This window comes from Chlorocebus sabaeus, chromosome 20, assembly GCF_047675955.1.
Source record: "Chlorocebus sabaeus isolate Y175 chromosome 20, mChlSab1.0.hap1, whole genome shotgun sequence".
NCBI classification, from domain to species: Eukaryota; Metazoa; Chordata; class Mammalia; order Primates; family Cercopithecidae; genus Chlorocebus; species Chlorocebus sabaeus.
This window is the reverse complement of record NC_132923.1, coordinates 14,412,453-14,484,174: the sequence shown is the minus strand read 5'-3', so window position 1 is coordinate 14,484,174 and position 71,722 is coordinate 14,412,453. Positions and strand designations below refer to the sequence as shown.

The following is a 71,722-nucleotide window of genomic DNA, read 5'->3' as shown; positions in this document are numbered from 1 at the left end:
CCTCTGGGTGCTGCAGATCATCTTCGTCTCCACCCCGTCCCTGATGTACGTGGGGCATGCGGTGCACTACGTCCGCATGGAGGAGAAGCGCAAAAGCCGCGAGGCAGAGGAGCTGGGCCAGCAGGCGGGGGCTAACGGCGGTGAGAGGGGGGCCCTCAGCCCGGACCAGGGCAACGTCAAGAAGAGCAGCGGCAGCAAAGGCGCCAAGAAGTTCCGGCTGGAGGGGACCCTGCTGAGGACCTACATTTGCCACATCATCTTCAAGACCCTCTTTGAAGTGGGCTTCATCGTGGGCCACTACTTCCTGTACGGGTTCCGGATCCTGCCTCTGTACCGCTGCAGTCGGTGGCCCTGCCCCAATGTGGTGGACTGCTTTGTGTCCCGGCCCACGGAGAAGACCATCTTCATCCTGTTCATGTTGTGTGTGGCCTCTGTGTCCCTCTTCCTCAATGTGATGGAGTTGGGCCACCTGGGCCTGAAGGGGATCCGGTCTGCTTTCAAGAGGCCCGTCGAGCAGCCCCTGGGGGAGATTCCTGAGAAATCCCTCCACTCCATTGCTGTCTCCTCCATCCAGAAAGCCAAGGGCTATCAGCTCCTAGAAGAAGAGAAAATAGTTTCCCACTATTTCCCCTTGACCGAGGTTGGGATGGTGGAGACTGCCAAGCCTTTCAATCAGTTCGAGGAGAAGATCAGCACAGGACCCCTGGGGGACTTGTCCCGGGGCTACCAAGAGACACTGCCTTCCTACGCTCAGGTGGGGGCGCAGGAAGTGGAGGGCGAGGGGCCGCCTGCAGAGGAGGTAGCTGAACCCGAGGTGGGAGAGAAGAAGCCGGAAGAAGAGAGGCTGACCACGGAGGAGCAGGAGAAGGTGGCTGTGCCAGAGGAGGAGGAAGTAGAGACCCCCGGAGTGGGGAAGGAGGGTGAAAAAGAAGAGCTGCAGTCGGAGAAGGTGTCAAAGCAAGGGCTGCCAGCTGAGAAGACGCCTTCACTCTGTCAAGAGCTGACAACAGATGATGCCAGACCCCTGAGCAGGCTGAGCAAAGCCAGCAGCCGAGCCAGGTCAGACGATCTAACCGTATGAAGTGATGCCAAAGGAAAAAAAAAAAACGCCCAAGCTTACATAGGGCAAGATGAAAGGAAAAGGTGCCAACATGATCTGAATCTTCTGTCTCCTGCCCTCGCCCCAGCCCCTGATTGGACAGGCACTGCAGCGGGGCGGTGCATGCCACGCAACTAGGAAACAGTCTTTCCCACATCCAACATAAGGGCTACCAAGATAAACCCATCGACCCACTAAAGTTCCCCAGTCTCATAGGACTGACCCCTTCCTCCAACCCCAACAGCTATGGGGTACTCTTCTTTCATCCCCATTTCTCCATAGAAACCCTTACATCAGAATTGGGGTTGCCTCATAGCCTTTTACCAGTCTTGTCTCAAGCTCACTAAGCCAGAATCTATCATCCCAGCGTTTCTGAAGCAAATACCATGTGACCATATTTCAGGGATCCACACTCAAAAGCCTACAAAATACAGACAGGTGACTTAAGTTGCAAGGCAGGCCTGTTCTAACTAATGCAAGGGAGAGAATGGGGCTGTGGAAGTTGGAGAGCAGGGGGAGCTGCTGCTCACTTCCAGACAATGAGTACCATGAAGTGTTAACTGGTCTTTCTGATTTTTCAAGGGAAGCCAGAAATCCAACATTTTTTTTTTTTTTAAGACAGACTCTCTGTTGCCCAGGCTGGGGTACAGTGGCACAATCTCAGCTCACTGCAGCCTCAACCTCCCAGGCTCAAGTGATCCTCTCACCTTAGCCTCACAAGTAGCTGGGACTATAGGTGCACACCACCACACCTGGCTAATTTTTGTATTTTTTGTAGAGATGGGGTTTCACCATGTTGCCTAGGCTGATCTCAAACTCCTGGGTTCAAGTGATCCACCTATCTCAGCCTCCCATAATGCTGGGATTACAGGTGTACACCACCATGCCTGGCCCATGAAATCTAAATTTTAATTGAAATTTTCAAAACTGTTAATGTTGGCAGCTAAATTTTAAATACAACATGTAGGCCAAATTAAATATGTGCAAGCCACATTTAACCTGTGAGACACCAATCTGCATTGTCAGCTTATGCTAATTAGCCCAGCTTTCATATGGAATTGGTCTTAGTATTTATGGTCTCAACTTGTTTCAGTGGCTCCCAAACCTTATTTCACTACTTTAGAGTGTTTTGTTTAAATCATCAGTCCAGGAGCTATCTAGAGTTCTCACTGACCATTCTTCTGGGTTATTGTAGCCCCTGGATTCTGAAGCAATAATATGCTTTGTATTGGTGGGAATTCTGCTCTGGGTACCATCAGAGAAAGAGAGCAAGTTGCCAAAACTCTCTCTTTGAAATCAAAAGGCTTTGAGGCCTGATTGTAGTTTTTTGTTTTTTGTTTTTTCCCCTGAAAGCAAAGAAGATCCTTTCTTTACTCCCTTCTTGCATCATCAGTGCTCAGCCTAAAAGCTATACCTCTTTTCATTAGGGACTAGAAGCAAGCCCAGTTTTGAGCTGGAGGACACCTGCTCACAGGTGTGTCCTGGGAAGAGGCAGCTCTCAGGCCTTGTTCGGGCGTGAGATCAAAAGGGGCATCAGAGTGGTACCAGAGGGAGCCTCTCACAAAGTGGGTGCTCACACACCTAGGATCCCAAAGTGGAGTCTCAGGCGAAGCTTCATCCCTGGAAAGGACACAGAGGCTAAAGGGAACAAGAAGAATCTTGAAGGGCTCCAGTCCTCACACTCCCATAACTCACCCTCCTCAAACACAGAGTCTATTCAGGGGGAATCCTCATGTACACATACATATTTCATAACAGGAGCAATTTTACCCTCGGTCAATCGATTTCCAGAGCAGGGAGAGAGAACTAAGATGATTCACCTAAACCAACACAATGCTTCATGGACTGCAGTGCCAAAGATTGGGTTGGAGGTATAGAAACCAAGTTGACATGGCAGGGACCTAGACAGGAGACCAGCAAGGGGCCCAAAAGAGGCACTTAGAAAAACTGCCTTTGTTGTATCTTCCCAACCCCAATCAGCACCATTTCAAAGTATTTCAATCCCCTTTGCTGCCCTCTGGTTACCACCTTCCTTTTAAGATATTCATTCAAGATATACCTTTCCAAAGCAGGCCTTTTCCAAAACTATTCCTCTCCCTTGACAAAATGTCCATTCCTTGGTGACCCATTCTAAAGCAAAATAGTCTAAAAATTAAATTCATTCTAAGGTTTGTTTGTTTGGTAACTACTCCTGGGAAAATTGCATTTAAAAGAGAAAGACCTAGGTAACCCAAAGTAACAAACCTTCAGTGGAAGGATGTTGAATAGAAGAGGTATGTTTATCTTGGAGACACATGACTTTCTGGCTACTGCTTGATCTTACCCCTAGCAGGCAAACTTATTCCACACAGATCTTCTCCTATATGGTGAGACAATGAAGAAAATCCGAGGCCTGAGAACCAGAGAGTGCATCCTTGACCCTAATGGCTGCACTATTGCTCCTATAGTTTTGTTCCTGAAGATGCATTTTAGGAAGAGCCTTATGAATAGCTTGATCATTACCAGAATAAAGTGTCTATCTCAACTAGAGCCTAATACAAAAAAGAAAAGAAAAAGAAAAATGATATCCTGTTCTAAGTAAAACTGCTGTTTGGTACCAGTTGTAGAAATGTGGGCTGCTGGTCTCCTTATCTCAGGTGAGACATAAGTGTGTGAGTGAGTGTCTTTCCTCAGGTGAAGCAGCATCCTGCTTCAATGCATGTACCCACACTGTCCCCACATTTTCCCTCTTAGTCTTCCCAATAAAAGAAGAAGCCTATTTAGGAAGAAACAGACACAGGCATCAAGGGGCTGCATTTTTTTTTTTCTATTTCTGCCAATTAGTAGCTCTGTCATTATTGTGCCTTGAGCTCTCTGTACTTCAGTTTTCTGTCTACAAACTAGAGCTGGCATTTGCCACCTACCTACGTCTAGGGGTGTCGTAAAGATTGAGTTGGCCGCCAAGCATGAAGCCTGCTGAATGGTGCTATTCCCTGAGAGATTCCTCCAACAGCAGTGAGATTGGGAAGAAGGGCAGGTAGATGGTTTCCATCTGTCCCCCCAACCTGCCTCTTAGTTAGCTGGTGAGTTTCTCAACATGAAATAGACACTCTAGAGATCAGTTTTCTCAGAAGAGATTCAAAACAGAATCTTAACCCCATATGTTTAGTAGGAACCTGAGGCTCATTGACCTTAAGAAATGATTGGAGACAGATTGCCAATTACTTTCATCCTCTGAGAAAGAGGTCCCATCTTAAGCTGCCACACAAATGCAGCCAGTTTCCATTCAGAAGCAGCTGCATGTCTGTGGTAGTCCTTACTCTAGGCAGCTGCACCCCTCAGCATCTGTTTTGAGGCATATAATTATGACTACTCAGGATTATAATCCCCATGGGCTTCATTATGTCCAGATTTCATTTCTACTCCTAGTCAGTCCCTTGTTAGATAAAAACCCTTGGGCACATGGACCTACCAATAAAAAGATACATTAGACAGCGGGACATCAGTAGTACAGCTCCTTCCAGAGGAAAAGGGCTAAGCACTTGAGAGCAGTTCTAACACCACTATCAGGGGAGATCTGTGACCAAGGATAGAGGTACTCAAAGTTCAGTGAGAAAGGTTTGAGCCTGGCTGTGTAAACCCTGGCCTAGTGTTTTGGGCGTTGTAAAAAAACAAAAAAAAAATCCTGTCTGCTTTTCACCATGTCTTTGTCCCCTGCCACACAGGGGAAGCATCCAGTACAGCATTGGACAGATATTCCTGAAGGTCTGTGGGACCTGGGGACCTACAAAGAACACTGCCATTCAAGTCAGGGGTGTTGACTGCCCCTCCTGACTCTGCGTATGGCAAATGCCACTTACCTGCTCTATGAGACAATTTTCTCTATGTTAATGAGGATGATGAGTTCTGCCCCTCCTTCACAAGATGTTATAGGTCTTTTAAAAACTCACTTATTTGGAAATAAATGGAAAAGAAAGAAGCCATCATCAAAATTTGTAAGTCCATATTGTAAAATGTATACTGAAGCAGTGACAGTCATCACTTTCAAATACTGTGTAGATTGTTAACTAAGATACTGATAAAAAGTGAGCCAATAACTAAAATAAGGGAAATAAATTTGGAGGGGCAGCAGGCAGTCTTGAATTCCTAAGAATTACGGTACAAAAAAAAAAAAAAAGAATGTCTTTAATCACTCAAGAATTGGCTGCCAAAAGAGATGCTAAAGGTACTCGGCTTACTAGAGCTCACATACGGAGAAGTGTCAACCCCTGAGACAATCTCTGACTCATGGCAGAAGGGGCTCCATGGCTACGGAAAAAGCTGCATGCAAGAACTCTTCAGTCCAGGCCATGTGGAAGGCCTAGGAGAGGACTGATACAAACCACTGCTCCTCTCCAGTTCCTGAGAAGGGTCAATAGGCATGCTCTAATTAAGAATGAGAACACCAGCCCAACTGCATGTCCCATTCCATTCCCCCAACCTCCTCTTCTCTCATTTCCCTGACCATGATTTACCCTCTATGCATATCATGTGCAAATGATTGCACAACCCAACTTAGCAAAGTTTAGATGAGAAAGGTTTGCCTGATAGGAAGAAAAACTCTTCTGCGTGTAAATACAATCTGTAAAACTAGTTAAGTGTGTACCTAGAAGTGATAGCAAAATAGGCAGGGAGACTTTCCCCTTTTGCAAGTATTGTATTATAACTAAATATGTACTTGGGGAAGGGAGGAGAAAAAGGAAACAAAATTCTCGGTTCAGTGGTTGAGTAAGAGGAAAGAAAAACTTTTATGAAAGACAGTTCACTCTCCACTGCCCTAGACATTGCAGCTTCCAGAGCCAGGAAAAAGTGGTATTCAGCTCTGGCAGTAGTCACCAAGTTGCAGTGGGATATCCCATAGCCTCCAGCACCACTGCTTTCTGGAAGTTCTACAGAGCAGACAAAGAAGATTCTAAAAGAATTCATAAGGTTTCCTGAAGGGAAAAGTAGATGGCTTCATGGCCTTTTTCTGTAATTTTTTCACCTATGAAACAAAGTGGTAAAGACTCAGTTTTTTATGAAGCACATTCATAACAAACTTCCTGGGGAAATCTCTGGCAAAAGAGAGAGTCGTTATTGGGATGGTGGTCCTGTATTCTCCAACCTTCCACATTCTTGTGTCAGAGCTAATAGTTGTGTGTTAGACTGTTATAAAACAAAATTAACTTGACTTTTCACCATCTTTGTTTTTTCTTTTTCCGTGTCAGATGAACTAGACTATGAAGAGACTGCCTCAGTTTCTAGTTATTTTTCCTTTGGAGTTGAGGGTCTAGAAAACAAGGGGAGTAGGGTAAAGTGGGTGAGGGTGGTATGTTAGTAAGTGTTCCACCACCAGCTCTCTCCAGGGTAAAGAAGGCCAATTTTGTAGTGTTTGCCAATTTCCTTGGTATAAATTTTCCCACTGCCACCAATTTCAAGCTACTCACATAATGTCACTGAACGCAGAGCTAGGAAGACGTGCAGTAGCATAACATAATAAAGTTTTCCACCATACGATGGATGTATACCATTCAGTAGGTATAAATAACCTCAAGAACATAGATGGTAGTAAAATAATTAGGAAGTGATCAGCTTTGAATATTTATTACCTTTGTGTTTCATATATTTTTTGTTTAAATTTATATAACTTAACTGTTAATAATGACTGTTCTTAACAAATGACTCACAGAATTCCTGAAAATTTAGCAAATGACTCTTGTCAGCCAGTACAAACCAGCTCCAACACACCACTGGGTGGGATGGAAGAGAATCCGATTCAGAAAGAGCATGAAAACTTTCTTGATCAATTGAGATTAGGTCCATTTTTTCCCCCTCTCTTTCACTATACAAATCTCAGGAAAAAATAAAAGATATATTTGTTTGGACTATGGAAAGGTACAATAGAATGATATTTGTTCTCTTCCATGTCAATGAGAACTACGGAAAGAGTTAAATTTGTTCATTACAGGTAAAAATAAACTGATAACAAAATAAAATTAGCCAAAAGCTTCTGTCTGGGATTCATCATGTCACTTCTCTGCTCAAATTCCTTCAATGGCTCTTCATTGCTTACCCAATAAATTCTAGATTTTTTAAAACATTACTTACGAAGCCCTTTGTTACTGACTCCAACTCACCTAGAGACTATGTCTGTTTTTAACTGATCAGAATCTATTCTCCTTCATTTATAATCTCCATTTCACCTATGGGAAACATCCTTCCTCAATTAGATGTAGTCTTAGTGAACCCTTAGTCATGTTAACCCAACATCCCCTGGTAAAGGGTCAGGTTTTTTGACCCAAATGGGCCAGTCAGACACTCTCTCCCTGGAGTGTGAATCTTGAATAAGAGTAATAAAGAAACTGAAAATCGGTTGGAATTAATTTATCTTGGCAGAAGCTCCGGAAGAAAAATTCACAATTAGTTTCTGCTTACCTAGATTTCCAGGAGATGTTTGGCTCCACATTTTTCAGATCATGGTTCTTCAGCCTTCCTTCAATTTGCTAAGCTACCTCAGAGGTCCTTTTTATTTTTCTAATTTAACACAGCCAAAATCATCTCCGTTGCTTGCCAGCACAACCCAACTAGTACACCACCTTTCTAGCCTCACCTCCCACATTCGTCTACCCATACCTGTGCCCCAGCCTTACAGAACCATTGGCCACTCCCCAGTATGGACAGTCCTGGCAGATCGTGATGAATGTCATGTTGTTTCAGGACTCTGTGCTCTGTCCTGCCTTTTTCCTACAGTCAGCTTCTTCTCATCCTATGAGAGTCAGCTCAGTTGTCTTTCTCTTTATGAAATTTTACAAACTTCCCAAGAAAAGTCAGTTGCCCCCACCTCTGTGGTCCCTCAGTACTTTTGTGCCCTTCTATCACAGCACTTACCAAATTGTTGTATTTACTTGCTTTTCTCCCATCTGACTGCAAGCAACTTTAGGACAGAGATTTTATCCTATATCGCTGAATATTCAGTACTTAGCACAGTGCCTGGAACGTTGTATGTTTGCTGAATTAATGAATGATTACTGAGACATCTCCCAGGACAGGAAGCAGATAGCCAGCCAAGCACTCCCCAGCAACAGAGCAAGCTGACACCACACAGGCATACATCTGAGGAAGAGGTTCCCTGAAAGTCCCAGGAGTTCCAGGCTTGAAAGAAAGCAAACTTTCTTTGTCATAAATAAAGGAAGAAAAAGGTATTTTTCATATGAATTACTGGATGTTGTCACCTAGAGCAACCCCAGAAGCCACATATTAAAGATAGTGTCCTTACGTTAAAGACGCTGTCACCCAGAGCAACCTTGGAAGCCATGTTATGAAGATGTCAGTCAGTTTTTGAACAGTTGTGGATCAGAGGGCTTCCCACCCTGCCAATTCCCATTAATTGGACTTTTAGACCTTACATGAGATGAAAAATAAACTTTTATTGTATTAATCCACTCAGATGTCAAGATTTATCTGTTATAGTATCTAGCATTATCTATTTACAGAAATTGGTACATTGAGGTTAGGTGTGATTGTAACAAAACCTAAATATGTGGCTTAACAGTCAGCAAGTGACAAAAAACAAAAATCAAAACCTACAAAGATGGAGACCCAGGTTTGTACTATGCAAATATTTAATAAAAATATTACCTATGATGACTTGTGTATTTGTTGTATATTGCTGTGTAACAAATCACTCCAAAACTTTGTGAGTTAAAACAACAAGCATATCTTATTCCTCACAGTTTCTGTAGGTCAGGAATCCTAGAGCAGCTTGGGTTGGGTCTCTCGGAAGATCGCAGTCAAGTATAGGTGGGACCTTCAGTTATCAGAGGTTTGACTGGGATGGTAGGATCCACTCATTCACACGTCTGCATGACTACCAAATTAATGCTGGCAAGTTAGTTTCTCTCCACTTGGGCCCCTCCATGGGGCTGCTTGAGTGTCCTTATGACCCAGTAGCTGGTTTCCCCCAGAGAAATTGATTCAAGAGACCAAAGCAGAAACTTCAATGTCTTTTATGACCTAAACTTGGAAGTCATGTACCATCGATTCCACCGTATTCTGTTGGTCATTTTCTCTCAGACTGCCCCAAACACTGTGGAGAGAATAAACTAGAAAGAAGCAAGATTTAAGGCAAAGACATCAATTTTGGCTCTTTTTTCTGTTTCAATGATTTCATTGTACGTATAATATGCATTGTAATCTGCTCTAAATGCTTCTGTTCAATTGTCACCATAAAGGAAGCCCTCATCCGAGGATAATGCGTGGTCATGACCCCTTTGACCAGGACAGTTTCTGTGTCCTCTTTTCTTTCTTTTCCTCCAGCATCTGTTTTTCTCTGACACTCAGCTTTCCTGAAAACTGTTTAGCATTTCTAATTCATCCAAATTTTCCAGTTGTATTTTTCTTTCTCATCTGCTGCAGTTTTCATCTTTAAACTAGCTAGATCTATAGATGGAAGAAACAATGAGGTACCTCCAAAATTGAGTTAGAGCAGCGTGACCAACAAAAAATGATGAAATTAGATAAACACAAGAGACCTGAACCAATGCAATATAACTTAACATTAAAAAAACTCAGTAATATCTATGAGGCAGACACTATGACAGGGAATGTCGTTATGATATTACAACAATTGTTCATCTCTCTAAGATCTCTCAGATCAGAAGGTCAACTTTCTCCATTTTTTTTTCATAATTGCATCAGCCTATGGCACTAAGTTCTAGGACAACTCTATATTTTTCTTGAATTACAGATTGCTTGTCTTCCTTTAAATATTTTTTAGAAATTTACTTATCCAATAGTCAAAGAGGATTCTTCTTTACATTTTTATTAATTCTGTTGACCTAATTTTACTGTGTCTAGTCAGGTCCTGTACCTATTCTGGAATGGACGAGATTCTCAGTTTTATAGATAAGTAATAGGGAAAATGACAACAACTAGACAGAGAATAACCTGGAGTCTGTGGAAGGTTTCAGAGACATGAGAAGAAAACAACATCGAAAGTAAAAGAATGGCATAATTTCAAAAAATCTTTACTTAAAAAAATATTTATTTAAAATCTGTTTTGTACTCTCAAAAAAAAAGGTTAAAGAAAACATGGACTCTATAAAACAATACATGAAACACAAGATAATAAGGTACTAGACTGAATTGTAAAAGGAGCTGGCGGAGTAGCAAACAATACCACAGCAGAATTTAAGAATAAAGAGCAGAATTAGCAATACATAAAACCAAATCAATTTTGTAAAGAATCAATATCAGAAATTGGCCCAAATGCCAAAAGAAAGGACAAAGAGATGAAAATTACCAAAGAAGAAATAATAGATATGGAGGAAAGACAATAAAAATCCAACACATGAATATCAATGCTCCTGAAGAAAAGTCAGGACAAGTGAACCATAAGCTCTAAAGATACAATAGAAAGAAATTTTCTTGAACTGATAAAAGATCTGAAATTGCAAATTGGAAGGGACTCATCATGCACCAGGAAAAAAAATCTAGATAAATTTTGATTTGCAAGTATAAAGACATAATTCTATAATTTAGAAAAGTAATGAAACAACGCCTGCAATGGTTTTTGTACCACTGTTGAACATCTGTTTTCACATTCTTGTCTGCTTGTGAACACAGAGTAGGGTCATACCTCTCTCAATAGGAGGTGAGGCTTCCTTGAAGATAATAGATATTTCAAATGTCAACTGCTGAAAAGAGAAAGACTATAAGGTGAGAAAAGAGAATTTGGAAGGTGGGCCTTAAACAGGAACAAGAGGGAATTCCTTTCTCTGAGCTTCATTCTTTTGAGGCTGCAATCCAAAGTCATAATCTGCTCACTAGTGCTTCCAAAAAAGAAGGGAAAATGGCATCTGCCATATGGAGGCAAGCTAGGAACTAAGTTGGGGAGTTAATGAGTTAATACAAGTCAAGATCTTAAAACAGTACCTGGCACGTAGTAAGCACTTCACAAATATTAGCTGTCATCACCTTCATAATTATCATTCTATGTGATATGATTACTGTAATTTAGCATAGCCTTATTATTATTGAGACAGTCTTGCTCTGTCACCCATGCTGAAGTCCAGTGGCACAATCTCAGCTCACTGCAACCTCCACCTCCCGAGTTCAAGCAATTCTTCTGCCTCAGCCTCCAGAGTAGCCGCGACTACAGGCACATGCCACCATGCCTAATTTTTGTGTTTTTAGTAGAGACTGGGTTTCACCATGTTGGCCAGGCTGATCTTGAACTCCTGACCTCGTGATCCACCCACCATGGCCTCCCAAAGTGCTGGGGTTACAGGCAGGAGCCACTGCACCTGGCCTCGTCTTATTGTTAAACGATATACCTTAGACTCAGCTTTGATAGAGATTTAAGAAAAGGGTTTATGTGATCTGGAGGGTAAAGGAGAGAGATTCCTCCTCTCCCTCAGAGGCCACTGTTGGTCATGGGGATGAGCAATAGCTTAAAAGGAAAAGGGAAGCTGGAGTGAGCATAAGGAACCAAAACTCACGGCTCTCAGTTTCAGCCAACCCTCTCAATGTGGCGCTAGTTCTTCCAGTGCCAACTGTGGATGAACAGAGTGTTTACCAAGTTACTTACAAAGGAAAAACAACATCAGGCTGGCACCATACTTCTCCATAACACATTAAATCTCAGAAAAGAAGAGATTATCCACAGAATATTGAGGATGAAAAACTTAAGCTGAAAACTCCACAACAAGCCAAATTTCACTCATGTGTGAAGCCAATTGAAAGGCATTCTCAATTATGCAAAAGCTCAAAATACCTGCAAACCCTTCTTTAAAGAAAAAATGTATTTCATAAGCCAAAAGATATATATTTATATATTTATTTATTTATTTATTTTTGAGACGGAGTTTCACTCATGTCACCCAGGCTGGAGTGCAATGGCGTGATCTCAGCTCATTCAACCACCACCTCCCAGGTTCAAGCGATTCTTGTGCCTCAGCCTCACGAGTAGCTGGGATTAGATGTGTGCGCCACCACACCTGGCTAATTTTTGGATGATTAGTAGAGACAGGGTTTCACCATGTTGGCCAGGCTGGTCTTGAATTCCCGACCTCAGGTGATCCACCCACTTCAGCCTCCCAAAGTGCTGGGATTACAGGCATTAGCCACCGTGCCCGCCCAAGAGAAATATTTTTTAAAAGAATTCAAGGCTGGGCATAGTGGCTCATACCTGTAATCCCAACATTTTGGGAGGCACAGGTGGGAAGACCGTTTGAGTCCAGGAGTTTGAGACTAGCCTGGGCACATTGTGAGATCCTGTCTCTACAAAAATTTAAAAATTAGCCAGGCATGGCGGCACACGCCTATAGTCCCAGCTACTTGAGAAGCTGAGGTGGGAGGATCACTTGAGCCCAGGAACTACAGTGAGCTGTGATTATGCTATTGCACTCCAGCCTGAACAACAAAGTGAGATGCTGTCTCAGAAAAAAAAAGAAAGAAATCAAGAAGGCAAAGTATGAAAAAGGCTGATGATGAATACTGAAGATATTTAATCATGAAATGAATTAAATGTAACTATTTTAAGTATAGTTACAAAACAGAATACAAATATCATAAATAATCCTTAACAAAAAAATATTTTTAAAGTAAGGTTTAAAATCCCAGATTACACCAACATAAACTTGGGTATTGTGTGGGGTGAAGGTAGTAACAAAGAAGGAGAAATGTGAGAAAGTGTAAGTGTCCTGGTATTCTCAACTTACAAAGATGCTATTTTATTCTCTATGTTAGTAATAAGAAAAATATAAAGTTGTGTGTGTTATTTTAAAACAAACTGGATGCCTTCCAGATTACTGGGAAACAAAACAAGAAACAAGGACTATACAGTCCATATAGCAAAAAGAAGAAGAAAACAGAAAAAAAAGCAAAACTAAAGACCAAACACACAAAATATGAGAGCAGAATCATTAAATCAAACCAAAATATTGATCTTTATTAATACAAAATATCATATGCAACAAAGACATACTATGAATCATTTTGCACTGAAAAATAAGGCACTGGGCTGCATGAAACTTTCAGAAAAAAATGGAGATATGGACAGAAAAATAGTAGCAATAGAAGACTTCAGTCCTTGACGAATTGATAGAAGACAAAAATATAGAGGACTTCAATGTAATTTACAAGTCTGATTTAATGGATATGTAATGAAATGTTAAACAAAATATTTCCTATGTTTTGGAGTTTCAGTAAGGTTACATAACCAAGGACAATAAATGCCCAATGCCTACACTTTCTAAAAAGTGGTACAAAGCACAATCTAGAATTCCTTTAAAAAAAAAAAAGTAGCCCCCAAATGGTCTTGCAACTCCTAGCTCATAATCCACCTCTGGGTTATTTAAAAGAAAGATAAAGGTTAATCGATAGGAGCAGTCTTTGAAGAGAGTTGTCAGACTAGAAGAAAGAACTGTGGTGTTTCTCATCCCCTCCAAGTGAGGGGCTCAAGGAAAACCCCTGAGACTTTTCTGGGAAGCACTTGCTGGGAGGGAGGCCTGACCTCTTTCTCACTAGTCATTAGCGGCCTATTCGTCTGCAGAAGTTCACAGGTTCACCTCCGGCTGCCACAGTAGCCAGTCTTGCAGGAGCTTGATGTGTGTCCTCAGAATTTGCTGGAACATAGACACAGTGACCTTACCCAGGGAAAATTGGAGGCTTTAATGTGTTTCTTGCAGGCCAAATTCTTCACCATATTATTTTATTATAGTAAACAACACCAAAAAAAAAAAAAAAAAAAAAAATCCAAAAGGTAGATTGGTTAAGTTACTCATGACATAACCATATGATGGAATGTTATTGAGTCAATAAAAATGTTATAAAGTCTTTGGCATGAGAAAATATTCATAATATACATTTTTTGAGACAGGGTCTCACTGTCTCCCAGGCTGGAATGCAGTGGTGCAATCACAGATTACTATAGCTTCAACCTCCTAGGCTCAAGCAATCCTCCCACTTCAGCCTCCAGAGTAGCTGGGATTACAGGTCTGGCTAATTTTTTTTTTTTTTTTTTAAATAGAGACAGGGTCTCCCAATGTTACCCAGGTTGGTCTCAAACTCCTGGGCTCAAGTGATCCTCTCACTGTGGCCTCCCAAAGTGCTGGGAGTACAAGTTTTAGCCACCATGCCTGGACTGTAATATATTTCTTTTTTGTTGTTGTTGTTTTTTTTTTTTTTTTGGAGACAAAGTCTTGCTCTGTCACCCAGGTTGGAGTGCAGTGGTGCAATCTCAGCTCACTGCAACCTCCACCTCCCAGGTTCAAGCGATTCTCCTGCCTCAGCTTCCCGAGTAGGTGGGATTACAGGCATGTTGCACCATGCCCAGCTAATTTTTGTACTTTTAGTAGAGATGGGGTTTCACAATGTTGGCCAGGATGGTCTCAAACTCCTGACCTCAAGTGATCCACCCACCTTGACCTCCCAAAGTGCTGGGACTACAGGCATGAGCCACCGTGCCCACTCCCATAATATATTTCTAAAATGAAATATAATGAAAACTATATAACAACATAGCATGCTCATTGTCTTAGTTCAAGCTACTATAACAAGATACCATACGTTGGGTGGCTTCAACAACAAACTTTTTAAATTTTTTTATTCTTAAGTTTTGTGGGTGTATATAGTAGGTGTATATATTTAACAAACATTTATTTCTCAGCGTTCCAGATGCCAGAAGTCCAAGATCAGGGTGCCAGCCTGCTCACTTCTTAGTGAGGGCCCTCCTTCTGGTTCACAGACAGCTGCCTTCTCATCAGATACTCACCTGTTAGAAAGAGAGCGTGCTGGTTCCTTCATCTCCTTGGAAGGGCACAAATCCCATCATGGGGCTTCACTCTCATGACCTCGTCTAAACCTAATCACCTCCCAAAGACCCCTCCTCCAAATTCTATCACATCGGGAACTAGGGCTTCAACATATGCATTTTGGGGGTACACAAACAGGATCCACTTTCTCAATGTTGGATCACAAGGAGTGCTATGGACTCCTTGTGATCCAATTTTGGGAAAATCCAAAGGTATATGTGCATTGGTGTGGGTATGCGTCACGTTAACCAAGAATAGGAATGAATATCCCAGACTTTGGAAATATGCCAGTGTTGTACTCCTTTGCAACTGTCTTAACATCATGGTGGCAAATCTCAATCCAGTGGTAAAGGTGGGGACTTCTTTAAAATAAGTGAATGTCCCTGCTGGTAGTCATCCCAAGAAGAGGTTAGTCCTGGAGCAAGAATTGGTGGGGCAGTAGGGAGAGCTTTTTGCTCTGCCTGAGCACAGATGGCAGGCGACCAGAAGTTTGGAACAGTTCATACAATAAGAATATGAACTTACTGACAACCAAAACTTTTAAATATACATGTATAAACATTAATAAATAAATATACATTGAAACTAATTAGCAATGAAGGAAAACTGAACGTATACTCATAATAATAATAATGGGTAAAAATTACTGCATACTTACTATAAAGTGCTTATTTTCCTGAGGGATTTATATATATTACTTAATCTTCATAATAGCCTTATGAGAAAAGATACTATTACTATCTCTATTTTTTAGATGAGGAAACTGAAGTACAGAGAGTTTAGTAACTTGCATAAAAGCACACAATATTTAATCCTCTTTATTCCTCAGGAACACGGCCTCAAGAACAACCAAGCACTTGATACAGAGTTAACTCTCATATGAACCAATCAAGGCCCTGGACAGGGCGGTGCATACCAGGTCAGCACCAAGGTCGATATATCCAAAATGAGATTGTATAAGAGGAAAGGACTAGAACGCACCTCCAAGAAGGTCTGGAAAAGCGAGAACCAACTGGGGAAGGGTTCAAAGTAGACTCAAGGAAGACGAAGGGGAATTCTTGAGCCAAAGCACAGTGGTTGGAAAAGATTCTTAGGCTTCCTGAGGCTATGCAGTGAGCGTATCTAGAGAAAGGGGGGCGGGAGTGGAAAAAAGCAAAGAGCAAAGCTAGCACTGACCCTTGGTCTCCTTTCTCTAGGCAAATCGGAGCTGGCATTTTCCTAGTGTGAAGGCGCTCACTCACTCTAGGGAAGTTTTTAAGTGGGGAGCAGAGTCTCACAACCAGTCCCCAGTCAGTATACAAAGAATCTCCTGGGAAGCTGTTAAAAATGCAGATTCCTTCTAAAAAAAAAAAAATTGAACACACAAAAGCAGAGAGTAGAGTGGTGATTACCAGGGGCTGGGGGTGGGGGGGCTAGGTCGGGTGGGGTTGGGGAGATGTTGGTCAAAGGATACAAAATTTCAGTTAGATGAGAGGAGTAAGTTCAAGAGATCTATTGTACAATATGGTGACTACAGTTAATAGCAACGTATTGCATTTTTGAAAATCTCTAAGAGAGTAGATTTTAAGTATTCTCACCACAAAAAATAAGTATCTGAAGTAATACATATGCTAATTACCTTGATTTAGCCATTCCACAATGTATACACACTTCAGGACATCATTTTGTGCATGATAAATGTATATAATTTTTATTTATTATGACTCCCAGATTCCTCCTGGGAGTCACTTTCAGAAATCCCAAGTCCACTGGTCTACATTAGGGCTGATGAATCTACATTTTAGATAAGCTCCCCAAGTCGTTAGAGAACCACACGTGGAGAAAACTGCACCTATACATTTCTAGTTATCAAGTATAGATACTGTCCATGGGACCATTGGGAAATAAACACTTTTCCTCTGAATACTCGGGGATTCCTGTCCAGCTTACACTGGTGACTTAGTGGGTCACACAGGGAAGTTCTGAGACTCAGTGAACCTGGCACAGTGGGCAAAACTACAAGATAGGATATCTCTCCATGAAGGGAGAAAACTGGAGTAGGATGTCACAGAATTGGTGATATCATATGTCTCAAAAGATCCCAGACTTACAACTGCATGTGAATCTACAACTATATCACAGTAAGTAAAAAGTTTCAAAAGAAAATCCCTAACAGAGATCATCCAGCCACTGGCATGGGCAGGTGCTATGTATGTACCTGGAGAAGAGGTACTAGGGTGTTTCCCAGGGATCTGGTGTTAGTGTCAACTCCTGGGCCCAGTCCTTTGCATTAATTTGGAGGAAGGGGGTGAAATAGTTAGCTGTCAGTATGTGGATGGTGCTGGAAAGTGTGAGAGTACAGTAAGTATGAACACTGCAGTTGCTATGAAAAAGGACGGTAAAGTGGTGTGAACAAACACTCGTCTAAAGGACACAGACTGATCATCTTGTCAATCGACTCTTTATAGCACATCTATGGGACTGGCTGTCAGTCTCTGGATGAGTGGCAAACAATGGCTACTAGTTATGAACATGACATATTTTGAAAAGCTCCCTTGGAAAAATAGCACAAACTGGGGACTCGGAGCCCAGATGGTTTGACTGTCCATGGAGGCAGAACCAAAAGATCTCACTATTCTAAGAGGATGGCAGCAGCTAGAGTGGATCGGGAGAATATTACCAGTGGTAGAGATGGGAGGACAAGCCATTTTAGTGTCAGAGTCCACCATCAGCAGTAGAGACTTGCTTTGAGAGGAGAGTCAATTGGATACTAAATGCAGTGTGAAGGTTTCTAAAGACATTCCTCAATCAAAATCAGAGGGTAAAGCAGTCCCTTGAATCACCTAGGCCTGTCCTTTACCTGGACACAAGTGGTAGAGTAGAGAGAATTCTGAATGGTGTCACCCAAAGCTTTGCATAGGCCTTAGGTCAGCAGGCATTGCACACCTTTCTTTGCTATTCCTGGTTACTGAGACTCTGATCCCCACTGTGCAACCCAGTAAGCCACCAAGGTAAACTGCTTGCCTTGATCGTCTCTCTCAGCACTCTACACTATACACAGTCTTGAATGTCGGTTAGGTGCTTCTATGTGGGAATCTACCTGCTTCCCTAATAGATATAGCCAGGACACAAAGTTCTGTGGTTATGACACTCCCATAATAGAGCTGCCTCCACAGCTCCTTGAAATTCTGGATCGGGGATTGGACATCTAAGAGGTAGTTTTGACTGCTTGGTATGACAGAATTCAATCCAATGAAAGGAAGACACAGTCCCTTGTGTGTAATGAATCTGCAAGTCACTTATTCAAACTGTAGTAGTCTGAACTCAGATGCTGATGTCAGGTGTCCTCAGGATTGTCTTCCTGGGTCTTGACTGCAGCCACTCCTACACAGGGTGATTTCCAGTTTGCAGGACTATGAGACTATATGGACTACAAAGACTAGCTAGGCCCCAGGGCGGCGGCAGAGTAAGCCCCACAGCAATGCACTAAGCCTTCATGAAATGAGTGTTGAATGAATGAGGTAGTGATTCAGTGTATATTTGATCCATGGTAACAGGTGGGAAGGGGGCAGAGGGAGCTACTTCCTAAAACAACCCTTCTTCAGACTCTTAAAGAACTGATCCTTGTTTTGAATTAAAATCTGTCTTCATTTAACTTCCAATCATTTGCCCTACAGATAACTGTCAGCGCCACATCAGTTCTACCCATTCTTTCACATGAAGACAGATGTCATGTTCTGAGTCATCTTTCTTTGCCTCCTTCCACCAGCGCTTATCTGGTGGTTCACATTTGAGTGAGCTCCAATATGTCTTTGTATAATCTCTCTTTTTTTTTTTTTTTTTTTTTGAGACGGAGTTTTGCTCTTGTTGTCCAGGCTGGAGTGCAATGGCGCGATCTCAGCTCACCGCAACCTACCCTCCCAGGTTCAAGCGATTCTCCTGCCTCAGCCTCCCTAGTAGCTGGGATTACAGGCATGCACTACCACGCCCGGCTAATTTTGTATTTTCAGCTGGTCAGGCTGGTCTGGAACTTCCGACCTCAGGTGATCCGACCGCCTCGGCCTCCCCAAGTGCTGGGATTACAGGCGTGAGCCACCGTGTCCGGCCTGTAAAATCTCTTAAAAGTGTGGTACACGGAGTGCAGTACTCCACCTGTGGCCTAATATGCAGTACAATATTATCACTAAATGGCTACAGACGGTGTGCTTTTCGTTGTTGTCACAGAAATGTATTTGGTTAGTTATATTTGTTAATGTCTCATCTGACTTTCCAGTCTTCCTTCACTTTGTGCAGTCATATTTGCCGAGTCAAGTAAGTTATAACATTTAGGACACAATGCCTGACTTACTATAATTATCATTATCTTATTAGCTATGATCATTACAAAACAGAATTACCACTTAGCTCTCAGGTCCTACCTCCTTCAGCCTCAGAAACGTTAAGGCTACCTAGCATTGCATCGGCTTTTTAGTATCGTCCCTAATAAGCCCCGCCCCTGGGGCCTAGGCAGCTGGAGCCTAGCGTCCGCCCCACCCACGCCGAGCCCGAGGCGGGGCTCTGGATGTAGCCGCTGATTGGCTGGCTCGGGCGCAGCTTGACGGCTTCAGCCTGGAGAGCCGCCGTCCCGGCTGCGGCACCTGGGAGAAGGCAGCCTGTAGAGTCCGGTGGCCCCAGCGTGCCGTGGCCTCGGGGAGTGGGAAGTGGAGGCAGGAGCCCTCCTTACCCTTCGCCATGAGTTTCCTGATCGACTCCAGCATCACGATTACCTCCCAGGTGAGTCACCGCCTCCCGCCCCGACACCCGTCCGCCTCCCTTTCCCAAATCGCCCTCTCGGGTCCTCCGCGGTGCGGGCTGGTCCGGGGTCTCGCGTCTTTCTCAAGCGGCCTGCGCCAGTTACTCCGGGACGCAGAGCGCGAAGAGGGTGTGCGTTTGCTGCCTCCGGTTCCCTCAGCCCCGGCTGTCAGGAGGCTGGCCTGCGGCCGTCCGCGGTCCCACCCGGCATCCGTCCCTGGAATTTCGGTCCACTTTTGGAAGGGGTCCGCCGGCCTCCACGCTTAGAGCTGGCGCCGCCAGCTAAGGCGGCGGTCCTCAGAGCTCCTCGGAGCTTCCGGGCTGCGCCGCTGACCCTGGGCTGGGGAAGCCTGTGTGGTTCCGGACGCGGGGTGTGCGGCGCGCCAATCAGGGCTGGATACTGAGGACACGTCAGTGCAGGCTTTGCTGTTAGATGTCAAATCCTGCATCCGGCTGTGGAGAAATTTGCTGCTTCAAAGTATCAATATAAGGTTACACCTATGCTTAAAAGTTAAGATTTCGTTTTTGCACTAACACCTCATCCTTTATCCTCTGCTTACTTACCCACACTTTTCAGATGTTTTTCTGACCCTCGTTTCTCCATTGGTCACCTTCATTTGTTTGTACAGTCAACAAACATTTATCGACCATTATATAAAGCCCTGAGCGTACAAACATATGAGACACCGTCTCTGCTCAATAGAAGCTTCGTCTAGTGAGCCTCTTGCTTTTACCGTGTAATCCGCTGTTAATTATTGTTTCTTCCTAGCATTTATCATAGCACTGGCATCATTTATGTATGTGTTTATGATTTTGTTTTTTGAGATCCTGCCTTGTTCATAGCTGTATCCCCACTTCCAAGTGCAGGCATTCAATAAATAATTGTTGGCCAACTGTTAATATTTGTGAAACTCAGACTACTTATTGATCTTTTTCCCCTCATCTTTCCAATAATTTAAAGATTTTTTGTGTGTGTGTGGTTATTTTTACTTGTTCTTTCTCTCAAATGGCAAATAACGAAACAGTTACCTTTTGGGGCTTAAAGTGAACTAAATTTTTGTTCTTTGATTCAGTTTTTGTATTGCTTCATCTTAATACTCGTCTCCGTAGAGCGGAGCATTGGCCTTTTCTCTTCAAAAACTTTTACAATATTTAAGAAATTACGAAAGAAGGAAAAGCCATCCATGATCCTACCACTCTAATGCAATCTTTTTTTTTTTTCATGTTTTGAATATACCACCTTTGCTATAGTTTTCATAATTATTGTTTTTATTGGCTTCATAGTATTCAAATGTATTAATGTAAAAAAACCTGGGCATGTAACTCTTCTGCTTAAAACCTTTCTAAGACTACCCAGTGCCCTTGGTGACAACTCAGGGTTGTTTTTACCCCTAGTACCAATTTAAGAAAAATAACAATATTTAATTAGCCTTTTTTTTTTTTTCACTTAGAATAAAGATAAGAATGTCAGTAGAAAATTGGCTTTGCATTGCAGCCTCTAAGATTTTTAGCGTGGATATAATTGATACGTTGAACCAAGGAAGTGGCTTTCTAATTTTGTATGCCTTGTAATCATAGACTTTTACTTCACACATGCATCCACATGCAGTAATTAATTGTTAAACCTGCTCTTTACAAATGTGGAAGAAAGACCCAAAGATTCCTTTGCGTGGAATATTCTGTGTTCAAATATTTATGTGGCTACTTTATCATCATTTCGGCATTAGTAAAAATGTCACTTTAGGAAGGTTTTACCTGACACCCTGCCCGCAGCCAAAGTAGCTTTCCATTTTGGCTGCCTTCTTCCTCATTTCCATGTTTTATTTTCTTCTTGGCATTTATTACTATAGTTCATTTGTGTGTTCATGTGTTTGTTGTCTGTCTATGAAGTCCAAGACACTGTCTGTCTTGTTCTCTCCTGTATTCACCAGCATCTAGATCAGTTGCAGGCACGTAGTAGAGTTGTAGTGAATATGTATTTAATAAAAAGCACTTCTCTAGAGAGGTGCGGTTACCTTGGAAACACCACCATTGCCCCCTGAGCCCCTCCCCACTCATTTTTTCTGTGTTGTATTAACTGAAAGGTTTATTTGAAATGAAATCTGAAATTAGAGATCATATATTGAATCTTGCTCACCGCACCACAGGATGAAGTTCACGCTCCTTTACGTGGCTTTTCAGGTCCATTATTGATGGGACCCTGGCTCTTCTTTCTTCAGCTGTGGCTTTCACCATTTTATTCTTTAGACTTCCTGAACTTCTTTTAGTTCCCTAACCTGGCCATGCTGTGGTGCCTCCAGATTTCCACACAGTGTGTTTTCTCTTTCTGGGCCTTTTTGTCATATGCCTCCCCTTCTTTCAGCCTTCAGATCTTAACTTGAACATCCAAGAAGCTTCCCCTAGATTGGACTAGATGTCCCTATACATACTGCCATAGTACCCTTCACCTACTTCCCCTATAACAACGCTACCACATTGTTTTGTAATTACTCGTTTATCTCCTCCATAGATTATAAACTCTTTGAGAGTAGCATTCATGCTCTCGTTTGCCATTCTATCCCTTGGACCTGGCACATATTAGGCACTAATAAATATTTGTTAAATAATTAAAAAGGTGAATAAATGATCCAAGAATAAACTATCTTTTATAGTTAATTCTTTAATAACTATCCTGATGATGGCCTCTTTTTTCTTTTTAACAGTAGCTAATTTTCAACCCAGAAGTCACTTTTATAAAAGCAACTGTTATCTAACTCATGTTTTGAGCCCTCTATACAGTCATTAAGACTTATCAGTTCCAGAGTACACTCTTAAGTCCTAATATCAAGACTTTACTCTTTACAATTCTGAAAGTATTAAGTTTCGTTTTTAATAAGAAGCTATGTGCCTTCCATTTTATTTGCAAAGCTATTTGAAATTGCATTTTGCTTCTGCATTCTTTTTGGATCCTCTATAATCTTGCCAGAATTTGTGTTTATCTTGGATGTAATGAACTCTCCAGCTACTTTTGTGTATGTCTGTAGTTTAAAAGTCTTTTTTTTTTTTTTTCAACTTTTATTTTATTGTAGATTTGGTACTTGTGCTGGGTATATTGTGGAAGCTGAGGTTTGGGGTACAAATGATTCGGTCACCCAGGTACCGAGCATAGTACTCAATAATTAGTTGTATCAATCCTTCCCCTTTCTCCCCTCCCCTACCCCCAAGTAGTCTCCAGTTTCATTTTTTGCCATCTTTATATTGGTGAGTACCCAATATTTAGCTCCCACTTAGAAGTGAGAACATGTGGTATTTGGTTTTCTGTTCTTGTGTTAATTTGCTTAGGATGATGGCCTCTAGCTGCCTCTATGTTGCTGCAAAAGACATAATTTTGTTCTGAAAGTCTGTTTAAGCTTTCTTTGTCAATGTGAAAGGAGGCCACAATGAAATATTAAAGGTATATATCTGTTTCGCTTTTCTTCCATTCCCCTCCCCACCATATAAACTTAAAAGTTTTGCTTGTTTTCTCTTCGTTGTCTAAAGTTCCATTTCACAGCAATCTTGGTGATTTTTTTTTTTTTTAATCATCCATTTCCACTATACATACCATTCTCAGTCCTAACTACCCAACTTCTCTGTTTTCAGTTGTGGCTTCATAAGTCATATGAATATGGTCTCTAAACTCTGAATTTACATTTGTCTCCACGGGTAACCATTTATAATAGCCAAAGATATCCTGGACATTTTCTCCTAATCTGCTTGACTCTTTCCTTTTCTACTTGATCTAGATGCTTGGATCCAACTTACTTTCTTACAACCTCTTGTCCGTTTACCTTCATATATGTATAAGTCCATACTTGGATCATTGTTATAGTTTGTCTACCACTAATACAGAGGCCTGAAGGCTACTGTAGAAAATCATACAGCTGTGTAGTTTGCCAACGCCATGAGTTTAACCCTCAACTCACTGAATTATTCCTTTTCTTGACCTTAATCAGCTACTTGTTTCATTCCTCTCAAAGTTTCTCTGAATCTTTGTCACTCTCCTCAAAGCTGCCTTTTCTGTACTCACCTGTCTTACTCCTAGCAGATGACCTTGCCTCGTACTTACTCAACAAAAGTGAAGCCAAAAGGTATGTTCTCCTACTATGAATACTTTCTGCATTTTAATCTAAAAGGTTATCTGTGTTCACAACCATTCTCACCTCCTTTCCTTCCATTTCAGAAAACGGGGTTCCCCTACTCCGGTTTAAGGCCATTTTACTTACCTTTGATCTTAGAGTAGCTTCTTTTGAAGTGGTTAAAAGCACAGGTTTTCTAGACAGACTGACTCAATAAGAGCTGAAAAATATTTTTTTAAAAAGCACAGATTTTGGAGTCAAACAAGCTTGAGTTCATTCTTGATTCTGACACTTACTATAAATTGATTAACTTCTCTAAACCTCATCTTTCTCTGTGAAAATAGGACAATAAAACCTACCTTAGTAGGTTTTTAATGATTTTTATAAGATTATAATGCTAAGTACTACTTAGAGAGCCTGGAATATAGTAAATGCTCAATAAAAGTTACCTAATAATAATAATAAATTAATAGTATCAGTTCATCATCTAGCATTCCATCATCCTTCTCATCTTTTTCTCCTTACTTGACTGCTTTCTTTCCCCTCGGCCAATAAACTTTCCCTTTTTCCACATTCTTCTCTAGCCTATTATCTAATGTTTTCTCTTTTTCTCATTCCTGGCTCTTCCTAGAGTAATTTGCATTTACTATCCCCACTGGTTTAGCTCCCATTCATTCTGATCTGCTACACTCTAGTTTCTGCCTCTACCTCACCATTCAAACTGTGTTCCTTATCCTCTAGTATTTTCTTCTTGGCGCATTGCTCTCCTTACTCTAGATACTGTTCCCGGGTGATCTCATGTACTTTGGTAGTTTCAACTCATAGGTATATCTTAGATGTGTCTTCGCAATCTGTCTTTTGTTCAGATGCTTGCTGGATATCTTGACCCATCTTGCTGACTGTCCCTCAGGCCCTTAGTGTGTTCAAAAATGAGCTCATCATTTTCCCCATCCTCTGCCCCCTTTCCTAAACCTCTTCTTTCTCCAATATTCTTTATATAAATTGGGTAGCTTCACTATTCATCCTGTATTCCAAACAAGTCATCCTTGACTTCTCCCTGCTGATTTTACCTTCTAAATAGTTCTTAAATCTGTCGTCTCCTCTTCTGTCACCAAATGTCTTAATTCAGGGCTTTATCATCTTTCATCTGAACTCCCATAATACATTTCTATGATGTTTCTCTTCCTACAATGTTATTTCCTTCAAATGTGTCCTCCACACAGCCACCATACTGCTCTCTATAATATACAACAAATCAGACCATACCATTTCCCTGCTTAAATAACCCTCATCACCTACAGACTATAATCTAAGCTCCTTAGGGTGGCCTTCAAAGCTGTCAGTGATTGGATATCCACTCCTCCTGTCTAGCCTCATTTTTAACCTCTTCCTTCTTTGAATTTCATCTTCTAGCGGCACCAAACCATGTGTGGTTCCTGGCATATACCATGCTTTTCACTCTGTGCCTTTTTTCCTGCCCTTTGCTATCTGGAAAGCCCTGTCCTCCTACCCCTACCACCTGTTTTTACCCTACCTGATTCTTTTTGTTGTTGTTGTTCATTTGTTTTGTTTTGAGACAGGGTTTCGCTCTGTCACCCAGGCTGGAATGCAGTGATGTGCTCACGGCTCACTGTAGCCTCCACTTGCCAGACTCAAGTGGCCCTTCCACCTCAGCCTCCCCATAAGCTGGAACTACAGGCACGCACCACCACACCTAGCTAATTTTTGTATTTTTTTGTAGAGATGGGGTTTCACCATGTTGCCCAGTCTGTTCTCAAACTCCTGGGCTGAAGCGATCCACCCGCCTTGGCCTCCCAAAGTGCTGGGATTACAGGCATGAGCCACCGTGTCCAGCCTCCCTACTTGATTCTTATTCATCCTTTGAGAGGGTGGTTTTTAATATGTTAGGGGTGGTGGAAACCTTTGAGTGTGTGATGAATACCTTGAAACCATTCTAGAAAAATACACATAATCCCAAAATTTGCACACAATATCAGGTTTTAACCCCAAATTAAAACTTCCTTCAGCTCAGGCATTATCTTCTCCAGAAAAATCTGTCCTAAGCCCCTACAGATTGGTTTGGTCTCCCTCTTTCATATTGTTTTACAATATCATGTATGTATTTCTATCATTGCACATCCATATTATGTTATAGTTATTTATGTAGTGTCTTCACTATATTGTGAGCTTGTAGAGGGTAGTAACCATCCTACTCATCTTTGTATCCCCAGCACCTAGCATAGCACATAGGAGTTATTACAGAAAATTTAAGATTGAATGCTGAAGAATAAACCATCTTTTATGTAGACCACTTAGCCATTCAGCAAGCACTTATGGAGAGCCTGCTACGTACCAGGCTTTGTGCTGGATGCCAAGGATACAAAGATTACACGACAAACATGGTTTTTGTCCTCATAGAGCTTATAATCTAATGTCAAAAAAATATTTAAATCAGGCATTACAAAACCGTATGGTAAGCACTTTGGTGAGGGAAGTACAATGTAGAATAGGAGTATATAAAAAGAGCAATTTATCTGTGTTTGGGAGGGCAGCGAGGGCCTTCCAGAGGGAGTAAATAGCGTAACTGGGAGAGGGCTGGAGAGAAGTTCCTGTCAGAAGACATCTAGAGAGGTCTCAATGTGAAAGAATATGGGTCTAAAGAACCAAAGGAAGTTCCAGGGGGCTGAACACATGAGTTTGCTAGGCAGCAGGGGCATGATAAGAAGCTAAAGTAGTCTGTGCTAAACTACTGAGTTTACACTTGCTCAGTAAAGTAGTCCCTAGGAAGACATAAAATCATTTTCTTCATAAAGGTCCTAGCCAGTTTAAGAAGAAAAGATTAGTCGTGTCAGTGCATGTCTATGTATAGAAAGTTCTATTTACTACAGACCAGCTTTGTCAGCTGTCATGTGGCTACGGTCTCTGCCAGTTTGAAACAAAACTGACAAAAGAGGGATCCTGCAATCTCTCGGCTTTACACTGAGATGAAAACCACTTTAGTAGATTAGGCAGGATGGTGGAGAAGCTAAGAAAACTCTCTGAAGGAAACAGATATAAAATACATTAGGCTTTCTACTGCTCGTCTACTTTTGGTCTCAACTCCTTTCCCGTGAAGTTTTTATTTTTAAAATTAATTTATTTTTATTTATTTTTTGAGACAGGGTCTCACTGTGTTGCCCAGGCTGGAGCACAGTGGTGCAGTCATGGCTCACTGCAGCCTTAACTTCCTAGGCTCAGGTGATCTTCCCACCTCAGCCTCCCAGGTGGCTGGGACTACAGGCACAGCCCACCACCCCCAGCTCATTTTTATGTGTGCATGTTTTTTATAGAGATGGGTTTTCACCATGTTGGCCAGGCTGGTATTTTTTTTTAAATACTTACAATCAGGGATCATCCGTAAGAAGCAAGTCTCACTCTGACTCCTTTTCTTTTTTCTGAGACCGAGTCTCACTCTTATCACCCAGGCTGGAATACAGTGGCGCGATACTGGCTCTCTGCAACCTCCGCCTCCCAAAATTCAAATGATTCTCATGCCTCAGCCTCTGGGAGTAGCTGGGATTACAGGTGTCCACACCCAGCTAATTTTTGTATTTTCAGTAGAGACGGGTCTTCGCCATGTTGGCCAGACGGGTCTCGAACTCCTGGCCTCAGGTGATCTGCCCACCTTGTCCTCCCAAATTGCTGGGATTACAAATGTGAGCCACGGCGCCTGGCCACTGACTCCTTTTCTATTTGCGAACTCCTGTGGGTCACATAATGATTATCATAAGATTATGGGAAAATATATACTTCCATTTTTGTCTTACTTACAGCACACTCTGTAACATGGATAGCTTCAAAAATCCAAGAGCATTTAAACATTTATTTCCAGTGTCATGAGCTTTAATAAGTAGGTCTTATAAGAGTGGATCTTATCTTTAATCCCTGAAATAAGTTAACCATCTAGTTAGCAGACCTTTTATCATGAAAGAGTTTCTATAACATGTTTCTCAAAAGAAAATATAGATTGACATTCTATTTTCCTTCTCCTCCAGATGCTGTTTTTTGGATTTGGGTGGCTTTTCTTCATGCGCCAATTGTTTAAGGACTATGAGGTGAGAAGAAATCACTTTGTCATACTTATACTATATGAATTTAGATTGTTTTAAAATGGGACAAGAAAAATGCCTCCATTAAAGAAACATTATGTTCATTTCCAAGATGGGAAGCTTTTACCAAATAAGTACTATATAACTATTAGATTGGAGACTATAATTAGGCTTAATTGATTTAAAAGGGGGGGGAAAGGCAAATCAAATATAGCCCAGAAGTTAGGAGCAAGGAATGTCATGCCTTAGTCATATCAGGATATGTACCAATAGCAAATAGTTATTCTGTAGGAGAGAATTTAATTCATAATGTCTCACAAATATTCCCTTTCGTTTGTCTATCTGACCCTGAATTGCCAGTCTTATGTTTTAAATTAAAACCAAAATCCCAAGGCTGGTGTTGTTTTTATCTCAAGCTTTTGATTCAGAAGATCACCACCCTAGATTGGACATTTCCTAATTAGTTCTCCTAATTAGTTGTGGGCAGCAAGCCACCCAGGTGCCTAGGCAAGGACCGAGGGCACGAGCTGTTCCAGTATAATAAAATATGTAAAATAAGAATAGTTATACTAGATATAGATCATAGATATGATTATATATGAATATCACTAATCATTAGTTTGTAGCAATTACTCTTTATTCCAATATTATAATAATCCTCACTCTACAATCATAACCTAGGAAAAACCAGGCCATACAGAGACAGGGGCTGGGGGGGACATAATGAGAAGTGACCCGAGGATGCCCGTTGCCAAGCAGACCATGGTCTAGCGATAGCGTCAGTGTCAGGGAAAAACACCCACTACTTAGCAGACCGGGAAGGGGAGTCTCCCTTTCCCTGGGTAGTTTAGAGAAGACTGTACTCCTCCACCTCTTGTGGAGGGCCTGACATCAGTCAGCCCCACCCGCAGTTATCCGGAGGCCTAATCATCTCCCTGTGATGCTGTGCTTCAGTGGCCACGCTCCCAGTCCGCCTTCACGTTCCATCCTGTACACCTGGCTCTGCCTTCTAGATAGCAGTAGCAAATTAGTGAAAGTATTAAAAGTCTTTGATATGCAGAAATAATGGCCTAAGATCTCTCTCTCTCACCTGTCTTTCTCTCTGCCTCAGCTGCCAGGCAGGGAAGAGTCCTCCGTCCAGTGGACACATGACCCACATGACCTTACCTATCATTGGAGATGGCTCACACTCCTTACCCTGCCCCTTTGTCTTGTATCCAATAAATATCAGCGCAGCCTGGCATTCAGGGCTACTACCAGTCTTCAGGTTTTGGTGTAGTGGTCCCTCGGGCCCAGCTGTCTTTTATCTCTTTGTCTTGCATCTTTATTTTTACAGTCTCTCATCTCCGCACACGGGGTGAAATACCCACCGACCCTGTGGGGCTGGTCCCTACAATTAGTAGTAAGATCAGGGGTTATAGTCGACATTTGGGTCATTTCTAGGATGTTCTCCATTAAATTTTCCCAGGGAGTTTATTGTCTGAAAGAGCCTGGAATTCTGGAGATTTTCTTCTGCCCAATACTTTAAGACTTCCTAGGGGAGGTTGCAGAACTGATCCAGAATCTGCAGAGTGTTGAAGAACCCCTTTAAACATTAACCATTATATACGAATGTGTCAGTTTTTTGTCAGTGTACATCAGAAATTCTAAGTGCTACCTATGACCCTGTCATTTCATCTTCTTGTCCTCAAAATTCTTCATCCACAAGAGGATGCTGGTAATAGTGACTCAAGATTCAGAAGTGCCACCTACTTTAGTCTTTTTCTTTAGCTCCAGGCAAGTTGCTGTTGTGGCCCTACTTCCAGTGACTTGAGAATTTCCTCAGAATAAGTTTTCTGACTTGTAACCAGAAGGAGGTTATCAGTTCAGTTTTTAAATATGGAAATAACTTCTAGTCTCTATTTGGCTTTTAACAGGTAACATCGGTATGTTGTACAGGTGATCTTCTCTGACATTTGCATTTTCTTGCACCATGTTTGAGCTCATCATCTTTGAAATCTTAGGAGTATTGAATAGCAGGTGAGTAAGAGTACTGAATAACTCCTCTTGAAGAGTTCTGTGCTACATTCTTTACAGTGGAAAATCTACTTGGATCCCATAACTGAAACAAACAAACAAACAAACAAAAAATCAAAAACAAACAAAAACACTGTGTTAATAATTTGGTCTCAGTAGCTACAATGATCACAGCAGATATGGGTCACAGCCACCTAATAGCTGGTTTGACAAAGATTATGAGAAACCAGGAAAAAAAAGATCTGACCATTAACTCTGAAGAACTCATTGGAGTGAGGCTGTGAAGCCTCAAACTAGGCTTCACTCCTAGAAGCTTTATTTTTCCAGGACTGCTCGCTGACTGAATCCCAGTAACACCCCTTCATATTGTTCTGCTGATTGAAAATCTCTACCTGAAAAGGTTAGAATTCCTCAGAGATACTTAACAGTCTCTCTGAAGACTGAGCTCCAGTTCTTACTTAACTTAGTTACTTTGATTGATTTTACAGTATTGGTCAAGTTTGGTTGAATTTAAAGTGTTTCTTAAAACACTTTTTTAAAGTAACTTTTTACTCCCCTCCAAATAATAGACCTGTTAGTTTATTAGACAGTCTATCCAAAATATTTATTGCTTCTTAATCTGCAAGCTTGAGTGTTTTTTTAGGCCAGCATTTATATGTAGGGTTCATCAACTATGCTATGCAGACTTTGTTGTACTTTTTTATCACTACCTGGAAAAACCTTTTAATAGTAAAGTAGTCTTTCACTCTAAAGTTAGGACTCAGCACCAAAGTAAGTTCACTGTACACCCCTGACACTTGAGACTTGTAGAGAGACTGTACTCTCAAATCCTTTGATAATCAGAGTTGAAAACAGAATTTAAATTAAAAAGAAAAACTTACTGTACAAATGGTTAATCACAAAACATGAAAGGTTCAAAAAAGAGAGAGAGGCCAGACACAGTGGCTTACACCTATAGTCCCAGCACTTTGGAAGGCTGAGGCCGGAGGATCACTTAAATGCAGGGGTTCAAGACCAGCCTGGGCAACAAAGTGAGAACCTGTCTCTACAAAAAAATAAAAAAAATTAGCAGAGTGTAGTAGTACACACCTATAGTCCCAGCTACACTAGACGCTGAAGCAGGAGGATCCCTTGAGCCCAGGAGTTTGAGAATGTGCAGTGAGCTGTAATCACTGGACAAGACAGTGAGACCCCCATCTCTTAAAAAAAAGAGTGAGAGAGAGAGAATCAGAGTTGATAATAATGGTCTCTTGATAGAACAATGAATAACATGTATTATAGTAAAATAGAAGTATGTTCTGATTCTCCTACTTTTAAACTTTAATAATCCAAACCTTTTTTTGGATGAGCTAGATATAGATCCTATGACTATAGAGAATAGACAAGTATTATTTTACATAATGGTTATTAAATTTTATTATCACAACCTGCATCTTTCACTGCTATTTAAGCAGGGGTTGGCAGACTTTCTTCTGTAAAGGGACAGATAGTAAATATTTTAGGCTTCTGTGGACCAGAAGCTTTCTATTGCAACTACTCAGCCCTGCTGTTGTAGAGCGAAAGTAGTCACAGGCAATATATAAACAAACGAGCATGACCATGCTCTAATAAAACTTAATTTGTAAAAGCAGGTGGCTGCCAGGCCATCGTTTGCCAACTACTCATCTAAATATAGATATAGAGGATTCAGATATTCCAAAGCTATAGTTACTGTTTTTGGTAGATGATGTCCCCCAGCTTTTAACTTATAGTTAATAACCCATATAGTAAGAAACATCAGTCGTACTGTGGTGTATATTTCTTAAATTTCTTAATTAGTTAAGATAAGAAGTAGCATTGCTGAAATCTCTTTCTTCTTTGTGTGTTATATAGAGGATTGGGTTTGTTCAGTCTGAGACATGTCTTCAGTTATACCTGTTTTTTCATGCTAATGTTTCACCCAATTATGGAACACAAATGTGAACCTTGATGATGTAGTATAACTGTCCATTGACTGGACTCAGAATTGTTTTGAAAAGAGAATCTTGGCCAGAATATTCCTATGAGAAATCTTATGCCATCCTTATATTCAGTCCTCCATATGTAACATGTTCTTTCCCCTTTTATTCCTTTTAGGATTTCCTTTTTATCACTGGTTTTGATGGATTTGATTAAGATGTTCCTTGGTGAAGTTTTCTTCGTGTTTCTTGTTCTTAGGATAATCACAGTTCTGTAATATTTGAAGTTTATGGTTTCCATGAAGCTCCTTAATCTTTCATCCAGTATGTTTTAAATATTTTTGTCTCTATTCTCCACTACACGCCCTTCAGGGATTCCATTTAGCCCTATACTAGGTATTTAAAGTTTTTATGCTGATGGTCCTTTTATGTTTTCAAGTCATTTGTTACTGTGTGTTTCATTTACGTTTGAACTTCTTTTCGTTCTAGTTCAATAATCTTCTCTTCTGCAGTGTTTAATCCAGTGCCTTCTTCCATTTCAGACTGTAAATCATAGTTTTTATCTACAGAATTTGATGTTTAAAAAATCTTCAACCTCTCCATTTAACTAAAATACAATTATAACTGCTCTAATGTGCTTTTCTGCTATTTCCAACATGTGTGTCAATTTCAACTAGATTATTAGATTCTTCATTATGTGTCATGTTTCCCTGCTTCTTTGGCTGCTTGATATTCTTTTTATTTTATTTTATTTTTTGGGATGGAGTTTCACTTTCGTTGCCCAGGCTGGAGTGCAATGGTGTGATCTCAGCTCACTGCAACCTCCGCCTCCCAGGTACATAAGCAATTCTCCAGGTACAAGCGATTCTGTGCCTGGGCAGGTCATTGACTTTCACTGGGATTTTCTTTTTCCACATCTAGCAACTTAAGTTGGCAATTAACTTTCTCAAAGAAGTTATGTGAGAATGAATGAGACCTAAACATTGCCTCTTCCGTCTGGCAGCTATTAACCTTTATTAGTTACGGTGTTCATGCTGGGGCAGGTGCTGTTTTCAGATCTCAGTGGATATTCACTCATTGGATCCTCACAAGGCCATGAGGCACATTCTATTATCCCTGTTTTGTAGAGGAGGAAACAGACTTCTGAAGCTAAGTAACTTGTCCAACCTAACATAGCTAATAAGTAGCAGATCCAGTATCAACCTAGGCAGTATGGCGCCTCCCTTTCCTCCACCATGTGCCGGCGGTTAGTACAGAAATAGAAACCATCACTATGATAGCATATACAGTGTTTAGTATTCCTTTCAGCAATTCGTTTTATGCTTCCCCCTATAAAGTTACACTGGGGAGAAAACAAATAAATGAACGGAGTGTCCATTTATCCTCATCTAACATTAATTGTTACATGCCCTGAACAAATAGGAAAAAGACTTATTTCAGAAAACAATATGTATGTAAGTGGCCACCAGAGATAGTTTTCTGTATTGTTTGTATTCACTCCTGGGACATGTATTTAGAGACTTCTGTGTTCCAGGCCTGTGCTAGATCTGGTAAAACAAAAATGAGTAAAACGTGATACTTACTCTCAAGAATCTCACACCTCCTTCTTCTATGATAGATTCTTATAAGCCCTTTAATATTTAGTAGAGGCAGTTCTTTCCTCCAGAAACTTACAGTGTCCTTTCTGCATTAGGATCTTAGTGCAACATTGCTGTGCAAACTTGGACCAGGGCAGAGTGCGATAGCAGAGGAGCTGTGCCAGCGTCTACAGCGAAAGGAAAGGATGCTGCAGGACCTTCTAAGTGATCGAAACAAACTAGTGGTGGAACATGAAATGGAGATTCAAGGCCTGCTTCAGTCTATGAGCACCAGGGAGCAGGAAAGCCAAGTAAGGATTAATGCACAGATCAGAAAAGTATCATGTAGTGCATTTATAGTCTGCAAATAGGAAGCATTTGCAGACTATAAATGTGTGTATATTTATATATTTTACAGTCAACTCTGTTAGTTTCTTTCCTTCTATTTGTTACCTAGACCACAGTTTTATTTATTTACTTACTTATTTAGAGGTGGGGGTCTTGCTGTGTTGTGCAGGCTGGTCTCGAACTCCTGGGTTCAAGCAATCATCCTGCCTTGGCTTCCCAAAGTGCCGGGATTATAAGTGTAAGCTGCTGTACCTGGCCTGAGACCACAGTTTTACATTAATCATCAAAGTATGAAACATTTCTTGAAAACCTTGCATTTGGAAGGGTGCCTAAACAATACATGTATGCATTAACTTCATTACATACATTTTCTTTGCCTTAATAATCTCATCATTTAAAATCTGAGTTATCTTAAGAGGAAAAAAAGATTGCATTTTTCAGAGGTCATGGTGAGAATAAAGAATCTCATAATAGTATGGGGTATATTAATTTCACAATATTTAAGAAGTAAATTCCTTTTTTTTTTGAGAAGAGAGAAGATGGTGCAAGCCTTAATGGAAAGAAATTCAGAATTACAGGCCCTGAGCCAATATTTAGGAGGGAGAGACTCCCTGATGTCCCAAGTACCCAACTCTAACCAACAAGCTGAAGTTACCTACATTGGCCCCTGCTCTTGGAGAAAAGACTGATCAAGTAAGAACTATAGACTTATATAATTCATGCTGATTCCATTTCCTTTTTACATTTGAGGTGTATGTGTGATAATTTTAAGACCAAAATCTCAGAATATTCTCAGTCCTATTATTGTGATCATAGTTCCTGCATCTTTGTAAGTCCCCCGACTTTTCCAGTTTTTTAGGGTTCAATGCAGATACCTTCCAGAGATGGCAGCACTTCACTGACTGCCAAAGAGGATGCCAGCATACCCAGATCCACATTAGGTAAGTATCAAATTTCATTTCATTAAGGGACTTTGTTTTTCTCTTGTTTTTCCTTCAAGTAATCTCTGTATTAATAGGTTTGGACAAGACTCTTTTCTCTTCCTACCTTAATGGAACAAATAAATGTGGAATTCCTCTGAAAGGCTGAAGAACTGTCCTTACCTTATGTTGAGTCGAGGTTATTGCTTTGGGTTCACAATATGGCCCAGAGAAACTCTTATCTTTATTCTCCTTTTCAGATAGTTTTGCAGGGATTCAGAAATGCAGGAGGTAGTGGTTCCAATCCTGCAGAGTAGGACCATGAGCTGATACCTTTTCCTGGGTATCTTTCAAGTCTGGGGCCACTCAGTGTAACTTGACATCACCTACATTAAACCATTAGGAAGGGTAGGTAGTGTACATTGAGTTATTTGCCAAGCCTAGCCCCATTCAGGGGATGGTTTAGAAAAGTCTTACAAGTAGTCATTCTCTAGTAGGAAAACTTTATACTAATCAAAGAGTAAAAGAATGTTGGATTTGTTTTATTTATTCTTTATTTGCCTTTTTGAAAAGTGTACTTTTCCCTAAAGTTTTTTATTTTTGAAATTTCAAACCTACAGAAAAGTGGCAAAAATAGTACAGTGAATACTCAGACATTTTTATTCAGACTTACCAGTTATTAACATTCTGCCACATTTGCCTTTTTTCTTTCTATTACACACACATTTGTAGTTGTAATGTATTTTCTGAACCATTGGAGAATTTCTTACAGAAATCATGACACTTTATTCCTGAATACTCCAGTAAGTGTTGCTAAGAACAAGGACATTCTCCTATATAGCTACAATATAATTATCACACTCAGGAAATTTAACCTTGGTATAGGCTTAGTATCTAATATACAGTCCACATTCAGAGTTTCTGTTGTCCTGATAATGTTCTGTATGGCTACTTTGGTTTCCCCCAACTCAGGGGTTATGCATTGTGCTTAGTTGTCCTGTCTCTTAGTCTCTGATCTAGAACAATTGTCTAGCTTTTTTCTTTTTTTCTTTAGTGAGATTGGCATTTTTTTTTTTCTTGTTAGCTGGATATATTTCTTTTTTTTTTTTTTTTTTTTTTTGATCACAGAATACTGTTTGCAGTAGAGGAAACTGGCATTGCAGTCTGGTGGTATAATGGCTTGTTCACAGAAACCAGTACCTGTTCATCCTTTAGCGCAAAAAGCCCTAATGGCACGTACCCTATTAAAATTCAGGACATCTCCAATATTATCTCTCTCTGTTTTTCTTTGTCATCTTTTTTTTTTTTTTTTTAAATAAACATTTTCAAGGTTTGTCCAAAAGAAGGCCATATAGGTTCTTGGCTAGCAGAAGACAATTCAGAACAGCTATTGGATACTTGAACTCTCACCTTCTCCAGGCTGGCAGTTGATATCTTATTTCTTTTCCAACTCATTTTTATTAAAAAAATTTTTAAAATGCTCCTACTATCAGTTTTAGAAAATCTCTAAGGGAAACACAACAGTAAGGTGCTGAGGTAAAAAAACACCTGAGGTAGCTTTTTCTGTGTGTTTTTCTCATTAAAAAAATCTGTAAATTTAATGCCCTGGGCCAACAACCTTGATAAATTTCTACTTTCCTCCACATTTTTTTTTAAAGAAAGAAATCATTTTGCTGAATATTGCTGAATTTCACTGTGGATTTTTTTCTTTGTGTGGTTAATTGGTTGGTTTGATGGGTTCCTGTTTTCCTCTTCCAAAACGTGAGGAAAAGTACCATTGACTCTTGTTCTTTTGAGTAACCAAGTGTAAGTTGAGGCTGGTTTGTGTGTTTTGCTTTTGTTCCTTTCGTGTGATGTGATATTCGGAGCACTGCTTTGCCTGGGAGGGGGTGGGGTGCGTAGATACGGGATTGAGATGGAGGGATGAGGGAATTCAAAAGAATGGAGATGGAGAAGAAGGGGAGGGGAGGGAGGGGAGAGATAAACAGAGAGAGACAGAGAATTATATAGCAGTATGCAAAAATCCAGTTTAAAACCTGTGAAGCAGAGAAATGGGTGTATGAGCTAGACAGGCATGAGGAATGACAGAGTTTCCTCTTCAAGGAGACGGTATCCCTTCTGTTGATATACACAGGTGATCCAGAACTGGTGTGAGTGTCCTTCCAACAAGATTTCCCTCTGGGTGAATTTTGTATGGGTGGCCTCAAAGCTCCTCTCCACACTGTGAGACCTCCCAAAGAAAGACTTTATTCTTTAAAGTCTAGAAAAGCCTGCTTTCTCCTTAGAAAGAAAAAATTAATGATTGATTAAAAATTGGAGTTAGTTATTTGATATATTATTTCTAAAATATATTACCGCTGCAGGCACCCTGTGTAACCCACAGACCACATATCTTAACATCTTCCCCTTCTAATATGTACACACATGTACAGAGACGATTTGCCACCAGAAAAGGGTGTGCATGTTGCTTGGCTTTGAACACGTTCACCTATGTTAGTTCAACTAAAAGGGATAGAGTCGTGGGAGTTAAGAAGAGATCCGAATGGATGGTGAAGTGGATGGCTGAAGCCTGCAGAAGCCCTGGGGGGCGAGAGGCGGGCCCTGTGGTTCTGGCAAACCTGGCTGACCTTCCCCACCCCTCCCCGGCCCCTGGGATTCTCGGGGCCTCTGCAGAGTCCCTGGCCGCCTCCACAGACTTCTCATTCCTCAGATGGTCCCGATCTGGCTGGCTGTGTTTGGTCTCATTCTGTCAGGTGTCGGAAGGGCTCTGTTCATCTGTTGTTTTGCTGGTGCCTGTGGGAACCTCAGTTGCTGCGCTGTGAGGCAACTCCCTGAGGGTATTTCTGCTCCTACTGCTTCACCTGTTGTACAGTTTCTCTGATCTTGCGCTGTGCAGTCTGGCTAGCAAAGAAGTATCCGATAATTCCGACCATCACTTCCGCATTTTCATCTGGCTTTTCGTTACGAGGCATGATGACTTCTGCACTGGTTAAGTTCTGCGGTTCATTCATGGTCTTGCCACCTTTGCCAATCACCCGGCCAGCTGTGGAAGAGGGCACTCTGACATGGGCTTCCAGCTTCACTTCTTCTTTGGGGTTAAAGTAGTTTTCTTCTTTCAGTTTCCCAAAGATCCGTCCCTGGGCCTAGAGCCGGGCTTCCGGTGGCCGGGTGATGATGACTATCCTTTCGCTGAGGTCTGGGCCTTTCACAGGGGCGATCTTGATGGAGGCTCCGGCAAATCTCGCCAGCTGTTTGATATGTGCCCCCTTCTTCCCGATGATGGCGCCCACAGCCTGGGTGGGATGAAGAGATTCACAGTCTCCTCCTCTGGATAACTGATGATGCGAGAACGGGCCAAACTGGTGATGGGGGTGCAGGCTGGAGAAGTATCTGGAGTGGGTATTAACAGCCAACATATCATTTTCAAAGGCCTCACGCAGCTTCTTCATAATCTCTATCTCAGCACTGGCACAGGCCTCAACTGTGCCCTTCCCAGTGATGGTTCTTTCCAGGTTGTATATGCTCAAATCCTATAAAGATGAGATTGCTATCTTGATCCCTGTTTCATGTTCAATTTTCTTCAAATTCCTGCCTTCTTTTCCAGTCAGTCTTCCAACCAAGCCATTGTGGGCAAAGATTTTCAGAGGAATCTCTTCGGCTAGTTTGGTCTCATCTGCCTCTTTCTGCCTGATTTCAGGAATCATGCGGCGTGCTTCAGAAGTCCCCCCTGGGGTGACATGGATGGTGACAAGCTTCTCTGCAGCTCCAGAGTTCTCTTTTCTATGGATGTCTACCTGGGACCGGGTCTGCTTAGTGATGTTCTTTATGGTCAAGCCCTCCTTTCCGATGATGGCACCAACAAACTGGGTGGGGACCAGGATCCTCAACAGGAAATCAATCTGTCTAGCCTGAGAAGCACCCCCAGGGGCTGACCTTGCTCCCTGGGGAGAGTAGTCCCCACCCTGGGCTCGCTGAGGGGATGAAGGGGAGCTCACCTCTTCATCCAGGATGTAGGAAATCTTGAAGACGTGGTTCTCACACTGATGCCCGCTTAGCTTCTCCATGTTTATTTTCTTCTCTTGTTGCATGTGTGACATTGACAACAGCGGTTTCTGTGTCCGTGTTGACTTGTTCCACACTCTCCACTGTTCCATATTGAGCCAAAAGTCCATCCAACACCTCCCACTGCAGGCGAGGAGGGATGTTTCAAATCTGAATTTTCCTGCTCCTTAGCTTTTTAGAGACTGAGTAATCAACTTCCACGATTTTCCCATGCAATTCCACTTTACACGAGAGGGTCTTAATGGCTCGGATGGCCCAGTTCTGGTCGGGGTAGTCCACGAAGGCGTAGCCAGACTTGAGCAGGACCTGTCCCATGGGGGGCAGCATCCTCTCCCCAAAGAGCTGCCGGAGGTGGTCAGTGGTGACCATGGGGCTCAGGTTCCCGATGTAAAGCTTGTTCATCATCCATCTCTTCCCCGAGAGCCCGCGGCTTCCCTAGCCTGGTACCCAGCGCACCTCACCTCCTCCGCTGCCCTCATCTCTCCTCCTCCTCCTCCACCACCTCTCCCCGCCCTCCACCTGCCCGCTACCCACTCCCACCCTCAGCCTGGCTCCCCTTACCACTGCAGGCCCAGCCCGCCTGGGGGCAGAGGCCGAGATTGGCATTTTCAAAGAATCCAGGCCAGCTAATATTCCTCAATTTAGCTGTGATTGTTTCCTCATGGTTAGATTTGAGTTAAACATTTTTGGCAGGAATACCATATGGATGACTTCCTTCCTTCCTTCCTTCCTTCTTTACTCCCTTCCTCCTTTCCTCCTTTCCTCCCTTCCTCCCCTCCTCCCTTCCATCTGGCCTGCCTGCCTCCCGGTTTCAAGCCATCTTCCCGCCTCAGTCTCCCAAGTAACTGGGACTACAGGCATGCACCACCATGCCTGACTAGTTTTTTTGTATTTTTTCTTAGAGACAGGGTTTTGCCATGTTGGCCAGGCTGGTCTGGAACTCGTAGCCTCAAGTGATCCACCTACCTCAGCCTCCTAAAGTGCTGGGATTACAAGGGTGAACCACTGCGCCTGGACTGGATGACGTCTTTTTTAGTGCATCACATCAGTGCGTGATAATCAGTTTGTATCATCCTTGGTGGTATTAAATTTAGTCATTTGGTTAAAGTTGTAGCTGTCAAATCTCTCTGTTGTAAAAGGTTTATTTCACCCTTAGTATATAAGTGATCTGCTGGCTGAATTTAAACTATATTGGTAGTTTAAAAATAGTGATTTTCAGGGTTGGGCGCGGTGGCTCATGCCTTTAATCCCAGCACTTTGGGAGACCGAGGTGGGCAAATCACTGGAGCTCAGGAGTTTGAGACCAGCCTGGCCAACGTGGTGAAACCCTGTCTCTACTAAAAAATAAAAAAATTAGTCGGGCTTGGTGGTGCATGCCTATAATCCCAGCTACTCAGGAGGCTGAGGCAGGAGAATTGCTTACCCTGGAAAGCGGAGAGATTCCCCGCCCCACCCCCCGCACTCCAGCCTGGACAACAGAGCAAGACTCAATCTCAAAAAATATATATATATATATATGATTTTCTGTTTGTAAAATTTCTTCTTTGTTTATTTGTGGGTATTATTTGTAAAGAAGAGCTGTCCTTTCCCTATCTCTATACCCCATTTGTTTTTATCAATATGGAGTTTTAAAAATCATTATATTATTGATTTTGGTCGTTATTTCCTTTAATGCTCAAATTAACCCATATTTGGTCATTGGGAGCCTCATCAAGCTTTGCCATATCCCCATCAGTTTTTTTTTTTTTTTTTTTTTTTTTTTTTTTAAGCATAGTTTCATAGTTTCTGGCACAGTAAGATGTTCTATGATTACCTTTTGCTTTACCTGCCTCAGTCCCAGAATCAGCCATTATCCTAAAGAGCTCCCTGGTTCCTTTTGGTGGGTAATGGCATTCAGAAACTGTGATCTGGGCACAAGATGTGTTCATTGCTACATGAATGCCCTTTGCTTCTAGCCCTTTTAAGTGAACAGAGCTAGCAATGAATATTTTTAAGTATATGTGTGTGTAATTATATACATATGAAGATTTGATACTGATTTCTGTAATTCCAATTTAACAATATAGGTTCTTTTTTCCCTCATTTCATATTTGTATCTCTTTGAGAGCCCTGGTTACTTAGAGCATCAATATGTTTCAAAATATTTACACATTTGCAGAATACTGTAATATGCAAAAGTTGTTTCAGAATTGCTACATAAATCCCACCATCAACAATAAATGTATTAAGTAATGTTTAAGATTTTTTTGTAATTCTTTTTATCCTTAGGATATTTTGCACTGACAGTGTTCAGTTAGAGTAGTGAGTTCAAAAATTATTTGGATTAATTTTTTAGTATCTTCTGGGTGGTTTTATTTATTTGCTATATATATTTATTTATTTATATTAGTATTCAATTTTAGACATTCTCTCTCCCATTAATTGTCAAGCTGACTTATACGTTAAAAATTAAACATTTACACAGTTCAAAACTCCACTATATAAAATGATATACTCAGATGTCCCATATTTCCCTATCCCTTCTCTCCTGTTTCCACTCGTCTCCTGAAGGTAATCAGTTTCATTTCTGGGTTATTCTTCCTATATATCTTTGTAAAAATAAGCAAATGAATCATCTGTGTATATGTGATGTATATATGTACATTCTCATTTCCCCTTTTTCCTAATAGAAAACCTACTACCTTAGATGTAAGCACATAGCTTGTTTTACTTAACATATTCTTAGAATCTCAAAGTCACTTCATATAAGTTCATAAAGATCATCCTTATTCTTTATTTACAGCAGTATATAGTGCCATCTGTGAATATGCTTTACTCAATCTTTTCTGTATAGCATCTAGGATGATTGCAATATTTTGCTATTATAAATAATGCTACAAAGAATAACCTGTGTGTATGTTTTCTTTTTTCTTATTATTGGAATGTGTCCCCTGTAAATTACTCAAAGGAGGCAGCAGATATCACATTATGTTAATAGCAATTAAAACTAGTGCTGTATTTTCATCTTAGGAGACTTGGACACAGTTGCAGGGCTGGAAGAAGAACTGAGTAATGCCAAAGCGGAACTTGAACTCATGGCTAAAAAAGAAAGAAAAAGTCAAGTGAGTTTTCTAGTCAAGTCTTAATTTCTAAATCCCTATTATTTTTTCTTTCAAAATAGTTTATATTTAAAAGTATATAATTTTCTAAGTATAATATCTGAGTCCAAATGCCAGGTATGACTTTTTTCTTTTTGGAGAAAAATATGAGTTATTTTATATATACATTATCTCAAAAAGATGCTCCTGTTTTTAGATTGGGACCATTAAAACTTACTAAGTGCTGGAAAACCGTAACCCTCTCTCCCCATTGCTAAATGGAATAAAATAATTGTAAAGGCCGGGTGTGGTGGCTTGTGCCTGTAATCCCAGCACTTTGGGAGGCCGAGGTGGGCAGATCACTTGAGGTCAGGAGTTTGAGACCAGCCTGGCCAATATGACGAAACCTCGTCTCTACTAAAGATACGAAAATTACCTGGGTGTAGTGGCGCCTGTAATCCCAGCTCCTCAGGAGCCTGAGGCAGGAGAATCGCTTGAACCTGGGGAGGCGGAGGTTGCAGTGAGCTGAGATCGTGCCATCACACACCAGCCTGGGCAACAAAGAGCAAAACTCTGCCTCCAAGATAATAATAGTAATAATAATTATTATTATATATTATATAATGTATAATAATAATTATATAATAATATATTATATTAATATATTATTATATATTATATTAATTATGTATAATATGTAATTATTAATATAATATATAAATATATTAATATAATATAATAAGTATAATAATAATAATTATTATTATAAAGCATTAGTGAAAAAAGGGAGTGTTGTGTGATTGCTGCTTAGCGTTATGACATTAGACCCATGAAATTAGTTTTAGAAACATGAAACGAGAAATTTGAGTATAATCAGTGTTTATCAAGTATTCATGTGCAATGTACTGTGCTAGGTATTTAAATTAGCACTAATACTCACAGCTCTACACAAAGTAAGTGGTGTCGACCCAATAATTATAGACGAAGAAGCTGAAACACTGAGTTCTCCTTTAAAATGGGAGTGGAAAATAGTCATGTAATTAATAAATGCCAGAGCTATGATTCAAACTCAAGCCTTTTGTGACTTCCCTTTCTTCCTAAGAAGATTCATTTCCTAGAGCACATTTTTCCCACCTTACGCTTTAACTCTCTCTAGCATAGAGTTCTCATCAATTTTTTTAGAAGAGGCCTTTCAGCCTTAGAGATTCCCTTCCCCCTGCATTTCCTCCACAGCTAGCTGCATACTCAACTATGATGCTGAAGAAATGCTAGGACCACAGCGCAGAGTTACAGACTGAAACTGAAAGCTTGTTTGTTACTATGTTGGCATCTCTTTTAGAAGATCAGTCAGTGTCATGGCTTCCTGAATTCAGTTTAGCTAGCTAGTCCAAATAGCTCCTTAGTTTTTTTCTACCTTTTGCCATAGCTAGATCTATAATATAAAACCTGTGTTTGTATTTGCGATGGAATTATCATATTTTATCTTTTGATTTCATTGCCATATTTCTGCTTACAAACAGACTCATGTTTTATGACTCAATTAGTTTTCAGGATATGAGAATGTGTGGCATTTAAGAAACACCAGTTTTAAAAATCCCCTAGTCTCCCTTTTTGTGGTTTTACCTCAGCTGTTATCTGATTATTCATATCAGATATTTTAGTTTCCACATCCTCTTCCTGTTTTTCTCACATTTATCAAATCCAGAGTAATGTTACTTTTTGGTTCTGTCCTGTTTTCAGGATCATGAAATTGTAATGCCTGTGAATGGGTATTTTGAGTGGGTGATATTTAACTATTGCTAAATTCCTTTAAAGGGTTTCTTTAAAATAACTTGTCCTTACCATAAAGACTGTATGGATATGTGGGATCTACAGGAAAGACATTACAGCCTAGTTTGAATTCCACCTTACAGGCTTTTAAAGATAAAAAAAGAGAACATGACATTGATTTGAAAACTATAAAATAGTATCAAAAGCTTAAGTACTAAGATAGTGGGCTTTTTAAGTCCTAGTACATGCTGATGCATTTTCTTGTTTCTCAGGGTTAACTGTGGCTTCATGTCTCACTGTGCCATTTGCGTGTTGCTTCTTCTCTCTTCTTTTCTCAGTTGCTGCTGATGCTAGAAGGACTAGTAGATGAACGGAGTCGGCTCAATGAGGCCTTACAAGCAGAGAGACAGCTGTATAGCAGTCTGGTGAAGTTCCATGCCCATCCAGAGAGGTAAGAGACTGGCTGTTTTTCCTTTTATTCTTTATTGAAATCTTTATTTCCTTTACTATTGTATTCTTTTTATGCCTTTTATTCTTCATTAAGTGCAGATGCTTATGATACTGAAGAGGGGAGAAAAAGCAGGGACAATTACTGGGGCTACCCACTTTGTCATTTGTTTTATGGATTGCTCTGAGCCTCAGTGTCAAAATCTCAAGTTGGGAATAGTGCCTGTTTCACACAACTATTGCAGAGATTAAATAAGAAGACAGCTTTGGTGTCTGAAACAATGCCTTGCATAGAGTAGCCACTCAATGTATGTTCATTTCTGTGATCCATGTCCTATTAAAAGCTGTTCTATTATAAACATAAGGCTATATATACCCTGTCTCTACTACAAATACAAAAATTAGCTGGACGAGGTATTGTTCACCTGTAGTCCCAGCTACTCAGGAGGCTGAGGCAGAAGAATCACTTGAACCTAGGAGGCAGAGGTTGCAGTGAGCCAAGATCGCACCGCTGCACTCCATCCTGGGCAACAGAGTGAGACTCCATCTCAAAAAAAAAAAAAAAAAAAAAAAAAAGTAAGGCTATAATGGACACTGATATTCATTTTAATATCATCGAAGAAAATATATTAATTGGGATGGCTAAATCATCCTGGGACCACCGATAACTATCATGATGAATATATTTTCTTCTACCTCTTGATTTTTGGTTGCATATATGATACCTCTCCGGATCATTTTATATTCTCTTCATTTATTTTTCTCATTTTGCCTTCCCTACTAGCCCTTTTTACTCTTTTTTCAATTTTTATTATTATTATTATTTTTGCTATTCAGTTTCTTGTAATTTATTGTTGGGCTTTAAAAATGTTTTCTTTCTACCAGGAAAATGAAAGCAGAGGAAAGGTCTGACAGGACCAGTTGATTGTGTTACTTTTTAAAGAACCTCTGGAGCTTTAGTGTTTATGAACCAGATTCCTTTTCAGCACACCATCCCACAGTCAAGTTTGGTAACAAATGAGAAAACAAGTATCTTCAGTAGTGGTTCTACTTGGCTCAGTCTTGCTCCAGTTTATATTTAGTTTGTCCTGGGTTTTAGTTTTTCAGAAACAAGAGCTTTTAGTCAAATAACGAAATATCTCTTGTTTGGGGTATAGATGTGTGAGATAAGTCTTAGAAGCTATAATTTTAGGTGAAATTGGCCCAGAATCTAGCGTAAGGGGCAAGCTTTTAAAAACGGGAGCAGTCTTTACTCATCTATCAGCGGTGAACACAAATGCCACACAGACTACATTCATTTATTGTGTCCTGGAGAACAATTACTTTACAAAGTCGTGTGGCGCAAAGTGGCATTGATGGTTCTTTGGAAGCAAATGTGGACTCACTACAGTTGATGGCTAATCCATTTTCCTTCCATGTGGCATGTTTAATCAGCTCTGAGAGAGACCGAACTCTGCAGGTGGAACTGGAAGGGGCTCAGGTGTTACGCAGTCGGCTAGAAGAAGTTCTTGGAAGAAGCTTGGAGCGCTTAAACAGGCTGGAGACCCTGGCCGCCATTGGAGGTGGGGAACTGGAAAGTGTGCGAATTCATCACAAGCATGCCTACTGAGCACTGGCTGGTCAGACTGCAGCCCAGGATGGAAAACCTTGTTTGCACTAACCAGAAAGATCCTTGTCTGACTTTGACAGAATTAAATGGTGACTTACTAATGATGGAACTGGTACAAGTAGCATCAACTACAAAGTTAAACTCACTTTAGTCTACATGGATCTCACTGTACATGCATATTCCTAAATTGAATGGTGGAGGTTGCAAAATATATTTGCACATTTTAAATCATTCTGTTTTAGTTTTTCCACTTTTATTCATTCTTATCCCTAGCCCCTTCTCATTCCCTCATCCCTTCTGTGGGCCAATAAAGTTTATTCTTCCCCCACTTTCACAATCCATTTCATATGTTCCATATCATATCATAAATGCATGTGTGTGTATTATTTTTGCCTTTCAGTCAACTCCTCTTTGAGTGAGAGCATTTTTTAAATCAAAAGAATGCCTATTTTAAGATGAGAGAGTGGGAAAAAGATTGAGAGTCTATAAGAATGACTTCGTAAAAGTGATATAATCCTTATCAGAAGGTAATCAAAACCAGAGGAGTAGTCTTGTAATAGTAGACTGCAAGTATTGAGAAGGCCAAGTTAAAGAACAGAGGCAAAAGCTGTGAAAGTGATCATAGTAAACTTTTATCTCCAATACTGTCTCAGAGTTGACTGTTGTACACAAGTGAAATTAGATTAGGTACAGATTTAAATTCTATTTAAAATTTGTTCTTTATTGATACCTTTAGGTTTCTTTAAACCAAAGTCATGCTATTTAGTCAGAACATGACTTCCAGAATGGTCTTCCAGAGTCAGAATTCTTTGTCTACAAAGATAATTTCAAATGTAGTATCCCTTTTTACATTCAGTGTTTCACCAAATAACTCATTATAGCCAAAGGAGGGTATTGCATCTTCCATTTGTGGCACTAGATAGGGTCCTAAGTTTTTCACTATTTAGTATGTATACATTTCTCCATATAAAAAGAAGTAATCAGCTTCAGGCTTTGAAGTGTTTGAATAGTTTAAAAAGAAATGTTACAGATGTATGTTTATAGCTTTAATCATTATCTCAATGCTTTCTTGTGGCAACATGACAGGTATAAGGAGAGGGGCACTGGAGATTGTATTTCTGATGTCTTGACAGTCAAGAGTGTGAAAAATAACCAAGATTGCTTTGCAGCTTTGTGGGTTCAACATCATGAATTTGTTTTTATTTCCTCTGGTTTTAAGTTTCCTAGGTTAGATGCTGAGGTTTCAGTTACTTTAAACATGGAATTGGGGAACAGCTTTGTAGCATAATAAATGTGACCGAATACCCTTTCTAAACTAAGTGGGGCACAATGATTTTTTTCCTTCCATTATTTTTTACATGACATTTTAGTTCTTTCACATGTTGACATGGCTTGTATTACATTCTAAATTTCATCTGTTTCTCTAACTTTAGCTGTGTCTATAACAGGTAGAGCGTCAGTCAAACTAGAGTGGACAGGGAGAAAATGTTCTACTGGGGAAGCACTCTGGAATCTTCTGATTAAGTAATTTGCAAAAGATTGATAGCCATAAGCCTTACTCTTAATGGATCTGCCATTTCAGTTTCAATGCCTTTTGCGGAAAAAGGAGTGTCATTTAAGGAAGGAGATAGGAAATGTAGGCAGATCCATCCACTTTTCTTAGTCTCCCAGTTTTAAGAAACCATTTCTTGCACAAAATGTTTTGTAACTTTCCAGAAGTAAAGAGGAAGGTAATGGAGTGTAGAAATGCCAACCCATCAAAGACTAGTTTGTCGTGTCATTACAACAAGGCGTTTAGGGAACGTCTTTCCTTAATTTTACTAATAGACCAAGGAAGCCTTCTGAGTCTGCTACTAACATTTGGCTCTAGGTGATTCTTTGTTTCTAATGGCTCATAGTGATTACAGTTTATGTTAATAATCACTTCTACTTCTGTCAACCTCCAGCAAGAGTAGATTGATAGAAGGATAAATTAAAAGTCTGATCTTAATCTCATAAGTGTGACTAAAATATGGCACTAACTTTTTCTTGTCTAGATAGCTGGAATGAGGCTTACAAACAGTTATCTGGAGAGAGCTTGCTGGTCTAACAACTTTGGGTGTTGGACACATCCATTTAGTAATATTTAGCATGATATAATATTCCATTTTCTCTTCAGGAGCACAGACTCTTTCTCATACTGGATTATTCTACCTTTGACAGTCATTTTTCAACATGACTCAATTTTAGATAAAGCATTGTGTGCTTATAGAACCTTCTGCTTGAGTAAAAATAATCTTCAAATAAAAATAATGAAGTAGAAACAAGATAGGGGGCACCAAGATGGCCGAATAGGAACAGCTCCAGCCTCCAGCTCCCAGCGTGAGTGACACAGAAGACGGGTGATTTCTGCATTTCCAACTGAGGTACTGGGTTCATCTCACTGGGGCGTGTCTGACAGTCAGTACAGGACAGTGGGTGCAGTCCAACGAGTGAGAGCTGAAGCAGGGGGAGTCACTACCTCACCCAGGAAGTGCAAGGGAAACGGTGACACACAACACCTGGAAAATTAGGTCACTCCCACCATAATACTGTGCTTCTCCAAGGGTCTTAGCAAACGGCACACCAGGAGATTGTATCCCGCGCCTGGCTGGGAGCACGGAGCCTCCCTCATTGCTAGCACAGCAGTCTAAGATCTAACCACAAGGCGGCAGCGAGGCTGGGGGAGGGGCACCCACCATTGCTGAGACTTAAGTAGGTAAACAAAGCACCTAGGAAGCTCGAAGTGGGTGGAGCCCACTACAGCTCAAGGAGGCCTGCCTGCCTCCGGGGACAGGGTATAGTAAACAAAAAGCAGCAGAAACCTCTGCAGATGTAAATGGCCCTGTCTGCCAGCTTTGAAGAGAGTAGTGATTCTCCTAGCACGGAGGTTGAGATCTTAGAATGGACAGACTGCCTGATCAAGTGGGTCCCTGACCCCCAAGTAGTCTAACTGGGAGAGCCTAACTAGGAGTAGCCTAACTGGAGTGGACCTCAAGCAAACTCCAAGAGACCTGCAGCTGAGGGTCCTGACTGTTAGAAGGAAAACTAACAAACAGAAAAGACATCCACACCAAAACCCCATCTGTACATCACCATCATCAAAGACCAAAGGTAGACAGAACCACACAGATAGGGAAAAAGCAATGCAGAAAAGCTGAAAATTCAAAAAATCAGAGCACCTCTCCCCCTCCAAAGGAACGCAGCTCCTTGCCAGCAATGGAACAAAGCTGGATGGAGAATGACTTTGACGAGTTGAGAGAAGAAGGCTTCAGTTGATCAAACTTCTCAGAGCTAAAGGAGGCACTACAAACCCGGAGCAAAGAAACTAAAAACCTTGAAAAAAGATTTGATGGATGGATAACTAGAATAACCAATGCAGAGAAGTCCATAAACGACCTGACAGAGATGAAAACCATGACACGAGAACTACGTGACAAATGCAAAAGCTTCAGTAACCGACCCAATCAACTGGAAGAAAGAGTATCAGTGATTGAAGATCAAATGAATGAAATGAAGTGAGAAGAGAAGTATAGAGAAAAAAGAGTGAAAAGAATGAGCAAAGCCTCCAAGAAATATGGGATTATGTGAAAAGGCCAAATCTATGTCTGATTAGTGTACCTGAAAGTGACGGGGAGAATGCAACCCAGTTGGAAAACACTCTGCAAGATATTATCCAGGATAACTTCCCCAACCTAGCAAGGAAGGCCAACATTCAAATTCAGGAAATACAGAGAACGCCACAAAGATACTCCTCGAGAGGAGCAACTCCAAGACACATAATTGTCAGATTCACCAAAGTTGAAATGAAGGAAAAAATGTTAAGGGCAGCCAGAGAGAAAGGCCGGGTTACACACGAAGGGAAGCCCATCAGACTAACAGCAGATCTCTCAGCAGAAACTCTACAAGCCAGAAGAGAGTGGGGGCCAATATTCAACATTCTTAAAGAAAAGAATTTTCAACCCAGAATTTCATATCCAGCCAAACTAAGTTTCATCATAATAATCCTTTACAGACAAGCAAATGCTTAGAGGTTTTGTCACCACCAGGCCTGCCCTACAAGAGCTCCTGAAGGAAGCACTAAACATGGAAAGGAACAACCAGTACCAGCCATTGCAAAAACATGTCAAAATGTAAAGTCCATTGATGCTAGGAAGAAACTGCATCAACTAGCGAGCAAAATAACCAGCTAATATCATAATGGCAGGATCAAGTTCACACATAACAATTTTTTATTTTTTATTTTTTTTTTTTTTTTGAGACGGAGTCTTGCTCTGTCGCCCAGGCTGGAGTGTAGTGGCCGGATCTCTGCTCACTGCAAGCTCTGCCTCCCGGGTTTATGCCATTCTCCTGCCTCAGCCTCCCGAGTGACTGGGACTACAGGCGCCCACCACCTCGGCCCGGCTAGTTTTTTGTATTTTTTAGTAGAGACGGGGTTTCACCGTGTTAGCCAGGATGGTCTCAATCTCCTGACCTCGTGATCCGCCCAACTCGGCCTCCCACATAACAATATTAACCTTAAATGTAAATGGACTAAACGGTCCAATTAAAAGACACAGACTGGCGAATTGGATAAAGAGTCAAGACCCATCAATTTGCTGTATTGAGGAGACCCATCTCACATGCAGAGACATACATAGGCTCAAAATATAAGGATGGAGGAAGCTCTACCAAGCAAATGGAAAACAAACACAGCAGGGGTTGCAATCTTAGTCTCTGATGAAACAGACTTTAAACCATCAAAGATCAAAAGAGACAAAGAAGGCCCTTACATAATGGTAAAGGGATCAGTTCATCAGGAAGAGCTAACTATCCTAAATATATATGCACCCAATACAGGAGCACCCAGATTCATAAAGCAAGTCCTTAGAGACTTACAAAGAGACTTAGACTCCCACACAATCATAATGGGAGACTTTAACACCCCACTGTCAACATTAGATCAACAAGACAAAGTTAACACGGATATCCAGGAATTGAACTCAACTCTGTACCAAGCGGATCTAATAGACATCTACAGAACTCTCCACTCTAAATCAACAGAATATACATTCTTCTCAGCATATCACACTTTTTCCAAAATTGACCACATAGTTGGAAGTAAAGCACTCCTCAGCAAATGTAAGAGAACATAAATTATAACAAACTGTCTCTCAGACCACAGTGCAATCAAACTAGAACTCAGGACTAAGAAACTCAATCAAAACCGCTCAACTACATGGAAACTGAACAACCTGCTCCTGAATGACTATGAGTAAATAACGAAATGAAGGCAGAAATAAAGATGTTCTTTGAAACCAGTGAGAACAAAGATACAACATACCAGAATGTCTGGGACACATTTAAAGCACTGTGTAGAGGGAAATTTATAGCACTAAATGCCCACAAGAGAAAGCAGGAAAGATCTAAAATTGACACTCTAACATCACAATTAAAAGAACTAGAGAAGCAAGAGCAAACACATTCGAAAGCTAGCAGAAGGCAAGAAATAACTAAGATCAGAGCAGAACTGAAGGAGATAGAGACACAAAAAACCCTTCAAAAATCTATGAATCCAGGAGTTGGTTTTTTGAAAAGATCAACAAAATTGATAGACCACTAGCAAGACTAATAAAGAAGAAAAGAAAGAAGAATCAAATAGAAGCAATAAAAAATGATAAAGGGGATATCACCACCAACCACACAGAAATACAAACTACCATCAGAGAGTACTATAAACACCTCTATGCAAATAAACTAGAAAATCTAGAAGAAATGGATAATTTCCTGGACACTTACACTCTCCCAAGACTAAACCAGGAAGAAGTTGAATCCCTGAATAGACCAATAGCAGGCTCTGAAATTGAGGCAATAATTAATAACCTACCAACCAAAAAAGTCCAGGAACAGATGGATTCACAGCCGAATTCTACCAGAGGTACAAGGAGGAGTTGGTACCATTCCTCCTGAAACTATTCCAATCAATAGAAGAAGAGGGAATCCTCACTAACTCATTTTATGAGGCCAACATCATCCTGATACCAAAGCCTGACAGAGATACAACAAAAAAAGAGAATTTTAGACCAATATCCCTGAATGCAAATGCAAAAATCCTAATAAAATGCTGGCAAAGTACTGAATCCAGCAGCACATCAAAAAGCTTATCCACTATGATCAAGTGGGCTTCATTCCTGGGATGCAAGGCTGGTTCAACATATGCAAATCAATAAAAGTAATCCAGCATATAAACAGAACCAAAGACAAAAACCACATGATTATCTCAATAGATGCAGAAAAGGCCTTTGACAAAATTCAACAGTCCTTTATGCTAAAAACTCTCAATAAATTCGGTATTGATGGAACGTATCTCAAAATAATTGGAGCTCTTTATGACAAACCCACAACTAATATCATACTGAATGGGCAAAAACTGGAAGCATTCCCTTTGAAAACTGGCACAAGACAGGGATGCTCTCTCTCACCACTCCTATTCAACATAGTGTTGGAAGTTCTGGCTAGGGCAATCAGGCAAGCAAAAGAAATCAAGGGTATTCAGTTAGGAAAAGAAGAAGTCAAATTGTCCCTGTTTGCAGATGACATGATTGTATATTTAGAAAACCCCATTGTCTCAGCCCAAAATCTCCTTAAGCTGATAAGCAACTTCAGCAAAGTCTCGGGATACAAAATCAATGTGCAGAAATCATAAGCAGTTTTATACACCAGTAACAGACAAACAGAGCCAAATCATGAATGAACTCCCATTCACAAGCTTCAAAGAGAATAAAATACCTAGGAATTCAACTTACAAGGGATGTAAAGGACTTCTTCAAGGAGAACTATAAACCACTGCTCAGTGAAATAAAAGAGGACACAAACTAATGGAAGAACATACCATGCTCATGGATAGGAAGAATCAATATTGTGAAAATGGCCATACTGCCCAAGGTAATTTATAGATTCAATGCCATCCCCATTAAGCCAGCAATGACTTTCTTCACAGAATTGGAAAAAACTGGTTTAAAGTTCATATGGAACCAAAAAAGAGCCCGCATTGCCAAGACAATCCTAAGCCAAAAGAACAAAGCTGGAGGCATCACACTACCTGACTTCAAACTATACTACAAGGCTACAGTAACCAAAACGGCATGGTACTGGTACCAAAACAGAGATAGAGACCAATGGAACAGAACAGAGCCCTCAGAAATAATACCACACATCTACAGCCATCTGATCTTTGACAAACCTGACAAAAACAAGAAATGGGGAAAGGATTCCCTATTTAATAAATGGTGCTGGGAAAATTGGCTAGCCATAAGTAGAAAGCTGAAACTGAATCCTTTCCTTACTCCTTATACGAAAATTAATTCAAGATGGATTAGAGACTTAAATGTTAGACCTAAAACCATAAAAACCCTAGAAGAAAGCCTAGGTAATACCATTCAGGACATAGGCATGGGCAAGGACTTTATGTCTAAAACACCAAAAGCAACAGCAACAAAAACCAAAATTGACAAATGGGATCTATTTAAACTAAAGAGCTTCTGCACAGCAAAAGAAACTACCATCAGAGTGAACAGACAACCTACAGAATGGGAGAAAATGTTTGCAATCTACTCATCTGACAAAGGGCTAATATCCAGAACCTATAAATAACTCAATCAAGTTTACAAGGAAAAAAAAAAACCATCAAAAAGTGGGCAATGGATATGAACAGACACTTCTCAAAAGAAGACATTCATACAGCCAACAGACACATGAAAAAATACTCATCATCACTCGCCATCAGAGAAATGCAAATCAAAACCACAATGAGATAACATCTCACACCAGTTAGAATGGCAATCATTAAAACATCAGGAAACAACAGGTGCTGGAGAGGATGTGGAGAAATAAGAACACTTTTACACTGTTGGTGGGACTGTTAACTAGTTCAACCATTGTGAAAAACAGTGTGGCAATTCCTCAAGGATCTAGAACTAGAAATACCATTTGACCCAGCCATCCCATTACTGGGTATATACCCAAAGGATTATAAGTCATGCTGCTATAAAGACACATGCACACTTATGTTTATTGTGGCACTATTCACAATAGCAAAGACTTGGAATCAACCCAAATGTCCATCAGTGACAGACTGGATTAAGAAAATGTGGCCCATATACACCATGGAATACTATGCAGCCATAAAAAAGGATGAGTTCATGTCCTTTGTAGGGATATGGATGCAGCTGGAAACCATCATTCTCAGCAAAGTATCACAAGAACAGAAAACCGAATACTGCATGTTCTCACTCATAGGTGGGAATTGAACAGTGAGATCACTTGGACACAGGAAGGGAATCATCACACACCAGGTCCTATTGTGGGGGTTGGGGGGAGGGATAGCATTAGGAGATATACCTAATGTAAATGATGAGTTAATGGGTGCAGCACACCAACATGGCACATTATACATATGTAACAAACCTGCACGTTGTACACATGTACGCTAGAACTTAAAGTATAATAATAATAATAAAAAGAATGATTAAAAAATAATAATAATAATAAAAGAAAAAACTTTGTATTGTTAGTTTAGCATGTACTTCTATTAAAACAACAACAAAAATGGTTATCTTCAAAAAGAAAAAAGAAAAAAATAGGGGAGGAGGCAGAATTTATGTAAAAAGAGTGTTATATGATAAATTCTTGTCCTGAAATAAATTAACTGGTTGTTTAAAGAAAGAAATGTTTGCAATAAGTCAGAAAGTTGAGACATGTCGAAGAATTGTCTGCAAAACTCTTGAAAGAAAAAAATTATAAAAAAATTTTATGCAAAGAATGTTGTGTAATTTAAAGGTAATAAGGCCTCCTGAGTACTACTGAAGAAACAGTTTATGTGCAAGGTGTATAAGAAAAGTAAAATACACTTTTGGTAAAAAGATAATGAGGCATAAGAATGTGGATTTTTACTTACCTTAAAAGGTTAAAAAAATAATTGTTTTGAAAGTATAAGCAAGTTTTAAAATGTTAATTGTAAAGAAAATTCTATGTGTAAACATATTAGCTAAAATTGAAAAGGTATCATCCAGTTTTTCTGTGAACTGAACATTAAAGTAAAAACGCAACAGGTTTTTCTTAAAGCACCAACCTGCTCTTTTTTTTTTTTTTTTTTTTTTTATACTTTTAAGTTCTAGGGTACATGTGCATAACGTGCAGGTTTGTCACATATGTATACTTGTGCCATGTTGGTGTGCTGCACCTATCAACTCGTCAGCATCCATCAACTCGTCATTTACATCAGGTATAACTCCCAATGCCATCCCTCCCCCCTCCCCCCGCCCATGATAGGCCCCAGTGTGTGATGTTCCCCTTCCCGAGTCCAAGTGATCTCACTGTTCAGTTCCCACCTATGAGTGAGAACATGTGGTGTTTGGTTTTCTGTTCTTGTGATATTGCTAAGAATGATGGTTTCCAGCTGCATCCATGTCCCTACAAAGGACACAAACTCATCCTTTTTTATGGCTGCATAGTATTCCATGGTGTATATGTGCCACATTTTCTTAATCCAGTCTGTCACTGATGGACATTTGGGTTGATTCCAAGTCAACCTGCTCTTTAACAAAAATTATAAAAGGTTAAAAAGAGTCTATAAAATCTTACCTTATGGTCAAACATGAAAAATTGAATAAATATATCTACAAGGTTTTATTAAAATTAAGTTTAATAACACACTAATATAAAGGTAAAATTTATCTGGTATAAAAATCATACAAGAAGCATTATTAAATATAAAATTGTGTTTAGCTTTCTTTGGTCTAAAAAGTAACAAAAATAGGTCCTAAAGGAAACATTCATTTTACTAGAGGATCATAAAAGTTAAAGTTTTAAAACAAACTTTGGCAATTAAGACAGCATACCAAGATGCAAATGCCTGGTGGGAATGGATCAAATATTCCATCTGCACTTTAAACAAAAGCAGTTGTTATGCTTGTGCACATGGCAGGCCAGAGGCCCAGATTGTCCCCTTTCCACTAAGGTGGTCCTCCAGTCGACCCAGCATGGGCTCCATGGTAGCTCTTTTTCAGGATTCTACAGCCTGGAGTAATAAGTCGTGCCAAGCTCTCTCTGCTCTATCCCAAAGTCCAGCACCCTGCGGGTCAGCTCCTGAGGGCCATCCAGCTTCCGTCTCCTAACACTAAGTTCACTTCGTGTCTCTCATGACAGAGCGGAAACAGCATTCCTTGGAGACCCGACGGGATGCAGTGAGCTTAAGAATTTTCAAGAGCTTATCAATCAGTCAGCCCCTGTTCATCCTCGAGCAGATGTGTGGTGGTATTGTGGTGGACCTTTACTGGGCACTCTGCCAAATAACTAGAGTGGCACTTGTGCTTTAGTCCATTTGGTTATCCCTTTCACCCTGGCATTTCATCAACCAGAAGAAGAAAAAAAAATAAGACATCATAAAGCGAGAGAACCCCTTATAGGTCTTTCAACTCTCACATCTATTTAGATGCAATTGGAGCCCCACAAGGAATACCAGATCAAATTAAAGCTTGAAATCAAATAGTTACAGGATTTAAGTCAATATTTTGGTAGATGACAGTCAATAAAAACATAAATTAGATAAACAACATTTATTACAACCAACAGCAACAAGCTTTACATGAGTTAAAAGAAAAACTCAGGTTGGCCCCAGCCCTGGGGCTACTTGACCTGACAAAACTTTTTACACTCTATGTGTCAAAAAAAAAAAAAAAAAAAATGGCAGTTGGAGTTTTAACCCAGACTGTAGGGCCCTGGCCAAGGCCAGTGACCTATCTCTCAAAACAACTAGATGGGGTTTCCAAAAGCTGGCCCCCATGTCTAAGGGCCCTAGCAGCAATGGCCCTGTTAGCACAAGAAGCAGATAAGCTAATGCTTAGGCAAAACCTAAACATAAAGTCCCCCGTGCTGTGGTGACTTTAATAAATACCAAAGGACACCATTAGCTAATGAATGCTAGACTAACTAGATACCAAAGCTTGCTCTGTGAAAATCCCCACATAACCATTGAAGTTTGCAACACCCTAAACCCCGCCACCTTGCTCCTGGTATCAGAGAGCCCAGTTAAACATAACTGTGTAGAAGTATTGGACTCAGTTTATTCTAGTGGGCCCAACCTCCAAGACCATCCTTAAACATCAGTAGACTGGGAGCTGTATTTGGAAGGGAGCAGCTTTGCCAACCCCTGCAAAGTGACTCTGAAAAAGACGACAAGCCCTGCTCCAGTCACACCCAGAAGCTGACTGGTCCACACATGGCCGAAGCATGAGAAAACTCATCACACGGGACTCATTTTCCTTAAAATTTGGACTTGTACAGTGAGGACTTCAACTGACCTTCCTCAGACTGAGGGCTGTTCCCAGTGTATACATCAAGTCACTGAGGTAGGACAAAAGATTGCTACAGTCCTATTATTTTATGGTTATTATAAGTATACCGGGACTCTAAAAGAAACTTGTTTGTATAATGCTATTCTATTCAAGGTATGTAACCCAGGAAATAACCAACCTGATGTGTGTTATGACCCATTTTAAGCCTCCCATGATCACAGTTTTTAAAATTCAGGACTGGTCCTTTTCTAGGCGACACAAGTAAAGTAATAGCTAGGACAGAAGAAGAGGGGTCCCCAAGCATACAACCCTAAAATTTAATGCTTGTACCACTGTCAATAGCAACTGGCATACAATAAGATGTGGTTCTTTAAATTGGAAAAAAAAAAAAAATTACACAGCAGGAAATAAGTATACCTGCCATGAATTAAGCTCAGGTACAAATGTGTATAATTACTGGTCTTGTGTCATCTAGACTACTTAGAAAAAGAATGAAAAAGATCCCGTTTAGCTCCAAAAAGGAAAAGGCAGTCCCTCCTGTAGGAGTGGAAGCTGCAACCCCTTGACATTAGTAATTACAAATCCCTTAAACCCAAGGTGGGAAAAAGGAGAACACGTATCTCTGGACATCGATGGAAAAGGACTAGATCCTAGAGTAAATATCTTTGTAAAAGAGGAGGTTCGTAAACTCTCTCCAGAACCAGTATTTCAGACTTTCTATGATGAACTAAATGTGCCAGTACCAGAGACTCCAGGAAAAACCAGAAATGTGTTTTTGCAATTAGCCAAGCATGTAACCCAGTCTTCAAATGTCACTTCATGTTATGTTTGTGGAGAAACTGTAATAGGAGATCAATGGCCATAAGAAGCCTGAGAATTAGTGCCCACAGACCCAGTTCCTGATGAATTCCTGGCCCAAAAGGTTCTAAAATTTCTAGGTTCTAAAAGTCTCAATTATTAGATAATATTGCATAGCTAAACAAAGGAAAGAATTCACTTATTCTGTAGGATGACTTAGTTGCCTAGGACAAAAACTGTATAATGGTACCACAAAAACAGTTACATGGTGGAGTTCAAACCATACAGATAAAAATCCATTCAGTAAATTTCCAAAGTTACAGACTGTTTGGGCCTAACCAGAATCCCACTGGGACTGGACGGCCCCCACTGGGCTATACTGGATATATAGACATAGAGCCTATGTTAAGCTGCCTGACCAGTGGACAGGTAGTTGTGTTATTGGCACTATTAAACCATCTTTCTTCTTACTGCCCATAAACACAGGCAAACTCCTGGGCTTCCCTGTCTCTGCTTCCCGTGAAAAGCGAAACATAGCCATAGATAATTAAAAATATGATGAATGACCTCCTAAAAAATTATACTACAGTCCTGCCACTTAGACACAATACGGCTCATGGGGATACCGGACCCCCATTTACATGCTCAACCGAATCATGGTTGGCAAGCTGTTTTAGAACTCATCACTAATAAAACCGATCAAGCCTTGACTATTCTGGCCTGGCAAGAAACTCAGATAAGAAATGCTATCTATCAAAATAGATTGGTTCTCGACTACTTGCTAGCAGCTGAAAGAGAGGTCTATAAGAAATTTAACCTTATTAATTACTGTCTACACATGGATAATCAAAAGCAAATAGTTAAAGACATTGTTAAAAACTTGACAAAACTGGCACATGTGCACGTACAAGTGTAGCATGGATTCGACACTGAAGGCATGTTTAGAAGGTGGTTCCCAGCACTAGGAGGATTTAAAACTCTTATAATCGGAGTTATAATAGTAATAGAAACCTGCTTACTGCTCCCTTGTTTGCTACCTGTACTTCTTCAAATGACAAAAAGTTTCATTGCTACCTTAGTTCACCAAAATGTTTCAACACAAGTATACTATATGAATCACTATCAATCTATTGTGCAAGAAGACATAAGTAGCAAAACTAAGAGTGAGAACTCCCCCTAATAAAAAATGAGAGTTTCAAAGGGGGGAAATGAGGGAAGAGAGAGACCCTTTCATATTGTTTTATACTCAGAAAAGGAAAGAGAAGCGAAACTAAAGGCAGGTAGCCCAGTGCCTAGGAACCAGACCCAAAACCAGGCCTAGGCCTGCCTGACCTAAGCCTGGTAGTTAAAATTCAACCCCTGATCTAGCAACTGTTATCTACAGATTCCAGACGTTGTATAGAAGGACATTGTGAAACCTCCCGTTCTGTTTCACTTTGACCACTGCTGCTCGCACCCCCTGTCATGTACCCCCTGGCTTACTAAATCGATCATGACCCTCTCACACAGACCCCCTTAGAGTTGTGAGCCCTTAAAAGGAACAGAAGTTGAGCACCTGGTGGGCTCAGATTTTAAGATGCTAGCCTGCCAATCCTCCTAGCTGATTGATTAAAGCCACTCCCTTCACTAGCTCGGTGTCTGAGGGGTTTTGTCCTCAGCAACTCCTGCTACAGTTCAGTGGCAGAATTTTTGTCTCCCATGCAGGAGACTCGGGTCCGACTCCTGGCCATGCAGGCCTTCTTACCCTTCAGGCAGGAAGAGTTACTATGTTTCTACCCAACAAAGTTATTATATTACACAGGCTGTACTGCATTTATGGACCTTGGTCATGGAGGCTGGAAGCTAACCCGAGGGGCGTGCCACCTCTAGAGCATTCTCTTTGCTCGAACTAATCCCAGAATTTACAGTTCCTGTGCTCCAAGCCTGTCTTTGAAAGTGGGGAGTGTTTCCGGTGGGTTGCTGCAGTTTTGAATACTGAGAATTAAAACCTTTGCTACTTTCATCTAGTCTCAGGGCAAACCCCTGGGTAATCCAAAGGCCGTCAGACATTCGTCAGACAGATTCGCCTGCTGGGCTTTCCGCTACATTAGGCCACGTCTCACTATAGAGCCAGGATCAAGAAATGAAGATCTGGGAAGGAGAGAAGCTGCGGGCCGGAGGACACTCTTCAGTAGTGGGTCAGAGAGGCTTCAGCGGCCCAAGGAGAAGGGAAGCGTGTGGGGAGGTATCTGCGTAGAGATGAGGGGAGCGGCGGAGACAGTCTCACAGAGAGGTGTGCCGAAACACGGAGTTGCTTAACTTCCTCAACCACCTTGGCATCTGCGCCTTCCGTGGGCCTGTCGGTCTTTTGGGAGGGATTCTGTGACCCTGGTATTGTGTCAACAGGTGTTAGCCTGATATTTATATTTTTAATGAGAGAAAACGAACTACAGAATTTGCGAGTTTTGCTTTTTTTTCTGGTTTTGCTTTATACCTCTTGGAAGCTCCTTCCAAAGGATTCCGATCTGAGGGGCATTGGGGTGTGACTATGGTAGACAAGGGGTGGTTAATTTTCATCCAAAAATCTTTGGAGGATTCCCTTGCTCTCTCGCTCCCCAGTCCAACCAGTAGTTTAAAACAGAAGATCAGCAACATTTGGAGAGTTTTTTTCTCTGCGTTCTAATGATAAACTTGATTTATTCAATTCCAAAAGTTTCCTTATTCTGAGGTTGTCTTTCTATATTTTCAGTATAAAACCATGCCCGTACTATGTTGGACCCACCAACGTTCTTCTCTTCACTTGTTTATGTGTAAAGTCTCTTTGTAATCTCAGAATTTCCTGAGTAAACTGGGAACTGTTATACATAATTTTGTGTTTTTGAGCATTCTTTGTAAACAGGAATCAGGATTGGGGGTGGGGAAGGAGGGAGGAGTAGGAGTGCTGATTTGTGTAGTGGAAAATCATAAATTACTTAGGTGATGGGGCAAAGGTTTTAAAAACTCTTAGCGTCCCCAGACTTCCCCTTTTACTGTTTGCTGAAGAAAATTCTGTCCTTGACTCCCTTCCTTACCCTCTCCTGGCAAGGGAAGGAGTCACCTCCCACCTCAGGGTCTCCGTCCTCCTGGGGTTAGGAGACGTGCATCCAACTCCCTCTCCAAGTGCTGGAGAGGAGGCTAGGTCTTTCCCACGGGCTGGGGGCGTTGCTCTTCCAAGGACGGCTGGGGAGGAAGAGGAGGCAGAGGCGGAAGAGGAAGCCAGCTGAGATGTGTGAAGCAGCTCTTGCTACAGCGGGTAGGGAGAGGGTGCGCGGGACCCAGGAGCCTCCGTGCGGAGCCAGGCCTCAGGAACAGCCGCCTTGTTCCTGGAACGGGTGCCTCCCACCATCTTGTCTCCAAAGACTGTAGGGAGACCTTCTCGCCAGGTGGAAAAGCGATGTCTCCCATGCTTTCCCACCACGGACGCCTTGTGTCCCTTTTCCTGCTAGTGTCTGACCGCCAGCCTGCGGGGGCTGTGGCCGCCGCGGTTCCACGCTGGTTGCAGGCTGCCCACCCGAGAGCCCAGAGCCGCGCTAGGAGGCCGGAGGAGGGCCCCGCGTGTGGGGAAATCGCAGGGGTCAGCGCAGCCGGAGAGTGGTGGACTAGCCTCGTCCAGGGAGAACTCCCTTCCTGACCACAGTCTGTCCCCCGCCAGGTAAGGGGAGAGGAGGGACAGCACAGCCTCCTCTCCCTGGCAGGAGGCTCAGGGTCACTACCTTCCCCTCTGCTTGCTCGTTGCTATTCTTCCAAACCACTCTCAGCCAAAGAGTCCACCGACAGTCACCCACACGACAACCCGGGCCTCCTTTCAGCAGTGGCTGCCGCCCCGAAGCCACCGCGCCCTCTCACCTCCGCGGTTCTGCCCGCTGCCTCTGCACTTCACTTCCCTGGCTCCCGCTCTCCCCTGAGCTTACAGTGGACGCGGGGTTCGTCCCAACCCTTCTTGGGAGTACTGAATGGCAAAGGGGGAGCGTGCGCAATTGCTTGGTCGAGTGTAGACAAGACATTGCGGGATTTGACTGTGGGACCATCGCTTAGACGTCCTAGTGATTTTTACACCTGCCTTCTGCTTAGGGCACCGGCCAATTTTCCATTTGTGTCTACTCCACCTGCTGTCTTTGTTGGGTAAGCGAACATGGCTCCCCTCTGCCACTTAATCGACAAACGGGCGGTCCTGGAGGACTTCGCCCGCCGCTCACCCCCCTCCCAGCCTCGCGGACATCGCCTCCGGTCGCCTGTTCCAAGGCCTAAGAAGCGCGTCAGCTGCGAACGGAGGTGAGGAGGCTCAGCTGACCCCCTGTGTCAGCTGACAACGTGTGGCACGCACAAACGCCACAGCTTGGCTTGGCCTCTCTGTTATTTGCAGCTCAGCCCAATCGGCGCCTCCAGGACGGCGGAGGCGGCAAAGACGGTGGGCTTCTTGGGTGCAGCCCCAGGAGGGCTGGCATCCCTGCACGGCGGTGTACACCTGAGCGAGACGCTCAGTCGCTCTCTAAAGCCCCTTCTGCGGATGACGGACACGGAGATAAATAAAAGCGGTGTGTCACGAGAGGCCGTCCACCAGGACTTACCCTCCTTCGCCAGGGTTTGCACCTCGCGGCGAGACTGTTCTGCCTCTGGCCCTTGGAGCAAGCCGGCTGACAGCGGAGTAAAGAAAGATTCCTGCGGGTGGGCGGTCAGTGCAAAACAATTCCCTGACCAGAAATCACACCCGGGATGCGATGGTGAAAGAGCTGAATGGTAGCCACTAGACCAGCAGGGGGGCACGGGAGGGTCTTTCGCAACCTTCTTGCCATGTAAGCGACTGTTTGCCTGTGCGCTGGGAGGACTTGGGCCTTGTGGGAGTCGTTGGTCGCTCCTGGAGTCGTCTCACAAGGCCTTTTCCTCCCTCCTTTCTCCGAAAGAGGAGCCCGCAGGCGACCCACCCAGCACTCCGCGAGGCGAGTCCTGGAGCGGGTTGCAGCATCCCGGCTGTACCTGAACACTGACCTACAGATATGCCTTTGTGAAGCTGCAGCGCGTGGAGAAACAGTCGCGGGTCGCCGGGGTCAGAGCCGCGCACCGGGTAGCCAGGAGCAGGTAGGAGCGAGGAGGCTCCTGGGGTGAGACCGAGGCACCCGAACATCATAAAGGACTCAGAGCTTGGCATCCCTGAAACCATAAAGGACTCACACGGATGCGGAAACCGAGAAGGGCTGGATGGAAAACTCTTTCCAGGGAGGCTCCGGGGCCCTCAACTGGTCTCCTACCTTCCCCTGCAACCTGCGACACCTGCCATTTTCCCATCTTAGGCAATGGCAACGCCACCCTTCCTTATGCTCCGGGCAAAACCTCCGGAGTTCCCTCTGATGCTGGAGTTTTTTCCTCATATCCAAGATCCAATTGGTCGCCAATTCGTGATTTCCCGTTGGCCAAGTGCGTGGGCATTGATCTACACGCGAGTTTCTCCACCTCCGCGGAATGGCTACTTCGGGGTTGGGGAAGGGCCCTCCGGTGGATTGTAAGGTGTTTAGCAGCATGCCTCGCCTCCGCTGACTAGATAGATGCCAGGGGTTAACATTCTCCCTCCGGGCTTCCCCCATCGTGGCCTAGTGTCCCAGCAGGGATGGGGGAAGCATATGAGGGTGAAGTTGCTGCCTGTTGAGAACCATTGGTGCGCATAGTCCTGCCCTCTGAGCTGTGCTGAGGACTGCCCAGATGAAGGTTCAGGGGTCGATCCAGCTCGAGAACCCCTCGCTCCCCGCACAGTCGGACCTTAAAATTGGAGGGTTTTAACATCTCGACATCATGAGATTCTACCGTTAGGTCTTTTCTTCCCTTCTGTCCACCAGTTCGGCTTCTTCTGAGTGTGTCGACCAGGGCCAGCCAGGCAGAAGGCTGGTTTCGCTCAAAGAGGATCCTCTCGCCCCTCCTGGAGCTTCAGGCCTATTTGGGTTGGGCCTGCAGAGAAGCCTTAGGGGCCACTTCGTTCAGCATCCGGTGGGGTAGGGGTTGGGGGCAGGTGCGCGATGCGGGGAAGAAGAGGGTTTGACTGCTGTTCTCGACCCCGGGCGCCAAACCTCCAACCTGGTGGGGCGCACCCCTCCGGGCTCCTACTGGTCCCACTCGCCGGTAGTTAGGTCTCCGGTCAGCCTGAGCTCCCGAGACACCCAGGCCCAGAAAGACACGTCGAGATACCCAGGCCCAGAAGGACACGTCTGGGAAAGCAGCTACTCACTTAGGTCCTGTCCGCAAGGGATCCCTTTCTGATGGGAAAGAAAGGCCGCGAGTCCTGTCCTGTTGAGTAAGCGGAAGAGAGATTAAAGGGAAGAGAAGAAAAATCCTGTGAGGTTTCAGGATCTAAAGTTACCATGAAGTCGACCAAACCTTGTCTGGAGGTCCTCCCGTGGCTGGCGAATGTGACTCAAGTCCCCGTCTTCAGTTTATCAACGTGGAAAAAGCCTAGGACAACGGCCAGTACCAGCTACTAGGCATCCCCGGTCTTTCTAGTTGGTGGTACTGGAGCTTCCCTACCCAGGATTTCTGTGGATTTCAAGGATACAACTGACCAGCCTTTGTTGTTCCAACTGCTCTTATTTGAAGAAAGGGCCGATCTGTTGAGAAGCACATAGAAAACCACTTCTGTAAGAGTATAGCAACTGTTGTTGAGACTGTCACATTCCCCCTCCTCCTCCTCCCTCTTCCTAGAAATGTGCAATAAAAATTAATCCCCAGGATGGGCCTGTTGTACTTTCAATGCACAGTTGTCAGAACCTAAGGGAACTCTAGGAGATTCTGGGATGAATATTTGAAGTATAACACAGTCATTTTTATTTATACTTGCATTCCAAAAACACATTGGACAAACACATCCAGTTCACCTGTGCCAGACTTACAAAGATGGCAAAAGAGGGACTACATACAAACAAGTGAAAGATGTAACCAAATGGCTTTTAAATATTTGCTGTTTCCACTGAAGGTCTTCTCTGGATACACCTACCAGTGTCTTCTCTTTCTCTAAAATCAGACATTCAAGTGCCAGACCCTGAAATCAGTTTTCTGGTTCCAGCTTGTTCTTCCCCGTTCTGTATCTCTGCCCCTCCATTCTCTTCTTTCATATGCAGTAAAAGGTCAGCTCTCTGTCAGTTTCTCATTTGCAACATCCCACTTGAAGAACGCGATGACCAGCATCAAAAATTAGACACCCTCCATGGGACTCCATCTCTGTCTTAGTTGGAGCTTCTATAACAATGTACCATAAACTGGGTGGCTTATCCACAACAGACATTTCTCACAGTTCTGAAGTTTGGAAATCTAAAATCAAGGTGCCAGCATGGTAGGATTAGGGTGAGGAACCTCTTCCTGGTCATAGATTACCATCTTCCCACTGTATCTGCAGGTGGCTGAAAGAGGCTGAGAGAGCTCTCTAGTGTCTCTTTTATAGGGGCACTAATCCCACTCGGGAGGACTCCACCCTTTGGATCTAATTACCTCCCAAAGACCCCTCCTCCTAATTTTAACACTTTCCAGGGGTGGGTGGGGGAAGGTTATGGTTTCAACCAAGGCATTTTTGGGGGACACAAATATTAGGTCTCCTGTGATCTTTCTAGAAAAAGAAGAAATTATAAATGATCCAAAGCTTTGTACATTTCATAGTCAGAAAAAAAGAAAACTTTTCCTAAGATTTTGAAAGATCTGAAATGTGAGCTTCCTCCCAACCAAACCCACCACTAAAATCTGGACTCTGTGCTGAGTGTTGTGGACTTTTTGTGTGTTCATCCTCCCTGCAGACAACTGAAGATTTATTCTCTCCAGAGGGTAGAAGAGAAGATCTATTTGGAGAACCCAGTCCCAATATTTCAATGTAGGTTCCTTCTATTTTCTGTGTCAGCCTGCTGAGAAATAAAGAGAGACGGTACAAAGAGAGGAATTTTACAGGTGGATTCCCGGGGTGACATCACATATCGGTAGGACTGTGATGCCTACCTGAGTCTCAGACCAGCAAGCTTTTATTAATGGTTTCAAAAGGGGAGGTGGTGTAAGAACAGAGACTAGGTACAAAAATCACCTGCTTCCAAGAGCAAAAAGCAGAACCACTGATAAGGGTCTAACAAAGATCACATGCTTCTGAGGGAACAGGGCAAAGAGCAAAAGCAGAACCACTGATAAGGGTCCAACAAAGATCACAGGGCAAATGGCAAAAGCAGAACCACTGATAAGGGTCTATGTTCAGCGACACATGTATTGTCTTGGAAAACATCTTAAACAACAGAAAACAGGGTTCAAGAGCAGAGAACTGGTCTGACCACAAATATACCAGGGCTGAGTTTTCCCAACCCTACTAGCCTGAGAGTTCTGCAGGAGAGCAGGGCTTACTCACTCATCTCAACTGCGCAAGACAGACCTTCCCACAGTGGCCTTTCATAGACCTCCCCGCAGGGGCACATTCTTTTCCCAGGGTATCAATATTAATATTCCTTGCTAGGAAAAGAATTTAGTGATATGTTTCCTACTTGAATGTACATTTATAGATCCTCTGCAAGAAAAAAATATGGCTCTTTTTGCCTGACCCCACAGGCAGCCAGACCTTATGGTTGTCCTCCCTTGTTCCATAAAAATCGCTATTGTTCTATTCTTTTTCAAGGTGCACTGATTTCATATTGTTCAAAGACACATGTTTTACAATCAATTTGTACAGTTAACACAATTATCACAGTGGTCCTGAAGTGACGTACATCCTCAGCTTATGAAGATAACAGGATTAAGAGATTAAAGACAGGCATAAGAAATCATAAAAGTATTATTTGAGAACTGATAAATATTAAGATGAAATCTTCACAATTTATGTTCCTCTGCCATGGCTCCAGCTGGTCTCTCCATTCGGGGTCCCTGATTTCCCATAACAAGGATCCTTGGCCCCAAGGGGGCAATCAGCATAGATGAGCGAGGGCTTGTGTCCCACACTGAAATGAGAAGGATGAGGTGACAGCATATGTTGATCTGTGTGGTGGTTACATAAGTTATGACCTAATTCAAAGCTTATTGTGCTGTATGAAAAAGAAAACCAGAGGACTTGCACAACCTGACTTTCAGACTCACTCTAAGTTGTCATAAACAAGGCAGTGTGCAAGCAGCATTGGGAGACCCAAATACATAAACAGATTGACTTGGGAGACCTGAAACTGACCCACAGCTATAAGATCCATAGGGATTTTTTGTTTGTTTATTAATTTCTTTTTGCTTTCTGAGACAGGGTCTCACTCTGTCATCCAGGCTGGAGTGCAGTGGCCTGATCTTGGCTCACTGCAACCTCTGCTTCCCAGGCTGAAGTGATCTTCCTGCCTCAGCCTCCCGGGTAGCTCATACTACAGGTGCATTTTAGTAGACATGATGTTTTGCCATGTTGCCCAGACTGGTCTCCAACTCCTGGGCTCAAGTGATCCACCAGCCTCAGTCTCTTAGTGTGCTGGGATTATAGGCATGAGCCACCATGACCGGCCACAGGTTTTCAATAAAAGCAGTTCAAGGGGCAAAGGAAATAGTTTCAATTAATTGACTTTCATAAAAGAGAAGGGGAAGATGAACAAGGTTATTTCTCCCTCACACTATACCTGAAAGTAACTTGAGAGACATTATAGACCAAAACTTAAAAGCTGAAACTATAAAGCATTTCGAGGCTACTTTGTGACTTGTTGGTAGACAAAGATTTATTAAACAGGGCACAGAAAAAAACGTGTATAAAGGAAAGACTTGATAAATTAGACTTCATCAATATTAGCCGTATCTTCTCACCAAAAGACACCACAAAGAAAGTGAAGGAATAAGTCAACCTCAGACTGGGAGAAAACAGTCACAAAACCTATCTGACCCCTAAACCCTGTAACTATGATGTATGGTGAGATCTTCTTACCTGGTAATTAAAACAACAACAACAACAACAACAAAAACCCAATCAACCCAAGTATGCTAGATAGGTAAAACACTTGAACTGATACACAAGAATAAAAGGTACACACATGGCCAACAAAGTACATACAGTATGTTTAACTATCAGGAAAATGGAAATTAAAACCACATTGAGACACCACCGTAACTCCCTGTAGCATGGCTAAATTTATAAGGAGAGGAAACACCTAATCTTGGAGAAGATGAAGAACAACAACAACTCTCACATGTCATTGATAGAAATGTAAAACGACACAACTACTTTGGGACAAGTTTTGGCTGTTTTTATGGACTTGCACATATCCTACTCTTTGGTACCAGCAATTCTGCACCTAGGTTTTCCCCAAGAGACATGAAAACAGATGCCCTCAATATCTCTTGTGGGAAGAAAGTTCAAAGCAGGCTTATTCAGAATAGCCAATACCAATTTATTCAGAATAGCCAATACCCAAAGGCTCGTTATTGGGTTTGGGGGTGGGGCGGGAATGGCAAACAAACTGTGCTGTTTCTTTGCAATGGAATACTACTCAGCAATGAAAGAGGAATGAACTTCTGCTACACTCAGCAATGGGTAGAGCCAGAGACATTATGCAGAGAGAAAGAAGCATGTACAACAGAGTAGATGCACGGTGATTCCATCTGCATGAAGTTCTAGAAGCAAAGGTAAAGTGAAAACAATCTGGAGAATGATTATTCACAAATAAGGCAGAGGACAATGACAATGATTTTTATAATTCTAGTGATTACATTATTGATTGAGTAGTCACTAAATCCAGGCATGTCTGACAACAGCAGTGTAAGGAAGAGTTTGTGAAGTGGCCCAACCTTCCATAGAAAAATGTTGAGGCACATAAAATTTAAGATACTTAACCAAGGTCAGGCAAGAGCTGACACAGATTTCCAACACAGAACCTGGGTTCTTGGACATAGGTTAGACTGGACCTGTCCACTTCTCTGTTTCAGGTGTCTCTGGGATTCTCAGCTACAACAGAGGAGAGAGAGAAGGAGATGGAGGGAGAGAGGAGTAGGGAAGAAATGGAGGGAGGCACAGGGCCTGTAGCTGTCGAAGAGCAGAGAAGGAACTCTTGCCAGTGTATTTACAGTATAGAGAAGTTTCCTGGGGATCAGGACATTAGCAGATGCTAAGCTTGCTGTGGTCAGGAGATGAACTTGATATGCCATAGATTTAGAAATTAAAACGAAACTCTTAAGTTATTGGAAGAGAATGTAGCAGAATACATTTCTGCCTTAAGAGATAACAGGAAAAAATAAAGCAAAGTAGAATTTCACCAAAGTTATCAACTTCTGCTCATCAAGAATCACCATGAGAAAGTAAGAAGGTGAGCCACAGACTGGGAGAAGATAATTGCACTGTGTTTACCGGAAAAAAAAAAATGACTCAAATCTTGAATGTAGAAATCAGTAATAAAAAGTCAACCCAATTGAATTAGGGAAATTGCTTCGATAGCCTCTCTTTGCAAAGAAGGATTGCTAAATAGTGAAAGACATTAGTAAATATGCTCAACAGCATTACTCATTAAAGGAAACACAAATTGAAGCCACGATGTGGTACCGTTTTACATCCACCAGAACGGGTGTATTTAAAAGACAGAACACACCACGTACTGTCAAGGATGTTCAGCCAGTGGAACTCTCCTTGCTGGTGAGAAACCATTCTAGAAGAAACCATTTGGCCGTTTCTAATAAAGTTAACATTGCACCCACCCTATGACCCAACAATTCTAGTACTTGGTATTCCTCAAAGGAAATGAATGCACATGTCCACAAAAAGACCCACGCAAGAAGAATCTTCATTCTTCTTGTCTAGCAAGTGGAATCTGTTCCTTATCAGCAGGAGTAGAAGTCTGAACACTTCTGGCCACAGCCTCTTGGTATCAGAGTCACCAAGGAAATACAAGCAGTCAAGTGCTGGATGGAAGAACAACACATTATTCACACAGAGAGGAGACAGAGCGGGGTATGGGCTCTGCTTTAGTCCTGTGCGTTGGTCCCCCATGGCCAGCAGGTCCTCCGTTTGGCCTCACACACAACCTCTTGAGAAGCAGAAGAAAGGGTCCCGCCCCCTCCTCTCAGTAGGGGGCAGATACAGCAGCTGGTCAGGTGCCAGTTGATGCACATGTTTAAGTGGAACTAAGTCTGATCCGGGAAAGATACTCCTACACAAGGAGGTGAGCCCAGCACAGGCTGTGAGGACTCCTTGTCTCTTGGGAAGGAAGTGCTCCAGGCCCAAGGCCCATTTCTACCCAGCAGAGTGGAGGTGGAAAGACCCCTGCAAGAGATTGCCCTTTTCCACACTTTCCTGTTGACATATAAACTTGGTGATGGGCACGGAGACAAGCCATGGGAGGCCACAACAAACAGTTTGGAGTTTGAAGCCATTAAAAGCTTGTCGTAGTTTCGTGTGTAACAGCCCCAGTGACTGGAAAACAGGTTCTGATCACACCATTGCCTTCGTGTAAGCCACGACCAACACGGCTGACTGGGTTATTTGCTCTGTGAGGCTCAGAGACAGGAGTGTGCATGTCCAGGGTTTCCCTTGGACTCCTCCCCAGGTTGGTGAGCTGTGAGGTCTCTTTTCCTTCCCCTGACCTGTCCCCAGTGACTGGAAAAATGGTTCTGAGCACACCATTGCCTCCGTGTAAGCCACCAACAGGGCTGACTGGGTTATTTGCTGCATGAGGCTCAGAAACAGGATAGAGCACGCCCAAGGCTTCCCTTGGATTCCTTGCCAGATTGGTGAGCTGTGAGGCCGGGAGCAAAAAGCGATAGCCTGAACGAACGACGTTGCCGTGACTCGGATTCGAACCGAGGTTGCTGCGGCCACAACGCAGAGTACTAACCACTATACGATCACGGCGAGCCACAGGCCAAGCTACAACGTCTGAGTTTGCGCTAGTAATTTTGACGTCAATAGATTTCGATTATCAAGTGGATTTGTTCCCAGACAGCCACGGGGGGCTCCCGCTTTTCTTTCTTTTATGCCGGCTCTGCTTTTCCCTCCCTTCCTCCCAGTCCTCATACGTGATGAGAACAATTCTCATCTCCTCCACTCCAGCTTGGGCCTCCCTGCACCAGCCTCTCTCGGGAGGTCTCTCTGTCCTCGTCCGCACCGCCTCTGCTTCCCTCCCGCCTCTCCGTATTTCTCCTTTTCACCCTTCCTCTCTCCCGCCCCACCGACCCAAGCCGAGGTGAGCGAGAAGAGCGCAAGCAGCGCAAAGACTCGGGTGAAGGCGGTGCCAAGAACGGGAAGAGCCATCTCTGCTTGCTTTCCTTGGGACCCACGCTGCTCAGGCCCAGGGAGTCGCGGACCCGGACGTTTCCTGGGATGCTGGGTCTGACGCCTGCGAGAGGCAGGACGCGGCGATGGCCGTTCCCCTGCGCTTCCGGCTTCGGAATCACTCAATGCACGGGTTTCAACCGTAGCCAGCAAGATGCGCCTCTCTGGTTTTCCCAGGCTTTGGAACCTGCACAATTGTTCTACAAAAGGCGGTGGCTCCGCCTAACGTTGGATGGGCGCTTGCTCTGCATGGTAATACCAGAGCAAGAGTTGACTGTCCTTGTGTCGCAGTCCGGTGGTGTGCTTGCTTCCAAGTCTAGAGGTGGGTGGTTCGAGCCCGTTCTATGGAGAGTTTCTTGCATTTTAAAAATGCTTAAACCGCTGGTAACTTTCTTCTATCCAGCACATGCTCTCATGGAAAGGCAGAGCGACAGAGCAAGACCAACAAGACCAACTTTACCCTCCTCTCCTCCGTGTCTGGCGTACGACATGAGGACATAAATCAAGGTCCGCTAGGATTCTGGAATCTCTCTCTCTCCCTCTCTCTCTCTCTCTCTTCCCCCCCACCCTCCAGTTTTGAGACGGAGTCTCGCTCTGTTGCAGCTGGAGTGCAGTGGCGCGATCTCGGCTCACTGCAACCTTCGACTCTCTGGTTCAAGCAATTCTCCTGCCTCAGGCTCCCGGGTAGCTGGGATTATAGGCACGCGC

The 71,722-nt window shown here is 42.1% G+C and overlaps 2 protein-coding genes, 1 non-coding gene and 1 pseudogene across 7 annotated transcripts in view; 2 read left to right on the top strand and 2 right to left on the bottom strand.

The window, feature by feature from the left end:
- Window positions 1-1,093, top strand: part of GJA8 (gap junction protein alpha 8) — a 6,567-nt gene extending 5,474 nt beyond the window's left edge. The window contains exon 2 of the mRNA XM_008019351.3: window positions 1-1,093. This exon is cut by the window's left edge and continues 238 nt beyond it. Within this exon, the coding sequence (XP_008017542.1) occupies window positions 1-1,081 (1,081 nt within the window). The 3' untranslated portion in view covers window positions 1,082-1,093.
- Window positions 1,094-19,161: 18,068 nt separating this feature from the next.
- PDE4DIP (phosphodiesterase 4D interacting protein) lies at window positions 19,162-49,910 on the top strand. 5 transcript variants are annotated; one of them, XR_012089961.1, is made up of 10 exons: window positions 19,162-19,662; window positions 27,812-27,871; window positions 29,782-29,884; window positions 31,997-32,653; window positions 33,512-33,706; window positions 34,276-34,436; window positions 34,595-34,684; window positions 41,735-41,826; window positions 43,911-44,023; window positions 45,454-49,908. XR_012089961.1 is itself a non-coding variant. In XM_073008430.1 (9 exons), exons 6-9 carry the CDS (start codon window positions 34,609-34,611, stop codon window positions 45,626-45,628), a joined length of 456 nt encoding a protein of 151 aa, XP_072864531.1. In that variant the 5' UTR covers window positions 19,198-19,662; window positions 27,812-27,871; window positions 29,782-29,884; window positions 33,512-33,706; window positions 34,276-34,436; window positions 34,595-34,608; the 3' UTR covers window positions 45,629-49,910. The 5 variants fall into 5 exon arrangements, 2 of the variants coding, with proteins under 2 accessions (XP_072864531.1, XP_072864532.1); XM_073008430.1 differs by lacking the exon at window positions 31,997-32,653 and having other exon boundaries at window positions 19,198-19,662; window positions 45,454-49,910; XR_012089962.1 differs by lacking the exons at window positions 31,997-32,653; window positions 33,512-33,706 and having other exon boundaries at window positions 19,172-19,662; window positions 45,454-49,909.
- LOC103247252 (insulin-like growth factor 2 mRNA-binding protein 2 pseudogene) lies at window positions 37,267-40,103 on the bottom strand (annotated as a pseudogene).
- A 20,612-nt stretch (window positions 49,911-70,522) lies between the features above and the next one.
- Window positions 70,523-70,594, bottom strand: TRNAH-GUG (transfer RNA histidin (anticodon GUG)). The gene has a single exon. It is a non-coding gene; the product is annotated as a tRNA-His (tRNA).
- Between the last annotated feature and the right edge of the window lie 1,128 nt (window positions 70,595-71,722).

Bases quoted from the DNA above. Each gene is read 5' to 3' on its own strand.
- PDE4DIP (XM_073008431.1), top strand. From the start codon at position 34,609: ATGCAGATACCTTCCAGAGATGGCAGCACTTCACTGACTGCCAAAGAG. The intron at 34,685-41,734 runs GTAAGTATCAAA...TTTTCATCTTAG, and splicing joins CATACCCAGATCCACATTAG to GAGACTTGGACACAGTTGCA. The intron at 41,827-43,910 runs GTGAGTTTTCTA...TTCTTTTCTCAG, and splicing joins AAAAAGAAAGAAAAAGTCAA to TTGCTGCTGATGCTAGAAGG.